Below are 53193 nucleotides of genomic sequence, written 5' to 3'. Positions count from 1 at the left end.
AGAGATGTTCTGTGATTGCCAATGGAAAAAGGTGGTGTATAGGGACAATCTGTTCTCAAATGTCATCCACACCATTTAAAAACAACTTCATATAGGCCCATCTTAGATTCAATTAAATATTCATATCTAGCTACTGTCCTTGCCATCTAGGGAGGAAAATATCTACCACAGTGTGATGGGGTGTACACTCCACCCTGGCCCTGCAAGAGCTGAACTGGTCCAAGTGGCCCCAATCAGCCAATTAGGCTGAAATCTGGGAGAATTAAGCATGGGTGGAAAGCTCTAATTAGGGGAAGCTCACCTGTGTGGGAACAGGCAGGGCTTATAGAAAGACAGCAAACTGCAGGGAGGTAAGTCTGCAGTCATTCCTTGGGAGGAAGTGGGTATATAGAGACAAATAGCTCCCTGGGAGGAGGGAACTGAGAAGCTGGCAAATCCAGAGGAGCGGGGAGGGCCAAGATGTAAGGGAGAGGCTCAGGGAAAGGCAGCAAGGCACAGGAGGGAACCTATCTTGGCTACAGTTTAGAGGGTCCCTGAGCCAGAACCCGGACTAGAGGGCAAGCTCCGGTTCCCCTACCAGCCACTGAGGGACTGGCACCTGGGGCAGCAAATGGGTGCACAGCCTGAGACTGCTGGTGAGCAGGGACTTTGATACACATCCCTGGCCCAAGGGCTGAGTCACAAAGAGGACTCTGCAGTTCCTGGAGCGAGAGAGCAGTAAAGTGTAACTACTAGAAGGTACGTCAGCCTGGCAGAGCTAATCCCCAGAACTGCCAGGAGGTGCCATCTTGCAAAGAGTAGTGCACCCATCACACACAGTAACATGCTAGAGAATCAGACTGGCACCTGTAAGTACAAACATTACAACCAAAATATGCTTGCATTCATCTACTGGCCAACTGTAATTATGAGCCAAATTGAGAGATTAGAAGGAATATCTTCTTTGGTGCCGATACAACATAGAGAGTGTTTCCTCTACCAACAGGCAGCCAGATTTACAACCTTTGCACAAGGCTTGATCCTTCTTAGCATCCCTGTCATACTCATTGCCATGGCTTGCATTTTACACCTCACTCCCTCTCGACACAGAGCAGTACAAAGCATTCCGACTAAGACAGCCCCATTAAGGTTCTGGTTAAAACTACATTTGTGAAGTAGGCTGTGTTCCTGAGCTCTCCCCAACACAGTCAGCAGCTAGGATGACCATAGAGGGAACATATTTGGCAGTCAGATGACCCAGATGCTAAGTTCTGAGCCATCTTTCCAACTGCAGTATCTGGGCTTGTGTCCGACACCTCAGCTGTTGACTGTCAAGCTGCTCCCCAGATGTGTGCCAAGCACATATCTCAAAGCTTTGAGGGAAATGCAGTGAATGCTCCTGCTGAGAAAAAGGACAAGGAAGACAAAGGGTTTAAAAGCAAGTAGAGAAGGAAAAACAACAACAAATATTTTGCTCTTCCCTATTCCCCAGTTTTTCACAATGTGCTTTCCTTTACTTTATCAGGAAGAGCGTAAGTAGTTAGCAGGGCCAGGATACCACATTCTCTTTTAATCATCTTGAGGTCAAGGAGCAGAATCCTTAGACAATCTTTAGTGATGAAAGGGGAGGTGCAAACAGGTGTTTCCTTTGTTGAATTTCATTAGTCATCATTTTAAGCTAATTTCCCAAAGGTGCCTTTAAACAAGTTTTTGCCAGAAAATGGTGGAAAAAGTTCTTCCACAATTTTCCATTTACTATTTGCATTTCAAGCTTGATTTGAATCCCATTTCATCATTAAAAGAAATCCTTCCTTTAGGGTTATGATCCCTCATGCATTATCACTGCCCTAATGTGAATCTTAAATTGACTCTGACTACTGCATAATCCTCTCTGGCGAAGGGACATTTGAACTGTAGCACAATGGCTTTTTGTAGCTGTTATCACTTCAGATTTGTTTTATCATAATCTCTTGAACACAAGTTACTTACAACAAGTTTTATGCATTTCTGAGAACAGTAAGCCAAATCAAAAATAAGCTTTTTTTGAAGATGGCTGTTGGTCCATGTTCTCAAACCTGGGTGTCTAAAGTAGCCCCTTAAATCCATATTAAGATGGATCAACAAAGTAGACTGGTTTTCAAAAGTGTATCTTCAATGGGACTTATGCATACTCTATATTTCTGTGCCTTGACATGGATTTGTGGGGCTAACTCTAGGCACTCAGGTTTGAAATGTTGACCTGGTATCTCTTACCTATGTAGCTTTTCTGAAGGACACAGACACCACGCCTCAGAGTAAGCACCTCCAAATGTCCCATTTGTTTTGGAGGGAAAACTTCTCAGGAATAGCAAGCTGAACCTACAAATGCCACTTGCAGATTTTGGATATATATTTTATATACATGTACACACGCATATAAACTGTATCTGTTAGAGCTCTTGAAAAGAAAACATTGCATAAGGGAAAGTTTGTTTTCCCAGAATATCACATTTACTGATGATTGATTATATTTAAGTTTATGATGAAATAGTTCATGCAGGACTTTAAACATCAATCCTTCAAATTAAATAAAAGAAGATGATTTTATGATTAAAGGGAAGACTATCAACTCAAATTTGGCCCCAAATATTGATTTTGTGCTTAAAACAAAAAAGCTTCCACAAAACACATGATTCACAATTCAAACACTGAGAACCTTAAAGTGAAACTGACTTCCTCCATTTCTGTGTCCATGCTGGAAGAATTTCAAAAAGTGAAGACCACCGATCATGAAAAGTTAACTAAAATTTAAAAATTCATTCAGTTTTAACAAGCTAAGTTGTGATCAGTCCCAACAATTTTTGACGACAGTAAGATTTCTTTAATATGTGACATTGCTCCTTTAAGGCACAGGACTGGGAATCAGATGTGGCTGAAATCCTGGTCTCACTGAAGTTAATGATTTATCTTCCTGCCTCTGACACACACACTTCCTGTGTGACCTTGGGCAAGTCACTTAACTGCTCGGTGCCTCAGTTTCTCTATCCAAACAAACAATGAGAGTTTGCAAAGCTCTGCAGGATCTTTGGATGGAAGAACTGTCATCCTATTTCTTCAGATTTATAAAATATAATTATAGGCACCCATCCTATAAAGTATCACAAACTAAATAATAGAAAAGGGCTACCAAAGAAATGAACACCCCAACCCTCCACCCATTTCCTCCACAATAGCCTGAGAAAATGGGGGCTTTGAACCGGGCATGAAATATTAACAAAATTCCCTCGCAAGCCCAAGGAAAAGAAAATTTCAAAACCAAGGACCCATTACAAAGAGTGTCCTGCCTATACATTTATACACATGGGACCTGATCTTAAAGAGCTCAACTACAGCAGCCTGGTACAAGGAGAGTGACACGACAAAAATAAATGTAGTTTTTTAAAAAGTTCCAGTAAAAAAGCTAGCTTATAGGACTCCCCAACATTTATAAAAATGTTTACAAGCTTTTTATTCTAGCTGGTTAAAATAAATCCATGTACTTAAGACTGTAAATTCTTCAGGGCTGGACTATCTGTTATATATTTGCACAGCAGCTAGCACAATGGGGCCCTGATCCATGATTTGAGCCCTTAAGTGCTACCCCAATAGAAATAATTATTACTGTTTTAAACACAATATTAAGCAGCTTTTTTCCTGAGGAGTCAGCCACAAATGACAGTATAAATCATTTCAAGATTAATTTTTAAAAATACAGAACCTATAAAAATAATCTGATTAAGGTACTATTATATTGTAATCCAGCTATTACTATGTTCTATAGATTAGCATAATTTTTTTTTTAAATGTCAAAACAAAACCAGACACTGCATTTCTGCCTCTACATTTGCCAGGATGCAAAGAGACTGCCACCCGGTGGATTAAACCAAGTACACCAATTCAAAGCCAGTGGATTCAATACAGAATTGTTGACAATTTTATTTTCACTAAAATGTGCATGAGTTATTTTGTTAATATAATAAACAGTTCAAATACATGAATGCTGTTTTCATTTTTGTCTGCAAGAAAATGTCTTGTGCCTGAAAGATCAACATCTGCACAAAGGCACCATGTGTGTAAAGCTTTCAGAATTACAAGAAAAATTAATCTACCAAATCGGCCCTCAGCCCAGAAATTGTTAACTGGTGTAAACAATCACTTCAGAGACAGATTACAATCAAAATGCACAGAACCGCCTGTGACATTCTAGGAAAGGCTTGGTCAAGCAGAATTCCTAGTGTAGTAGGAGAAATGCTGCATGGCACATGCTTATATGGATGGCTTGACAACCCCTCATATGCTGGAGTTCATTTGTATTTGTAAAATCCTTCACCCGTCTTCTTACCCATCTTCCTCTCCTCTACCAATTTATTCAGCAGTGGGCTGGGAGCAAACAGGGGATTGTTTGGCTCTAACGAATGCCACCCTGGTAGGAGAAAGGAAGAATAAGTTAGTGGTGATATTTATTATTTGCAAAGAGGACAGTCTCCTAGATGTCAGGGACACTTCAGTACTCTTCCATGAAATATTCCCATGTGGGTCTTGTCATTCTCTCCTATCTAAGTTCTTCCACTTTAATTAATTGGACCAGAGAAAAAGTAAGTGTGACTATAAAGCCTAGGGCTTAGGGCACTCATCTGAGATGCAGATCCCTGTTCAAATCCTTTCTCCTCGTCAGGCAGAGGGGGGCAGGTCTTGAACTGCAGGGCTCCCACATCCTGGGGGAGTTCCCTAACCATTAGACTAAAAATAATGAGAGGTTATCCTCCTCTCCCCCTCCCTCCCTCCAGCTGTTTTTTATGAACTCATCTGAGGGGGCCGACCTAGGAGGTGGAGCACACCACTGAACGTGCCTACTAGATCAAGTCCCCGCATGTGATTTAAATGGCCATCTTCCCTGAGATGTGAATTGCTCAGTGGGAGATTGCCCAAGTCCCTAGAGAGAGGCTGCAGTGTGCATGTCCAGATGCAGAAGCTTAGGTGCTGAGTGAGTTTAGGCACCTATAGGGTTGGGTGGCACCTGAATGGAAGTTTTGGGCATTGCAGTGGGGTCTAAAAGCAGGACTTAGACACCTATGTACCTTAATGGATTACACCCTAAAGTATATTCTACATATTATTGAAGGAGGTTATCCCCAATGTCCCAGCAGCTGGGATATTCTATAGTAATAATAATACTGGAAGAGCAAGGGTGAAAGAAGGATTTTAATTTGTGCAACAGTCAGAAAATGTAACGCTGCTCAGCAGTACTGACTAATAGAAAGTCAAGTGATTTACTGAAAAGCATTTTCTAGAAGTGAGATTTTGTTTCAAGCAGACCTTTTTAAAACACCAGCTGAATACATCTGAGCGGTTTAAACAATTACAGTCAGACAATTTGTCATCAATTGCGCCTCAGCCCCCTATTTCTGACCAAGAAAGCAGGGCCAGTCATTAAATCAGTGTCCAACCATTTATCAACTGTGGTGAGAGGGGGCCTTCCCTTCACCTTGAGACCCACTGCATGCTGGGGAGCAGCTGTCATGAAAGGTATCACTATGGTAACCTCTGCAAGGACACCACTTATACTTGACCCCTCAAAATACATTTGACAGAATAATTCTACAGAAACACAACTACTATGGGCCCTTGTTATTGAGCACAGCAAAGCAGCAAGGGGAGACATTAGGTTAGGGATAATAGGCTGGAATCAAACTCAGTCTGAGATTATAAAAAGTCCCAATTAGTTTGGCTTTAAGTTTTAGTTTTTCCAGATCCATTTGGCTAATCAGCTCAAACATTCATCCCATCTCTGAGGTGCTTCTGCAAGACCATCTGCTTTAGGATCTGACATCTTATAGCTATTGAGAAGCCAAGAGCTTTAGCATTTCATATTTTGTTGTTCACTTACAAATGATGAGACATTCAACTTTTAACACATATAAATGACTTCCCTATTAGCTCTGTAGGGAAATATGGTTTGTCAAACACGTAGGAAAATGGACTGGAGGGAATATATTCCTAAATATCTGTCACTTCCAATTCATCCCTCTTCTCCCTTTCCTCACCCTTTTTCATTAGCTTCTCCACTTTCACTGGGATTATTAACCCGCACTGATACCTCTCTGTTGAAACACACTCTAAATCAGCCAAATAACCATTCCTGGTTTTTCCATCAGTAAATTGGGGATACTACTACTTCCCTACACCTCAGAGAGATGTTTTGAGGATTGAGCTCTTGTTTAAAAAAGGCTTTCAGGATGTTAGCACTTAAGTATAGTGCTCAGCAATAAACATTTTAACACCAGAGGTAGAGTACGAGCAATAATGACAAACGCATGACTTGGAACTCTCTCTCACATTTATTACAGAAGGAAGACTATATAATATTTATATGAAAAATTCATTAGAAGTGGTATGTATATATTTATGCTTCTTGTTTAAGCCTCTACTACCCACAATCTGAAGACTTACACTCCCTGCTCACCCACAAGAGATCGCCTTGACAAAGAGACTAGTTTAAGACGATTCCCAATGATCACTTTTTCCCTCATAGTATCAAGAAAAGTGTCTGTAAATGGAGTACTCTGACCACTCTTCCTAATGTTTCCCAGTTACTTTTCCACACAATCTTTACACTGTTCCACAGTGGAGCTCCCCTTCTCCCAACTTGCTTAACTCTATGGCAAACTTCCAAGTTACCTCTCATAATTACCTCCAGTAAACACAAGCCTGCATTTAGAATGTGCACGTTCTTATCATGCTGTGATTCCTATCACATATTTTTGCTCAATCTTTATAGCTTTCCCTCTTATGCTGCTATGAACTGCCACACTCTCCAGTCATTCTGGCACTCAAAAGCAGCCAACTTGTTTTTATACAGTGTGCAATCCATTTTCCTAATTGTTTGATTAGAGTTGCAGAAACCACATTTATTTTAAAGAGGTGGGTTTCTCTCTCCAAAATAACTGTTGTAAATCACTTAGTAGAGCTCCTCCAATCAAAACAAAAACAGCGTAGGCAAAAGGGTTTCTTATTTCGCTTCATGTATACACATACACCATTCTCCAAGGAAATGTAATTCAGTTTTACAAATTAAAGCCAGAGAAGTTTGGAAGGGATTTTACAGTGAGTTTATGGGTGTTCTTTGGAGCACATCATCTCTCCTCACATTCTTTAAGAGGAAGAGTTCAACAGTTCAGCCTCATTTCATGCTTCTCTCACCCCTACAACACACTGTGGCCTGGTCTCGGTTTGAAAAGCACCTATATTCCAGCAGTGGTCTATGTTAGCAAACTGCTCAAAGCCTGAGCCAGTGCTGCTTTACCAGTGCTGCAACAAGGGGACTAATTTTTCTAGTGCAGACACACACAAAGGGACCCTCAGAACAACCAGAGTCACTGGGCATGAACGTCTCCCATGTTGTAAACACATGCCTTTGAAAACGATGGCATGTTATTATTGATGGTGATTGACCATTCATTAACAGGCAAAGTCACTTACATTCAATTTAAACTGAGGAAAGTCAGACGTAAGTTGACACCTCCAATTATAATTTAGCTAAGAAAGAAAGAAAGAAAATGTGTATACAGTACCATCTATAATATATTTACTGGTATCCAACCCAACGTAGTCCAGCAGTTCAAATGGACCCATGGGATAGCCAGCCCCCAGCTTCATGGCAACATCAATATCTTCCTTTGATGCATCTCCTAGAGAAAATATTGACATTTGGATACAGAATCTTCTCTGTTCATCAATTTGCCATCAGTTTTAAATAATTAACACAGTGTTATTTCATGCTGGCATAGCTCTTTACAGTAATCTTTGCAGGTCCACTAAAACTGAGCCAGCACACAGTAAATATGTTATGGAAATAAGCGTTGTGTTTGGCATGGTTATCAGCAGAAATATAAAACAGTAAACATTAAGTAGTATCCAGAATAGCGCTAAGTATCCTCACTGGCATACTTTCAAGGACAGATTAAGGACAAATACATGGACCCATAGATCAAAGTTGTGAGAAAAGTCCAGAAGCCAATAAACCGATAGATCCCTGGGGACTCAACTGCTACAAAATGTGGGCCCAGCCAGCAAAGCAGGAGCAGACAGGAAGTGCTAGAAAGAAGAGTACAAAGCTGGGCCTCTCCCACAGTATGTTTGTGGATCTAATTCCCATTTTCCTGACTTCATCCTTAACATATTGCCTATTTCAGTAGAGGCTTTTGTGCTGTATGTGAGGATCATGATACAGAAGACCCCTGATGCAGGGCACACTAACAAGAGAAGAAGAGAAAGCCATTTTAACTAAAGTTAAAGTTGTTTGAAACCTTGCAAACAAGTCACTCTGAAGAAATTTTGGGTTTGATTATTTTTAAGTTTTCATAAAAATATCTTGCTCTGGTATAAGTCTATAGACTTCAGACTTGCAAAAAATACAAAATATATAGAAAGGTCGTTAATCAAATTCCAAAACACCGAGACTTGAGACATTTAATTTATAATGTGAATCTGAAAAATAATTTCATCTGGTTTTAAAAAAAAAAAAAAAAGGAAAGGAAAGGAAAGGAACGGAACATAGAATACAACTCAGCCATATAGAGATTAGATACAGAGAAAGAGGTCAGAGACAGGCTAGCCATTTAAGGGACTTTCCCTTTGACTCCAAGGAACTTTGTGTATCTTTTGATTGACTTCCAGGGACTTTGGTTCAAGCCTGAAGTGATCGAGTTACACAAGTCTCAAAGAGCCCAATTCTGTAAACTTCCACTAAGGTTGATAAGAAATGAGAGTGCGCAGCAGCTTGTAGGATTCAAGCCCCTGGGCTTCATTCTTATTCATAAATCAACGAGAATGCTCTGAATCGTGGAACATGAGCAAGAAGTTTTCAAACTGCCTTTTATTTAAGCAGGACATCTTCAACTGCTGATCCGCTTCTGAAGCAGCTGTTAAGATTCATTTCCCTTTCTGTGGCTGATACATTCTTTTGTGCCCTTTTAAAAAAAAAATCATGTTGAAAAGTTTGGGATCCGCATTTTACTTTTGAAAGATGGTAAGAATTAGCCTGTTTCACTAATGGAAAATAATTTTTTAATGACACTTAATTTCAACGTGATTTAAACTACTGGGCCTAATTTCATCACAGCTGAATGGATGCAACTCATCCATTGAAGTTGATGGAATTATACCTACTTACAATAGCAAAATATTTGGTTCACCTTCTTTGCTATAGTAGACACTTTACCACTTAGGCTACGTCTACACTATGCACCTTTTAGCAACAGCTGTGCTGCTGTTTGTCGCCATGAGAGAGAGCTCTCCCGCTGACAAAAAACTTCCGCCCCCAACAAGTGGCGGTAGCTTTGTTGGCAGGAGAACTCGTTCGGGGTGGGGTGCGTGTGATTTTTTCACACCCCTGAACAACAAAAGTTTTGCTGACAAAAGTGCAGTGTAGACAAAGCTTTAAATGCCTGACCACCTACTGACATTAACTAGTTGCAGGAGAACTCCCTGCCCCCTGGAAACAATAGAGACAGAATACAATTAGAAGGACAACAGTACAAAAAAAGCTGTCCCCCAATTTATAGTCAGAGCTACCTAAATACAGGCATTCCATGCAAGCCAGACTACTTTACTGGGGTTTCTTGGTTTTTCAATAAAAAGAGCGCAATATGAACTTTCCTATGCTAATCCTCATAATAAGGCACCAATTTAAATAATTACTTGCAACGTTTCATTAGAGGAATAAAGCCTATGCAAAAGCTGAAATCTTTACCCACTGACTCAAATGTGTTTTGTGCCTGAATACTTTGCATGCCAAAGGACTTTAATGATTGACCCCATAAAATTAAAGTTTCAATGATTATTATTGTCAAGAAATATCCTAGATTCCCTGCCAAGGTTAGTAGAGTAATGTTCTTTTTCTAACCTGACTCAAGTCACTACCATGAGGATCAACACAAGAGGAACAGATATGATACAAGTTTAACATGTTCCAACAGAGAATATCAATGTGAACGTCAGGTCTTCAGGCTTTAACGTAACTTCAATCAACCCCCTAAATTCATTAAATAATTAAAGTTCATTAATAAATTTTAAACAAGTGTAGAATCCTTGTATTCTTCAACCAAAAAGACCAACCAGAACAAAGCTGAAATCAAAATAACATTTTTGCACAGGCAAAGGGGAGTTGATTTTATTATAAAATCCTTGAGAATTTTTTCTATAAATTTAAAAATCTATCGTCTCCCTATGTGTATAAAATGACATCTATCATTTAACAAAGCCATCTCCTTAACACATTAGAACACTCACATAATGTATTCCAAATTGTGATATTTTACTAAGAGAAAAGCTGTCCTTCTCCACCCCCGCTCCTTTGCCTTTCAAGTCACTGTAATTTGCTCTATTCTCCCTTCGAGATGTAATTAGATACATTTGTTGATGGATAAACAAGTAGCACAAGTTTAAATTTCTCCTGGAGATCAAACCATCACTTCCATAAGCTATAAAGGAGATTTTTTAATATTTAAAATGTACTAGCTGGAATCCTGGTAATGGAATGCTTTCATCTGTAAGAAAATGCTACTTTCAAAAACAAAACTTTTAAGACTTTCTTAATAGCATGCAGTGATGAACAGAGTGCCTGAAATTAGAACAACTGCACTAAGGTCTGGTCTACACTACTGAGGTTAGGTTGACGCAAGGCAGCTTATGTCGACCTAACTATGGAAGTGTCTACATTTAAATTTTGCTCCTGCTGACATAACTGCCCCGCTACACTGACTTAACTCCACCTCCATGAGTAGCACAGAGTCAAGTTCGATGTACTTAGGTCAACGCAGTGTCAGTGTAGACACTGCATTGTTTACATTGACTGTTACTGGCCTTCAGGAACTGTCCCGCAATGCCCCAAACTGACAGTGCAATTGACACAAGTGCTTCTGGTGAGGATGCACGCTGCTGATACAAGGAGAAAAGTGTAGATAGGCACAATGTAATTACTGCGGATGCTATATGACAGTGTAAGTTAGGTCAACTTAATTTTTAGTGTAGACATGGCGTCTGTAACTTGCCCTTTATCCACTCACATTACTAGCTTGTTTGTTTGTTTTTTTTAAATGGTTTAGGTTTTTAAGATTAACTGGGTTTGGTTATGGGAGTCAGGATTCCTTCCCTTCCAAATCCTAATGCAAAAGAGACTACCACTAAAACAGGAGCTCCCAAAGCAACTAGGGCTAGTGGGAGAGAAGCAGGAGGTTACTGGGAGGCAATGGGACTGAGGTTCTGTCTACACTATTGAGTCTATGTCAGTCAGCATAACACCCTAGTATACACGCAGCCTACAGCGACCAGAGTTTTTCTGTTGGTGTGGGAACAGCAGCTGCACCTACACTGGGAATTTTGTTGGCATAGCTATGTCAGTCAGGGGGTTGGTTTTTTCAAATCCTTGACCACTGTAGCTATGCAGATATAACTTTCAAGTGCAGAAAGCCCGAGGTTCCTATGTGCCCAAGACACGTTTGAAAATAGGTATTAGGGCTTGTCTAGAAGAGGAGTTATTCCACAATGCTATTCCGGATTAACTTCAGGTGCTGACTCTCTTATTCCAGAAATAAAAGCATCCATACACTGAGTTAATCTGGAATAGTTAATCCACTTTAAATCCATATCCTACTTTATCCTGGATTAGTTTTCATGTGTAAATATGCTCTTAAGATACTAAAACAGGTTCAAAAACTTCACCCGTTTTAACCCAAGAACAGGTGTTCTAACCAAGCCAACTCTCCCTATCATCTCCAAACGTCAAGCATTTCTCAGCTATTGGAAAATTCAAAGCAGCAATTTATAAATACTGATTCAGCATCCAGGGATTGCTCAGCATCTCAAAATTCAGATGAGAAATTCTTTTAATTAATCTATAGGCTGACATTTGACATGATCACAACTTTTTATCTTCTGACTGATTCCTAAAAATCAAAGATTTATAACAATGCCAACACTTATCTGAAGAGATTAATATCTAGCAGAGTAATGTCAACATCTCACAAAGTAAATACCACTGGTAAATACCTCTCTCATAAAGCCGGACTGCTTCCATCAGGTATGGCACCAGGAGACGATTTACAACAAATCCTGGGGTATCCTGTAAAAAAAACCCACAGAGATTCTAAATAAACCCTCTATACTGATACTATAGCCAAATGCTGTATTACAAGTTCAACAAGGAAGTTGCTTATTAGCTCACCAAGTTTCAGTTCACTCTAGACTACCAGTCTTTTGCCTGATTTACCTGTTCACTACTTTTGTTTAACAGAAATGAATCTCATAACTAAGAGCTATTATGTGATCAAATATGGCTGAGGAACATAAAAGTGCCTCATCCCCATTCTTAATTCATCTTAAAAGACTCAATGTTGCCTCTTACAAAGCTACTTGGAAAATACTAGCTAGTCAGAAAAATTCTGCTGATACTGGTTTTTTTGGTGATCAAATCTAGGGAGAGGAGTTCTTCCCTTTCGTATGTGAATTTATTAACAAACACATTCATGGTTTAAGAGCTTATCTACTCCTGCTGTTTATTCATCATTGTAAATCAAACTTCTGTGACATCATAATCACTTCAACAGCAACCAGTGTCAATTTGGCAAACAGAAAGTGATGAACTGGGTTGAGAATTATGCAGCAGGGGCAGCTTGACTCCCAAAAAACCAAGATCTTGTTTTAATGTAAGCTTCTATAGTAATCAAAAATGTAAAGGGAAATTAGAAATAGAACATATGAAAGAGTACTGTAAACACCAGTATTATTTAATAAACTATCATGTTAGGATAATAATAAATAATAGTACAAAATACCACACCTCACACTCTTATACAGCAAGTATATACTCCAAGTGCTTCACAATGTTAGGCAACATTATAATCCCCATTTTACAAATGGGAAAATTAACACACAGAATGGCGAAGGAACTTGTCCAAGGTTTCACTTCCATAGTGCTTTTTCCTCATGGAACTCAAACTACTTTTCAAACAGTAACTGATGAGAAGGGAAAGAGTTATTTACACTTTACAATTTGGGAAACTGAAGTAAAGAGATTTAAAAAAAACCTGCCAAAGACTACAAAGCAATGCAATGGTACAACTGAAAACAGAACCCAGGATGCCAACAACTCCTTGACAATAATTCCTCCTTTGTATGGGTCAGATGCTTCCATGAAAGGTGAGGAGCCATCGCGCTGCCTCCCCCTCCCCACAACTCCAGTCCCCAGAAGCCATCTATAAGGCGAATAACCAAAAAGCAGTGAAGATTAATACTGCTCTGACCTGCACTGAGAGAGAATAATGTGCATACACTACCCATAGTGGGGGATCCAAAAGCAACACAGCACATGAACTGGTTGTGGTGCCTCAGGTGTTTGGAGGGCAAGGGGACCAAGATTCTTCACTGTAGTTAGGGTCTGAATGGACTGGAGCAGTTAACTGTGATCCCTGACCTGCACTAGGTTTGCCAGAACTATCCCATGCTCTTCCCACGCAACAGCCAGACCCACTCCATTCACACAATGATATAGCAGATTGGGATCTCTCTTTCTTTCAAGGACTTTTAGCAAGCAAGTTCTCTCCTGAAGGGATTTGCATAGGAATGGATAATCTGTGCCAGAAGCAAAGTAGAAAATTTTCATTGTGTTCATGCAATTACACACCACATTAAAATGAATAGTTTTTTTTTAAAATGAGCAGACCTGAAGCCCCCGAGCATTGTGCATCTCCCCTCACAATCTAGACCTACTTGCCTTGCAAGATATTGGATTCTTTCCTAATGCTTTGGTGAATTCCATGAGCGACTCAAAAGTCTTTTGGCTGGTCATTGGTGTCTTGATGACCTAGCAGGGAACCAACATGTGTTAATAAGCAACCAGAAGCCTTTTCTCTCCCCACCCTGATAATTGTGCCAAAAATTAAACCATGATTCAGAATGTTCTCTGAATATTCCACAAAATACCTATATTACAAAGAACAGTCACACTAACCAAAATTAATATACATGTAACAATGAAACAGTGAAACCTATTTTAAAGCACTCCAAACTATCCTCCACATTCTGAAATTGTTACTCTAAGACATTTAAAACATACACCAGGTTCAAAGCAATGGAGTTCATCTTTTTAGAATTCTACTGCAAAGGCTCCTGCGTGGATAGTATAAAAACTTCAAAAGCCATATGGTCTCTAATGCCCAGGGAAACACATTGGCGACATTCTAGAGAATCATGTTTACACACAGTTCTTGATAGAAAGGGTGTAAGATGGCTTCCTTGGCCAATATAAACAGGTGGACAGACACAGACACTGTATTATATCAACACATGAAGTGTAAAGAAAGCAGTTTTTAATTTCTACTTTTCGAACTGTGTAAAGGCCTCTTATAAGCTTAAGAGTAGGAAAGACCCAAGTTATTTTCTTAGCAATTTTGTTCTTACCCTTTGGCAAACTTGGATTTTTCTAAAGAGTTTAACAGAGTTTGAACTTAACAAGGTATCTGTTTACTTATTTATTAGTGCCCCAGAACGAGAAATGATGCCAATACAGCTCTGGAAATAACATTTGTTAGTTAACCTGGACTCTCTATGCAGTCACGCAGAATCAACTATGCTACATAAGCAGTGACAGATAGACTATATCATCACAAGATTTTAGGTGGAATTTGGTCTCCTAAGCACCAAAATGACTACTGATGATATCAACACAAAAACACAGCGAGCATGGAATAAAAGCAGCAGGATTTGTTTCTCAGCAGTAAAATGGTAGTGTGCTTCTTTTGAAATTAGATCTAAGCATCTGGAAGACATTCACACAAGACTGTACATCAGTTTCAAGGAAGCTCAAATTTATTTTACTTCTAGGAATTTTGAAGCCTAAATACTAGTCTCTCAAATTGTCAAAGGAAAAATCTCTAAAAACGCTCTTCTTCTTTTCTGAAAAGGAGTCATAGAGTTTAAGGCCAGAAGGGATCACCAGATCATCTAGTCTAACCTCCTGTACATCACAGGCCACCAACACCACCCAGCACCCACATACTAACTCCATTTACCAAAATTAGATCAAGTATTATGGACTAGACTATTGTGCGCCACAGACAGATAATAGGAGGGATTGAGGGACACCAAAGCCAGAGACCCCTGCAATGGCAGGGAAATGATTAAGTGAGATATATCCAGATAATCCTGGCAAGTGACCCCCACACACATGCTGCAGAAGAAGATGAAACCCCTACATGGTCACTGCCAATTTGACCTGGGGGGAAATTCCTTCCTGACCCCACATATGGCAATCTGTTAAACCCTGAGAATGCAAATAAGAACCAGCCAGGTAAGAGAGTATGTGTCTGTGAAAGGTGTCCCCTTAGATTCAATGAGAATTTCTGCATGGACTAAATAAGTGGCCTTTAGACATTTGTGACAGATTTGACCCCAGCATCACAACAGTGTAGTTCTAGTTAGCCATTTGGCACTGGCATGTCCGTTGATCCCTAAAGCAAGTGCTTAAGTGTCACAGGGTCAAAATGCATGTCCCACTGAAAAAAAAAAAATCTATATAAAATTTAAATACGCTAGAACATTTCAAATCGATACTGAAGCCTGCTGCAGTGGCATGGGTATGTTCTCTCCAGATGTATAATCAAAAGCATCACTCATCCTGCAATTCTGTTCTGAATCTCTTTCCTTCTCGAAGATGTTTGCTTTCTTCCCGACCTCCACTTTTAGGTAATGCAATGCAAATGGATTTCACCTGTTCTGACCTCAGCCCTTTCTCATTCGAAACAAAGAAACTGAGTGCCATTCAGTCATCATAGAGGGTCTTTCATCCAAGACACATAGGTTCATCTTCTCTAAACAGACATGAAAGATCCCATGGCACTTTTGGAAAGATAAGATCAGACCTATTTTATATTAAGACCTGTCTATTGTGACAGGGTCCGGCCAGACAGCTACAGGAGAGTAATAGAAGGCAGATATATTAGCCCCAGGTTAAGTAGGTCCCTCTTCCCTGGGTAAGGTAACAGGGAAGGTTCCAGATCAATCAGGAAACTTCTGGAGACAATTACGACAGACAGGCTGATTAGAACACCTGCAGCCAATCAAGAAGCTGCTAGAATCAATTAAGGCAGGCTAATCAGGGCACCTGGGTTTAAAAAGGAGCTCACTTCAGTTAGCAATGCGCATGTAAGGAGCTGGGAGCAAGAGGCGCTAGGAGATGAGAGTGAGAACGCGTACTGTTGGAGGACTGAGGAGTACAAGCATTTTCAGACATCAGGAGGAAGGTCCTATGGTGAGGATAAAGAAGGTGTTGGGAGGAGGCCATGGGGAAGTAGCCCAGAGAGTTGTAGCTGTCGCACAGCTGTTCCAGGAAGCACTCTAGACAGCTGCATTCCACAGAGCCCTGGGCTGGAACCCGAAGTAGAGGGCAGGCCCGGGTTCCCCCCAAATCTCCCAACTCCTGGTCAGCACAGGAGGAGTTGACCTGGACTGTGGGTTCATGAAAATGGCCAAACTGAGGGCTGCCGTGAAGCTCCAAGGCGAGCAAAATTGCCAATAAGTGCAAGACCCACCAAGGTAGAGGAGGAACTTTGTCACACTATACACAAATATGCCCAGGATTAATATAAAGGGTCACTTGCTGGACCTTGAAGTCTTTAAACCATGATTTGAGGACTTCAATAGCTCAGACATAGGTTAGGGGTTTGTTACAGGAGTGGGTGGGTGAGATTCTATGGCCCGCATTGTGCAGGTAGTCAGACTAGATGATCATAATGGCCCCTTCTGACCTTAGAATCATAGAGTTTATGATTAAAGTGTGATTTTAAACAGATTTAGTTAAGCCAGTTCAAAAGGCCAGGTGGATATTTTTATTTCAATTTAAAAAAAGCTTATTCCAGTTCAACTTAAGTTGGGAACATGTTTAAGTTAAACTGAAACAAGCCGCTGTTAACCAAAGTGTTCACACTGGGGTTTGCACATGTAAGTAAACTAGTTTAATTAAATTGGTGCAAAACTATGGGTTGACAAGATCTATGTCAAGCATTTAATAGCAAAACTATTAATCTAAAATACTCTATATATGCAATATGAATAAGTTAATATTACTATAGGAATCTGAACTTGTATTTCTTTACATAAATGTTTAATGTCAACTGGAATTAGGCACCAAATTGAGATTTCATAAAAATAAGCTTCATGAGACCTTGGGTAACTAAAATGTTTCTACATATTGGTTACCACTTATTCAATATTCAGAGAGAGAACATTCCACCTGCAAAAAACCCCAACATACCTGTCCAATTTTTATGAATGTTAACATTTGTAGCCATGCCTGGTTTGTTAAATGTGTAATCAGAGTTTTCATTCAATTCAGTAAAATCACTGTAGATGACGTGCCATGGGTAGTGTAAAGATGCTCACTATGTAATATGGTAACCTCCTGGTAGAGAGGTCTGATGACTGTGTTACTGTAGAATGACTCTAAACAAAAGCTCATTATTGTAATAATAAAACACACATTTCTACGGTTTTTCTTTATTTCCATCTGAAACACCTATTCTACCTAGGGAACACAGGTCGGCAGCATTTGCCAATCCAAACATTATGATGCTGCAGGACAGCCTGAAATTGAAAGAGCCTCTAGACAAAAGGAAAAAACTAATAAGTCTCTTTCAATTTTTAACATTGGTTTCAACCCTACAAAGAGATCCCAGGCAGATATTTATGCCTACATAAAGTCCCAATGCCAACATCCTTTGCCGAATCAGGCTAGTGACAACTATAGCTGATTGGGAATTTTAAAACAAAACTTTTTTCATTGGAAAATGCCGATTCTTCAAACCAAAATGTTTGTGGAACCATTTCAGTCTGACAGACTTCTGCCAGTGCACTCCAAGAGTCCTGATGGAAACTTGCTGGCTACATGCCTGGTGTTCTACCAGCTCCCCTGGGCGCTGCTGGGGAGCCTGGGCTTCCAGAGCCTGCAGCTCTGGGGCAGCTGTGCCATACAGATTGCCTCTGTCACAGACCCCAGGGCTTCCAGACCCCCTGCTGTGGAGCCAGGAGCATGACAGTCTCAGCTTGAACCAGGGCTCTCAGGACTTTTAAGATTCCCTATTCCATGGCATGGGACTCCCCAGGCAGCCCTCAGAGTCCCTTGGAGCCAGGAGCTAGTTTCATTTGGAAAAAGTTGAATGGAAATATCTTGAGTTTTCCAAAATGAAATTTGTTTAGAATTTCTTTTCCGTGGGAAAATATTTTCTCATTGTCGTTGATCCTGAGTTTTGATCCGCTCCAGTGATGATACGTCTCTACTGTTTCACAGTCCTGTAAATACCACTTTGTAAGTTGGCCTGAAAATTAGTCCTCAGTATTCACTACTGAGGTGGAAAATTTCAGCTTGCAAAGATCTGCCATATGATTAATGCATCTAAAGAGAGAGACTCAAGTATTTTTTACAGCAGAAAATGTGTATCAATTGCCATTTTCAGAACACAACAGATGGAAAGATTTTGTTCAAACTTTCCTGAAATATCATTTATTTTAGGACTGAGAACGCATGGAAGATTTCATCCAGAAAATTATTACAAAAAAATAAGCCTAAAAAACTAGGAAGTTATAACAGAAGGCACAACATAGGTGAATATTTTTTACTGAGAAAACTATAGAATTATTCATATATTGGGGGGGGAGAGAGAAAGAAGCACAGCACTTTAGGGCGTGAGGAGGAGGAAATCTTGCTTCGTAGCAGAGATGGGCCCAAAGTTCACTTTCAGACATACTCAGAAGTTCATATGCGTTTGTCTCTGCAGTTTTTGGTTTGACCTATTTCAAAGATAGATCCAGCTGTGAAATTCATGCCCCCCCCCCCAAGTCTGGGGGAATTATGGTAAGTGCTTCAGATCTGGGGTTCTGGCTCACCCCCATTCCCACTGCATAGGCATCAGATGTTAGAAAAAATTATTATGTTTGTCATTTTTTGGTGAGGGGGATGAATTGGGCAAGGATTATAGTAATGTTGTTATGATGGGACCGACTTCATGTGCTCCTGTACACTTCCACAGGGGATGCATTTATTATTCTACTCTAAGTAGCAAGATGAATACATATTTTATGATCTATTAAAACGACAGACACCAGGCACATGTGCCTTTTAGATGAATGGTCAAGTAGCTTTAAAATAATTCTATTTTTCGTACCTTAATACAACTGAGAAATAAAGATCCAAACCTGGTATTAAAAACAAATTATTTCAAAATCTCCACACACTTCACCTGAAACATATCAGAAGCATAAAAATACATATTGTTTCAAAGATGCTAAGGATTAGATTAGGATGTTCTGAAACATTCACAATAAAGGAGCTAATGACTCAGGGGACTGGTAACAGGACGTGGGGTCTTTCACCTCTTTTAACATCAGTTCATATCCAGCCTGGGCTCATAGGAACCCAAATTCCTCTGCCTGTTGCCTGATGACTTAAAACACAAAGTTCTTATCAGATAGTTGTCCATGTGACTGAAATCATCATCAGAACTGACGCTCTTATTGGCAGTGTGAGCGGAGAGGCCAGAAGCTGACTGGGCATGGAGATGGATCAACCAGAGATTCTTAGGAGCCAGAGATGAAAAAGTCCTGTTGGACTATTCAGTCCATCTCCCTCTCGTGGAATGGAGGTCATTTAATCTTCTTATCTCTAACGGTAGCTCCTCCCGGTCACGAGGGCTACACGCTGGGATACATCCTATTACGTTAATGAACTCTCAGTGAAGTACAAGTATATTGCCATGCTATAATATTTATTATCAGAATACTATCAGACACTTACCTCCACAAGCTTCATCATAGGCACTGGGTTAAAGAAATGGAGGCCACCAAAGCGATCCTGCCTAGTGGTGGAGTTGGCTATGTCTGTTATTTGCAAAGACGAAGTGTTGCTCGCAAATATTGTGTTTCTGTGGGGAAAGGAAGTGAGGATTGTGTAAAAATGACAAGAAGTGGCTTTGTCAACAAGAAGGTCTGTGTTCTAAAGATCAACAGATTTGCTATGGGCATTCAGTGGCTAATCATGACTGTCTTTTTTTTTTCCAGCTGGCCTATTGTAGGCCAACTGTTCTTAAAATACCCCATCATACATAGCTGACACTACCCTTCACTGGTCTTTCCATAGCATGCAACTAAAAATAGCACCACAATGACCAACAGTTAAGCTCGTCTCTGAAAGTTGTATGAATTTGTAACTCCAAGAAGAATATATAGGTTACCTCACTGGATCAAGAAAAGAGTTTTTTCCATGAAAAGTAGAAAAGTTTTGTAGTCCCCATCACAAATCTCTTATTTCAAGAAGATTCTTCATTGACTCAAGAGAGCCTATGGGACTTGTGCTGCCAAGTCATTTACATGCTTTTGAAAATCTTATTCTTAGAAACCTAAATATGGATCTAAGAGTCTAGCTTTTGAAAATTTTTGCCAATAATCTTTTTACAGTATACACTGAGAGATCTAGACAGCAGACATATTGCAAAAGGAAAAAGTAGAACAGAAAAACAGATGCCACAAAGACACAAGAATTGTTGCATACAGCACAGTCATTCAGTAGACAGGACCATATCCAGATATGTGGTTGGTGGGGTGTGGTTTTTTTAGATTTATAATGGCAGGGAAAGGAAATCCATCCATTGGCATAAACCAGTTCTTAAATTTAAATAATTCATATAGTACCTTCTGTTAATGAGATTTCAGAGCACTTTTCAATTATTAAACCTCGTAACACCTGTTAGCTAGATAAGGCTTATTTTACTGATGGGGAAACTGAGGAAGAGAAAAATTAAGTGACTTGCTTTAGGTCACACACGTCCTTGGCAAAGTCAGGAATTAAGTCCTTACTTCCTGTTGCCTGCTCTAAACAGACTCCCTCCCAGAAAAATATCCCCTTGGGTCAGTCAAATGTTGTTCTGGACCATATATCACTTAGATATAACTATGTTCTTGGACAGGAAAAAGCTTTGGAGAAACTGTTTCTTCTTTGAGTCAGGAGAGCATCATAGAGCTTGAGGGGTTAGAAAAACAATTGTTATGTAAAAAGAGACTGTGAAAGCCACTGCATTTTTACTTCATGTAAAATATCTGAATTTCTGAGTCTGACAATCACAAAAGTGTCTCTAAAAAGTCTTACCTACACATCTCCCCAGCTATCCTTTAATTATTTCTCCCTGGCAACAGCACCACAAAACAAGCCTTAGGGCTTGTCCACACAGTGCACTAGCGGGATGTAAATTCTAGTGTGCACTAGCATGTTGCACTCCTTACATTAATGTGCACTAGGGAACTTTTAGTGAGTGCCTGCAGGGTCCGCATAGGCCAGTTAGTATGCAACATGCTAGTGCACATTAGCATTTACACCTCTTTAGGCAGACTAATGTACTGTGTAGACAAGCCCTCAGATTATTCTTGGGCAGGGCACTGAAAGAATGTTTTGCACCCACAATTCTGATATCAGTAGTTAAGATTTCTGAAGGTCAAAGAATATGAAGGACAACAATTCACGATCCACCCTTACTCAGAATGTTCACCATTGCTTCCAATGAATTTCCATACAGAAGTCTCTCGTAAATAAACGAACCCAGAAGCAAACCTAACAGACAAGATTCCTTCTCACAAACTAATGGTTGCAGGATCACAATTTTTTAGTTAAGCTTCTAATCTCTGAAATGCCCACTTCTGTGGGTAAAAATCAGAACCTTACTGTTAAAGTAAAGTTTTGCATTGTTCTATAGATACAATTTGAAAAAAATCCTCATTAAAGCTAGACTGTGTCCGAGAGTGCCTTGCCCACATTATCTACTTAGACTAATAAACTGGTTTAAACCAAATTTAGATAGTAAAAGTTCCAGCCTAGAGCAATGTTTAACAACCTTTGAAAATAGCATTTAGTAAATGGAAATACTGACAAACCCTTAAAGAAAGCCTTTTGGAATCAGGTGTGCTTGCCTGCAGTGCCACCTAGTGGGGCCCAGGAAGAATTATACAGAATCTCAAAACTCAAAAGACAAGAGAAAAAAAAAAAAAAGTAGCCTTCCATGAAGTTATCCAGACTGTCCAGCTCCTTCTTTAAAAATGCTGAAGTTGTGGATGGAAGAATGCCTCCTTCTGGCCAGTTTTGTAACACAATTTCAGAATACAAACCACAATCCAGACACACCAGCCAGCTCCTGGCTGGGGTTGCTGCCCTAACAGAAAGATAAATCCTGGATCAACAGAAATGATGATACGCAATGCCCACTGCACAGAAATTGGCAGTGTACAGTTAGGGAGGCACAGAGAAAAGGCAGTGGGGTTCACAGAAAAAGAAATAATGAAGAATTCTCACTATATGATGACTGATGCACCTGTCTAAAGTAGAAGCAATATAAATTAAATGCACACATAATAATGAACACAGGAAGTGACATGACAATCCTGCACTGGCCCATTTAGAGCAGGACAGGAACTGATTCAACAACAGTAGAACGTGTGGTGCATAAGGAGGGGAACCCACACATATCACTATTCTGAAAACGAAACCCAGAGACATTACCAGGGTCATTGATTATGTATGAAGAGGAGGCATCATAACCATTTCCAAATAGTAGGAGGATTCTCAAATGTAATACTGAAAATAAGATAACCTGCAAACACAGGCAAAACCCCAAGAAGTAATTACACTTCTCTGTTTCCCTGTCACACAGTGCTGCTATGAGGGTAAATTCATTAATGTCTGTAAAGTGCCATGAAATCCTCAAATGGAAGGTGCCATAAGAATGCAGAGTACTAGGCATACAAATCAATGGCATGATTCATCTAAACTGAAATAGAAACCCTGGGTGACAGCTGCTGCCAGAGCCCCTTCAGCTGCTGGGTGCAGATTTAGTGCTTTGAGTTGTGCTTGTACAAAACTTCTGTACTGTTAAAGCACTTAACTGGCTTAGTTTAAGTCAATTTGTATCTACAAGCATAAAATTTCAAGCAGGCAGCAGGGACAGTACGTACCCCAATTCCCCAGTGCTCTCTGGAGATGCTAAAGTCCCACAGACTACCTGTTTGACCCATGCAGCTTTCATTCCCCTGCAAAAGTATTAAGCTGTACAAACGGAGAGTTGGCAAGCCTGAATGTCCCATCCTCCCACCCCCAATAGAGTTCAGCAGCTCCACAAAGTAGTGAATTGCGTGGGGCTGCCAGGTAGCTTAATGAAGCTTAGCATCACCACAGAGAGATAGAGGCAGCCCACCTTATTTGAGCACCTTAAAGACTTATGATTGTAGAAGCAAATCTGCTTAAAGCTCACTAACTTGGCTGAGCTATAATTTAATTTGCCTCTACAAGTTCCTGAGAAGGTTCACAGCAGCAGGCTCCCCTCCTGTAAGCCCTAAGCCTTCAACAGTAGAAAACAATTCACCTGACAATGTTTTTTGTGTCCAAACTCCTTGGAGAATTTGTGTAGAAAATTATGCTCTACACACAGAGGGATTTGGGGGTTTTTCCATCTCTTATTTCTTTAAGATGGGGGGTGGAGGGGGTGAGAGAAAAAGGAAATAGGCTAGGGCTCATTATGTGTTCTGCACAAGGATTATATTTCTTGTAGCAGTCACAGCTATAAAGTTAACTAAGTTTACTATGTGGGATACAAACGTATACCTGCTTCTTCATACTAAATGGAGGTAAGGGCAGCAAAGTACAATAAGTAACTTATTTTAAGTCAACTCAAACAGTTTTCTTAAGAATAAGCTGAAATGCTACTTGAGCTTACTTATGTGAAATTAGTTTACAGTTCCAGCTCAAACCTACCTATACAATTCTTGGTCTTCACTTCAACCTAAGCAAGCTACAGATATTTTGGGGGGGAAAGGTCTGTACCGTCCCTTGCCAAAGAGAAAACCTGTGACTGGATCAGTCAGAGTTTTAAAGGTTGCTGCACTGTCACAGGGATTAGGTATGTTCAATAGCTCCCACAGTTCTTGGATTCTTCTTTTAAGGGAGAATGGGCTGATATCTCCATGCAGCGCTAACGCTGCTCAGTGCTTTGGCTAATTACGAGCATGCTGGAGTTCTGAGGGAAAAGCAGTAGTAGACCACACCTGTCACACCCTCCAACACTGCAACCGCTCAGAGTGCCTCCACAAGGAGCTGCCACCACATTTGCTGAGCAGGAGTCTCGGCTCTGACCCTGCCCAGCTTTGCCACTAACAGTGGTTTGGGTTACAAGGAAAGACTCAACCTTCCACGTGGCATATAGCAACATATACGAGCTGCAAGAAGAAAGGGAGAGAAGTCAACTAACCCAACATCCCATTAGCTCTTAAATCCATCCAAATCCATCCCACCAGCTCTTAAGCCATTTAGGCTTGTGGCTAGTTAACGAAGGGAGAAAAAAGGAAGCGACTTAGGAACCTGCCTCCTTTCCACTAGCAGCTCTTTTGTGGGTATGAGAATTATAGGCATATGCACATACAGGGCACAGGGACCCAAAATTATTCCAAGCTATGGGGAAGGCACAGAAAGATGAAGAGACATAAAAATAAAAGCAAAATTCTTCATTCTAGGATAGGGAATATATTCGAATTCCTTTTGGCTACAATCCTATCACTTTATTGAGCCAGTGGAGAAAAGACACTTAGAAGTAACATAATTCCGTACTGCCACCATCCTTTGATTTCTGTGCCGATCTGAAGAAAGCGTGGGGGCAGGAGGATCTTCTTTCTTTCCTTCACGCACCAATAATGAAAGTAAAATCCTAATATCAATCAAAATACACAGTAGGGAAAATGCAGTAGTTGTTAGAAAAAGTAACAACTCACAACTACTAGCATTTACAGATATCTATTTAGTGACCCATCAGAGATAGGTCTGCTTCCATCTTACCATTCATTTTCTCCAGGTGAGAAATCGTAGATCACTACCTTAAATCTCAGTAGAGAGAGCTAGGCATCCAATGCTACATAATGTTTAACATATAATATGCAGCCACTACTGCTGGTGCAAAGAATGAGAACAGTTAGTAAATACTGTGCTAACATATTAATTTTTTTTTTTATTTTTACAGAGTGCCTCAACCACTTAGTGCATATCCTGAATTTTTTCAAACAAGTGATACCAGTAAAAGGAAATCAGATATACTGCACTTTAGGCTGAAGCACACTCTATACCTTCATTTCAACTGTTATGCTATCTTCACAATACAAACAAAATTATTTGATCCTGGGTATTTATCCAGGTAGACAATCTGCCCCAAATACAAACACTTCTCCATAGCCTGAATTGAATAATTTGCAGAGGAGCAGGAAAGGGATAAAACTCTTTAAAGGGGGAGGGATTCTGTATGGAATTCTCCTCCCCGGGGAATTTCTTGCCCTCCCATACTTGCCAGTTGGTGGAATCTGGACTATATTCACATGTAATTTTGTGAGCCACACAATAAAATGTCACCCCACCCTGGATGGTTTGCTGTACCTAGCAAGAGATGAAGGAGGAAGTCATCTTCACTAGATGCAGGGAAATCTCACATCTTCTCCCTGAGCCCTACTTGATTTAAATACCACAGACTAGAACTGCCTTATTGTATGCTCTTAGTACAATCTGTATAATAATCCTATCAATACCTGTGTCAGGAGAATTTTAAATTATCGTTCTGTGGGTATATTTGGGTTAAGTCTTGCACAGATAGTTCTAGTTCAACCACCTTAATGCAGGATTAAAACTCAGTGGTACCAACAGTATTTGTATGAGTGCTGGTACCCACCCCAGCCACTGTATGTGAGTGATGTTTGTCTCAGAGGATACAAGCTGCCTAAATGCAACTCTGACATTTGCTAATCCTTTACTGATCAGAACTTCTGCAGCCATTTTTGAAAAGCACATGACAAAATGGGTTTGGAATCATGATTCTCACCTCTTCAGCCTCCTTGATTATTTATCAGCCTGACAAAGTAATTGATAATATTTTCCATTTTAGGTCAGGGCCTGTCAGATCTCCATTTCTATAACACCAATAAAGATTAAACCTCTTTGGTGTAAGCAGCTGGGGGCGGGGGACGACAGGAGAATGGTTTAGTTCAATAATTCATTCTAATTGGTTCATAGGCTTCTCTATATTTTTTTAATCTTTGTTCACAAGCTGAGACTGGAGAATTGCTCTCCCTTTGTTCCCTTTAGAAGTCATTTCCTATTTTAATGTGGGGAGGGAAAGAATTCTGCATTGCACTCATGCTGTATGCATATAATTTGTGAAGAATATTTGGGTGAAAGATGGAATATGTGTAAAATATTACACAGAAATAAGTTGGACAATTACATCTTTTGGTTTGCTGGCTGCCATGCTAAACAACTGCCAACATTAAAAAGTTATAAAAACAAAACCCTAAAACCACTGCTACAGAAAAAGAAAAGCTCAGGCCTAACATTTCTCTTTGACCTGAAAAACATATTGTTGGAACAATTAAACAAATAAAGAGATCCTTAACATGACATGGAAAAGTATACTACAAATCCATGGAACAGAAGAAATTTGCAATTAACTCATTTTCTGTCTATGCATACCACGAAATCTATTGAATGAGGCATAACATGAAAATAAACTGGGTAACTACACTTGCTATGTGTTCAGAAAAATCAGCAATTGGCATGTCAAATACTCCATATCACATGATAGTCTGGAGTCAAAGGGAGCCTAAGAAAAGCTTCTTGCTTAAGTGTAGAAGCTAAGAAAATGACATAAAACTGTCATTTCAAGAAAAAGATACTTGCTATAAATTTCAAAACAACGTAAGAGACAAGTGGTGATGGATTCCAATTCATTCTGTTTAATCATACATACTCTGGAGCAAACTTGTCCAGTCTCTTGAAGAGATCATTTTTCACTTGCAGGTTCTCCACAATGGCCTCAACCACAAGGTCGGTGCTGTGTACCACTGCTACTGGGTCTGTGTTCACTGTTAGATTCTTTAAGGTCTTCTCAATGAACTGAACAGCAGCCTGAAAGGTTAAACAGAAGTCATAAAACCTATTTCTAAAAGGTTTCATTTCTTTGGTATGAAAGTTCTCAGAGGTCATTTCATTTCATTGGTCGCTTTTTTGAGCCTTAAAAATATTAGGCGTTATAACTTGCACTATATTTCCAGATCAATTAGAAAGCTTTAAGTTTATGAGAGTACTATACTTCCACAGATGGACTAAACTTTCACAGCAACTCAAGTCTTCTCACAAGCAAGGAGGAGATCCTTTATTTCATTCTTTTACGATGACTGTTCTCCACCGCACCCTTTATTTCAACCTTCAGAATGACAGTTCCAGTGAACAACTGACTTACCACTTCAATACTTTCCCAGGAGAATTGTGACCTGCCCTCCGTGAAAATGGACTTCTTTGGTTTTAAACCATTATATTGTTTTTCCTTCCATAAGCAAGCTATCTGGTTTAACAGTTCACTGTTATAATTCAAAGCCCTTCATGGACACCTCAGCAAATGAAATGGCTTACAGGCAACATTCACTGTATTAGAGTTCTGCTAGGAATGGGAACAAAATTTCAAATCTCTTTTGTGATTGCCAGAACTGTTAATCACTGACACAGTTTATGAGGACAGATCAAATACAAAGGCAGGCTTTTTAAACAAGAGAGAATAGAGATGCAGTACAGCTGAAAACAGAGACTTGTCTACACAGGGAAATTTACCACCATAACTATAGTACTATAATTATAAAGCAATAGTTATTCCAGTATAACGCTTCATGTGGACACTTGTACTTCAGAATAAGGAGTGCCTTTTCCCAATTTAGCTTATACTGGTTCCAGAGCAGCATAAGCTATACTGGAAAAAGACATTCCTTATTCTGGAATACGAGTGTTCCTACAGGGAGTTATACCGCTGTAACTATAGCTGTATAATTATACTGGTATTTTTATGTTGGTAAATTTCCCCATGCAGACAAGACCTTATTCCTGCCATGGGTATGTCTACATGATAGTGCAGACACGGGCTCTGACACATGCTTAAAACCAACCTCCCTACCATCCACACATAAAGCTTTCTAACATATGCTTGTTACCGCCTCAGAACACAGGCTTGCTAGCTCATGCAGGGGCATAGATATAAGTGTCTTGCTGTAGCCCATGTCCCAGCCTTCCCACTTTGCAGTGAGGACATAGCTAAAGCACATGTTGCAGTGCTTGTGTTCTGATAAACCACCAATGCTATCCCACAATTCCTGAGGCCTGTATGCTCCAGCTCTTCTACCTCTTAACTTCTCACTCACCCCCTATGCACTGAAAGCAACCTGTTAGTTCAAATGCATCTGCTCCATTCAACCCTACGCTGCATGCAGACTGCTCAACTTCAAACACAGCTGAGCCTTGATTGTCCAAAAAGCACAGAGAAGTCCATACCAGGTTTCTTGTCAGTCTGTGGTGTGAGGACTGCAAGGCCCAAGATTTTGACAAAAGCAACAAAAACCAGCACAAGAGCTTGGCAGAGTCAGGGATCAACCAGACCACTGTCCAGTGCGGAGTGAAAATCATGCACCTCAAGATCATCTACTGCAAAGCAAAGGATGGGAATGGTCAGCCCAGGAACTCCCTGGCCACTTCTGTTACAAGGAATTCAATCAAAAGCTGGGAACCACCCACAGTAGAGAGTCTATAGTCCTGTCTCCTGAGTCAGGATGATATGCTTAGAATCCTGGAGGCAGAGAGAGGGAGACCACTAGAGTCACAGGAGCAAAACCCCGAACACAGCAGGGTGCTGGCATCAGGTCTGCACCAGGTCATGGAACTGGATCAATTAGGGGACATCTTGGGCCCATATTCACATTAACTGTCTGAAACTGCCAGGAGACAATGCAGCAGGAGCTGTAATCTGGTAAATGGACCCCAAAATCTTGGTTATTATAACAAGTAGGAGAGATTTCCAGGCTATGACCAATATAATTATTGGTATAGAGAAAAATTACATGCAGGGAATTGTATTTTACTGAGACCACAAGCCAAGCCATTTCCCCACCCGCTCCTCAATTCCATGTGGGGACCATGATGGATGTCAAGAAAGGAAAAAAATTAAAAGGAGCAGCTAGTGATAACTTTTTACTGACTATATGGCTATTGTTAGAAAAGGGGTATTAGTCTCAGCAAGCGTGGGTGCATATTTCACCACGTAGTGCTACGTGTGCAACTCAGTCACACCGGCATGTTGTTTTGAGTTTCATTGCCGCCAGCACTGGAGCAGGTCTCTTTCTGGATTACTAGTCCTAATGGCTGTGGTGGGTGTATTTCGTTGCCTGGGTCCCTGTCCACTTATGGCTGTCCAAGATTGTCCAGGGTGGAAGAGGCAGTGGAAGGTAGTCTTTTCCATAGCTATAAAACATTTCCATCCTAATTCAGCATCTTACTGATTTTTACCTGAATTTTCACTCACTCCTAGCTGGTAAGTGCTTGAAAACTTTTCATGCAGCAGAAACTATCTGGTTGGTCAGATTCCAATGCAGGGCAACTTATTACAGCCAACTCTGTAGCTCACTAGCCCATTCCTTTCACAGATATGCTGTTCAGTCACCCGACACTGGAAAAGCTCCTTTGCACAGAGGAATGGTATTCCTCTGCTGGCCTGCAATAATAGATCCCTCTGGCAGATGTATGTCTTCTAAGACTTACTAAGCCTGAAATAATGTTAAAATAGAAACTTATAACAGGCCCTTTGGTATGAAGACCTGCTCCACCCCTCCAGCTGGGGTGAAATTTTTTAAAGACAATTTTTAAATGACTCTAATATGCAATTCTTACTATAATGTATCTGGGCTAGCAATGTGGCTGGCTAGACCCTCTTAACAGGCCAGTGACTAAAGAATGAATAATAAAAAAAACCAACACCACCGAGGAGATAGAAGTATCAGCCTGTGGTCTTGCCATAATGCAGAGTGTAAAGAGGGGAAAGGGATTGCTTTCTCCCCCCACCATGGACACAAAATAATGCACTCTTTCATTTCCTTGGCAGATCTTTCCACCTCTAGGCATCAAACTCGAAGTCTTGGGGAACCGACACGCAATCAGCAAAAGGAAAAGTGTCCGGGACAAAATGCTGCAGGACATTCTGGCTATGGCAGATGAGCAACTGGCCTTCCAGAAAGGGGAGGAGGACTGGAAGGTTCAGAGGGGGAGGGAGATAGCCAAGCTGGAAGAGAAAACGGTGGCATCATTCCTTGATCATGAACAGAAACTGAGGGAGGAGGACAGAGTGCAGCGGAAGGACCCATGTGAGAGGCTGCTTGCACTCATAGCCACGCAAGTCCCAGCTCTAGCAAACACAGAATCCCCGCCATGCTACCACTTCCTGCAGCCTGTACAGCCACTGGACAATTCAAGGGTTCGGTGGGCCATGAACCACACACAGAACAGTACATCTGTGGACATCCCACACAACATACCCCACCAGGGCAAAAGAGAACAGGCACACGAGAACATTCAGTTTCACTACCAGTACAACTGTAGTGGTTGAACTTATACAGTTTGCTACTTCTGTCTGGCTGTTTGCTTATTCTGCTCTGTGTGTGTTTGTTTGTTTTGGCTTTTTGATGGCAGCTGGGATGCCAAGGATTTTTCAATGTAATTGGAATGAATATTTTTCAGTAAACTATTTTGTTTGCAAAAAGAATAAGCCTCAAAGTTCTATCCAAAGGATTTATTAAATCCCAAAGAATCAAAATCCACAACCTAGCAGTAACTTAATGTCTACATACAATAAAGCAGTGGCACATAAGTTGCAATGTGCCCCGTTCGTTAGCATGTTAAAAATCACATCTTCTCATGCATAGCACCCTGTGAACACACAAGGCATCTCTGATTTCCCTTGCCTGTCCGGATCCAACCTCAGTCGTGTCAGGTGCATTGTCTACTTGTCTGTACCAGGCTTGCAAACCAGCAGCAGCCTGAGTCCACTTCAGGTGAAAACATTCTCCATTTTGCCTTGCAGAAATTGTACAGTGGATAACAGGCCACAATAATATTGATGGCACTGACAACACTGACATCCAAATGTTTTACTAGATGACCGCTGTGGTCCCTGCTAACCCTATGGTTCCACGATTCTAGTCCCATCTTGCTTCGAGTCTGCCAAATGCACACTTCACCACATCAGTCAACTCCTGAACCTTCTTTTGCCAAGTCCTCTAACAGTAGGGTATAGTTTCATGAACCATGGCAGAAGAGGGTATACAGGGTCTCCTAATAGAACAGGGGGCACTGAGAGCCCACTAATAATAATTTGGGAGGGGTACATGGTTCTCACTCGTCCAAAATGGTAAATGCCTGATCTCCACAGAACCCTGGCATCTCAGTGTCCATGGGACGTCCGCAGAACCAGTACATCCCATAGTGTCCAGGAACCTGTCTCTATGGTTGACCAAGGCCTGCAGAACAATGAAGTATTACCTTTTGCGGCCGACATTCATTTGCTCCTAGAGGAGGGCACATTATGGGCCAATGGGTGCCATCAATGGCCCCAGTGCAGTTTGGAAAGCCCACTCTTTCAAAGCCAGCAATTATTTCAGGCACATTAGTTATGCCCACCACTTTTGGATAAGGTGCAGTTCTGATACAAAGGGAGAACAGATGTCTGCCGTAAAATGCAAAGCTATGCTTCTCCCTTCCCCCATGCAGCGACTAAAGCAAGTCTAACTGAGGTTCCTTAAATTGTATAATTATAACCTTGTAATCTCTGCTTTTGGGTAAAGTTGGTGTATAGTACTTTACAATGGTTTAAAGAAATCTTACTATTACATAAAGATAAATAACATACCACTCAAACTTTGGGCTTTAATCTTAGTTTTCAAAGACTTCCTAGCTTTTGAGGTTAATCTGTCATTTAAGACTATAATCTGAAAAACCAGAAAAAGACACGATACACCAACTTTCCCAATCAAAAAACCCTGCAAATATTTTAACTTCTTATCTTCCCAGCTTTTTTAATGTATTTATAATACTATTCTACCAATCTGATTCTCCTGTATTCATCTGTGCATTAATTGCCAACAATCACAACATTAAAATAGTAATTCTATAAAATTCAATAAAGTTTGTCCAATGGTTATAAATACCAAGATGTCACCTCAGGCTTGTCTGTAAACATCTTCTTTGTCATTCGTTTCAAACTATCCTCAATCCCTTTCCTGGAGTTCTTCAGGATTTCATCTGTCTGGTCCACTAACACCACAGTGTGACCAGTTGCTGCAGCAACCTGGGGAGAAGGAGGGAGAAAGGAGCTATTAAGAATGTAAAACAGACAAGTCAATTGGGCTAAATAGGAGGGAAAATGAGAAAGGGGTGGGAAGAAAATTAAATTTAAGCAGTTACACCATAGGATAAAGAGAACTGAGTTCATATCAAATAATCTTAATTTTGTATTTGGCACCTAAATATTGACTCATCTATAAACAACATTAAAAAAAAAAAAAGAGAGAGACACAGTCAGTTTAAAATCTTAAAAAACACTGAATGTTCTTACTTATGTTACAAACAGCTCAGATTATTACAACACAATCTTAAAAAGTCATCTTTTTACTATATATGTTACTTCATTATTTATTTGCAGTGATGTTGCAGCTGTGTTGGTTCCAGGATATACAAGACACAAGCTAGGCAAGGTAATATCTTCTACTGGACCCTACTGCTGAAAAGTACAAGCTTTCGAACTTCAGAGAGATCTTCACATCTGGGGAAGGAAACCAGAGTGTCTGAGCTAAATACAAGCAGGGACAGACTGCTAAACTTCAGGGGTTAAACACACATGGTGGGAGACCACTTAAAATGAAGTGGGCAATTGAGGATTAGCAGGCAGTGGGGTGTGTTACAAATTGTTGTCATGAGATATAAAACCAGTGTCTCTGTTGAGTCCATGATTTCTAGTGTCTAACAAAGTTATGACTTTATGTTCCCAGGCTCGCCTTTTGAAGGTATTGTGCCGGTTTCCCTAAAGGAGGAGTACTGAGAGGTCAGATATGGAGTGGCTACTTTGTGAAAAGCGTGCGCCCACAGGAGAGATGGTATGTGTTTCTTTTTAGATAGTTTTTCTGTGAGAGTTCCTCTAAGGGCATACTGATTGTAAGATTTCACCCACATACTTTTTTGGTGCACTAGATGAGGTACACCACATGTTGTGAGAGGCACGTATAGGCCCCAATGATTTTTGAAAGGGGTCCACACACCATTTGAAATTTTTTAGGGGTCCACAAATGTAAAAAGGTTGAAAATTACTGTTCTGTAATTTTCTGAAGCTGCATTGCAATGTGCTATTACTATGTATTCCATGGCTTTTGTTTAGTCTTTCTGTATGGTGCTGAACAAAGTAATGCTTCCAACTTGGAGAAAGAAGTGATGCAACAAAAATTCCCTTGAACTAGTTTATTGTTTTCTAAGGTGCTATACTAAAATATAGCAGGTGGCAGAAATTAGTAGAGAGAAGGGAGTTATTAAAAAGACTACCACCTCTTTCAGGCCCACTCTTACACAGCCACATTCACAGTTTCTTCTTTTAAAAAAGAGAAGAAAAAACAGGAAGAGGTGCTGGTCAATTTATTGTAGTAACATTGCACTAATGGTACTTTCCATCCAAGGAGCCAAAACTTTTTACAAACGGCCAATAAGAAACAAGACAACCCTGAGAGTTAAGTAGCACTGTTCCTATTTTACAAGAGGAACTGGCAGAAAGAAATGTGTGATTTGCCTGAAGTCACACAAGGTGCACATGGCAAAATCAGGAATAGAATAAAAAAATCCCAGTTCCTGATCCCATTGTAACAGAATGTACTCTTGTATTCACACCCTCCGCCAGTGGTTCTCAACTTATTTACCACTGTGGACCGCATATGCAGCTCTCTCTGTGTTATGTAGGCTGCATCCACACAATATATATACTACCTGCATGTCCCTCACGGTGTCACATGTGCCGCTGCTATGCGCTGCTTGGGCCACAGGTTGAGAACCACTCCCCTACACACTATTGTAATAATCTTTGTACAAATCATGTATTTTGAGGGTATTACTTAAAAACTCATAATTTCCTGGTCATTCTTGTCATGGTAAAATATTTGTGGCAATACTGCATGTGAAATTACAAAATTCCACTATGTTATTAACACATGTTCCAAACAGAAGTTGAGAAACAAGTCTGTCCTAAACAAAGGAATATTTGCACTGCTTAATTTGCATTTAAGCAGTAAACAGAGGCATCAAGCAGGAAGGGAAACAAAGGAAGCTCAACAGTTGAGAAAAAAGCAGCAGGGAACATCCTTCCACAAACTTTTTGTCTCCTGGTACTGAGCTGGAAATGTTTTTCAAGGGGGTTGGGGGGAGGGGGGAACTATAAAAAGGAGGGAGAAATGCACCAAGGGACCACCCACCCCCTGCCCATCAATTCACTGCACCGGAAGAGACAAAATAGTTGTTGGACTGGGACAGGGGTCCTGATATAAGAAGTTTGATCAGTAAGACTGCTGAAAGCATGTGGTTGTTAAATTTAAAAAAAAATTTCTCATGTATTAAATTAGGCACCAACAACATTTTATCTTTATTTTTCTTGTAATCAATTCTGACTTTTATGCCGCACTACTTCTGCTCACTTAAAATTTCTCTTTGTACTTAACAAATGAATTTTATTGTTTTATTTAATCCAGTGTGTTTAAACTGAAGTGCGTGGGAAACTCCATTTGGGGTTACAAGTTGTGTGCATATTATTTCTATTAAAGGAATAAGAGGCTTAATATAACCTGTATTGTGCAGGAGAGGCCTGGGCAGTACAAGACATACATTTCTGCAGGAAAATCTAGGACGAGAGGTCTGTTGGCATCACCCTGCACTATAACCAAGGCTAGTGAGAGCAAGAGTGTAACCCAAGTGAAGCCCGCAGGCTACAGTTGCACATAGACACTGAGGGTGGGGCACGCATGCTGGAAGACTGTGAGATATTGTAAAGCAAGGCGTTGCAAGGCAACCCAGGTTGCAGGGCAGGGGTGATACAGCTGCTTCTTAGTCTGGATTGTACTGTATGTAACACCTATACTTGAGCAACAGCCAACCTCCCCCACTTGAAGTTCAGAAAGGTTTAAAAGAAGGCATCTTCCAAAGCCTTACGAGAAAAAAAAGAAAAGGAGTACTTGTGGCACCTTAGAGACTAACAAATTTATTTGAACATAAGCTTTCGTGAGCTACAGCTCACTTCATCAGATGCATCACTTCACGAAAGCTTATGTTCAAATAAATTTGTTAGTCTCTAAGGTGCCACGAGTATTCCTTTTCTTTTTGCAAATATAGACTAACACGGCTCCTACTCTGAAACCTAAAAGAAAAAAACAAGTCATTGCAAAGAAAGAAAGAAGTGCTGCTCCCAGGCAGTACCACAGTCACCCTGGCCGTAGGATAACCCCCATATTTATAATTACAATAGGATGCAGTGAGCACAAGGAACAAAGACACCCTAAAGCATCCCTTCACCCTGAGGACTTGCATTCCTTCACTCTAGGGACCCTTTCAAGAACCATGCCTGTTTCTCTTGATAAACAGTTGCCAAAAAGAGTCAGAACATGCAACAGAATTCACGACGGACTTCAGTTGTCTCTCTGAACTAATGAATTTTAAATAGTGTGCACCTTCCTGAAACTTCAGAGCACATATTTATGGATTTCACCACACACTCATGTGGCTCTGCATTTATTGAGAAAGGCCTTGAAGCTCTTTCAGAAGAAATCCCAAATTCCAGTGATAAGGGTGTGAGAGTTTATTTTTATAGAGAAATTAAAGTTATAGATGACTAACCTCACTTTAGGTAGCCGACAAATGCGTGGACCTCCTTCCACAATAGATGCAACAAGAATATCAGAAAAAGCTATACCGCTGAGGGAGCACTACTGAGTTGTTAAACCAGGAAATCAAAAGTTAAGAATTCCTGGAATTTACTCCTGGTTTGCTTTGTGACCTTGCGCGAATCACTGTATCTCTCTGTGCCCGTTTTCCTGTCTGTAAATTGGGGGAAATAGCAGCAACCTACATCTCAGGAGTGCTGTGTGGCTTAATTATTGTTTGTGAAGTGCTTTGAGATCTGTAAATGAAAGGTGCTACAGATGTTCAAAAGTATTATTTTCCTTGTTAGATAAGTAATGTATCTGAAATAGTTCTGTCCCTGGCTTAGCAATCAGCCACTTGATAGACAAAAATGTCAAGTTAAAAGTGAACTTTACAAATCAAAGACTATAATGGCTGAACACTAACGGAAAACAAGCAAATCCCATTTAAATATTAACCCACTGTAAAACACTAGATTACAAATAACTTAACAAAATGAAATTTAGTTCTCTTGCTATTTAGCGAGACTGTCAATCAATCTGTTCCTCATTAATCTGGTACTAAATCATTTTCATAGGGCTTTCTTCTTCTGCCTTATCAGTCAGGCAGTGGGTGAAAGATTCACAAGAAAAACCCAAATTTTGTACTCTTCCGTGACAAATAAAGATTGGAGGATTGCGAAGAACACTCTGAACACAAATATACATTGGAAAAGGCATGGCTTATATTAAAATTTTTAAAAAATAAATAAATCACATCTACATATTTTGTACCTCGTATTGTTGCAAGTAATCCCTCTAGCATGATCCTGCACTGAGTCCAAATGGACAGGCTGCATGTCTCACACAGAACCCCACTGGCTTCAGTGGCACAGCATGGGAGCTAATTTCAAGACTAGCAAAGACTTGAAAAATATTCGTTTTTGTAGCATTTGCTTTGTGCATAACCACACTTTGTGTATAGTTACCATTTCCCCTCCATAGTCAGTTTCTCCATTGTCTTGTCAATCCCCACAAACATTTTAAAAGACTAGAAAATGTTCCTGTACAATCACAAAACAGGGTAACTCAGCAGTAGGTGCAATATTTGAAACTACTTTTAATTCTTTTTTTTTTTTTTTTTTTTTTTTTTTAAAAACGGACCACCTTACATGTTTACTGTGTCCCTACTGAAACTGAATCCAATGCATATCTATTCTAACACTAACGTGAAGCACAAAGGGGATGAAGAAAATGATTGCATCAACTCCATGCTGAACAGGTTGTTGCAGTTTCTCGCACGTTTTTATGCCTAGATAAGAGACGACCACCTACAGGTTTGAACATATTTAAAAGTTGAAACAGAGTGCTTATCCAAAGTCTCAGGTTATCAGATGTTTAAGAACGAAGTGCTGAAGACCTGCCTACATAGACCATTTAATGCAGCTAATTATGCTCAGAGTTAAAATATCAAGCCAAGTTAAGTGACTCACGGCAGAAAAGTTTTTAAGACAGCCTGTGGCGCAAACGACAAGACAGAACAACAGAAACCATAAGAGCAAAAAGATGGCAGAGGCAGCGTTATTTATACTAGGACAGGGCGCAGAGCAGCAGCCGCGTTCGTCTGTATCCGCAGAAAGAAAAGGAGGACTTGCGGCACCTTAGAGACGGCCACGTTTATTTGAGCAGAAGCTTTCGTGAGCTACAGCTCCCTTCAGCGGCCCTGATCAGGATCCGGGCGCCAGGGTGCGAGGCACGGTACAAACACATACCAGGAGGTTCCTGCTCTCAAATAATCTAGGACGGTTCACGTACAATGGCTGGGGTGACAACTGGCTGAGCCGGCTCGGGAGGCGCCTCCCGAGCTCAGCCCCCTCCTGCCGAGCCCGGGGGGGGGGGGGGGCGCAGAGGGGTAGGTAGCCCGCCCCACCCCGGGGAGCTCGGCGTCCGGGGATAGCGCAGGCCAAGGCGCCCGGGCTGCAGTTCAAGGGGGGGCCAGGGGCTGCGTGGGCCCCCCCGCAGCGGTGCCTCCCGGTGACACGGGCCCCCGGCGAGGCAGAGACTCCGGGGGGGGGGGGGAGGGAAGGGCGCGCCCCTTGCGACCCGCCCCGGGTCTCCCTTCCCCAGCGGGGTGGGGCGAGGCCCGGCCCGGCCGCTCACCTGGGCGATGCCCGCGCCCATCAGGCCGCCCCCGATCACGGTCACGTGCTTCACGATCAGCTTCTTGGCGGCGGCGGCGGAGGACGCGGCGCGCGCGAAGCGGCGGGTGGCGAAGGCCATGGCGAGCGGAGTGCGCGGGCGGGGGCGGCCGCAAGCAGCGGCCCAGCTGGGGGGGCGGGGCCGCGGCAGCCTCGGGCCCCGCCCACCTCGGGGGCCTCGGGCCCGGCCCCCGCCGCGGCCCTGAAGGGCAGCGGCCGCCCGCACGCCACGCCCCTGCCCGGCCCCGAGGGCCAGAGCCGGCCGCGTGGCTTCCTGGGGCAGAAAATAGGCAGAGTGCCCGCCCCATGGGCGAGAGCCACCCACGCCACGTGCCTGGGCATCCCCCCGCTCCCCCCTCCCCAGCACCCTGGGCAAGAGCCACCCGAAGCGCCCCCTACCCCGCAGACTTTGAGAAGCCAGTGCGCCGTCCCCGCAGGCAGGCGCTGCCGCCCTGACCCCCCATGATCATGACCTAGCCTTACTCCATAACCACCAGCAAAATGTGCCCCAAAAAAAAAAAAAAAAAAAAAGTGGTCACACCGTGCCTCAAAACGCATGTCCCTTTTTTCTTCTCTTTGGTGGCTCCACCAGCCGTGGTGAGCAGGAATTCTCATGCTAGAGATAAGGGTAAGTACAGCCAAGCCCTCCTTCACTCCTATACTAGTTTCAAAAAAGAGAGAGAGAGAAAATTGCATAGAATGGAGGCCCTGATTTTGATTCTTAAAAGTTTTTACCAACTTCATAAAGTGAATGAGCTGTTCTGGGGGAAGCGTGGCACCTTCCACAGGGCCACTCCCTATCGTGACTCCGCAGAAGGACTGAAACAGCAACCCCAGGTCCCCTAGAACAAAAATCCCCTGCCTGTTCAAAAGAGCCAGATTGGGAGAATCTGCTACCGGTGGACTCAACAAAGCAGCTGCCTAAGATAAATAGGAAAGCAAAGGTCAAATTTTATTGCATGCAAGGGTATCACAACTGCAGTTACTGATTACAGTAATACCTCCAGTAAGGTTTCAGAGTAGCAGCCGTGTTAGTCTGTATTTGCAAAAAGAAAACGAGTACTTGTGGCACCTTAGAGACTAACAAATTTATTAGAGCATAAGCTTTCGTGAGCTACAGCTCACTTCATCAGATGCATTTGGTGGAAAAAACAGAGGAGAGATTTATATACACACACAGAGAACATGAAACAATGGGTTTATCATACACACTGTTAGTCTCTAAGGTGCCACAAGTACTCCTTTTCTTTTTGCGAATACAGACTAACACGGCTGCTACTCTGAAACCTGTCATTATGCAAGGCACTGAATTTAGCCGTATAGAGTGGAAATCTGTCAACTTCATGAAAAAACTCGCACAGATACAGACAGACATCATCTTCCTCTCCAAATGCAAACAGATGGACATCATACCGAAAGGACTGAAGGTAAAAAATCCATTACAATCTACATACCACACAGACTATGCTGACAGCTTGTGCCACACACTCTCAAAGAAACTGCGGAACCACCTGATCAACATCCTCTACAGCAAACAGGGAAAGATTAAGAATGAGCTCTCAAAACTGGATACTCTCATAAAGAACCAACCTTCCACACAAACTTCCTCGTGGCTGGACTTTACAAAAACTAGACAAGCCATTTACAAAACACACTTTGATTCTCTACAAAAGAAAAAGGACACTAAGCTATCTAAACTACTATATGCCACAAGGGGCCACAACAATGGTTCCCGTAACCCACCCAGCAATATTGTTAATCTATCCAACTATACTCTTAGCCCAACAGAAGAATCTGTCCTATCTCGGGGCCTCTCCTTTGGCCCCTCCACCCCCACGAACATGATACAGTTCTGTGGTGACCTAGAATCCTATTTTCGACGTCTCAGACTCAAGGAATATTTCCAACACACCTCTGACCAACATATTAACCCACAGAGACCTTCCTGCCAACACTACAAAAAGAAGGATTCTGGGTGGACTCCTCCTGAAGGTCGAAACAGCAGCCTGGATTTCTACATAGAGTGCTTCTGCCGACGTGCACGAGCTGAAATTGTGGAAAAGCAGCATCGCTTACCCCATAACCTCATCCATGCAGAACACAGTGCCATCTACAGCCTCAGAAACAACTCTGACATCATAATCAAAAAGGCTGACAAAGGAGGTGCTGTCGTCATCGTGAATAGGTCGGAGTATGAACAAGAGGCTACTAGGCAGCTCTCCAACACCACTTTCTACAAGCCATTACCCTCTGATCCCACTGAGAGTTACCAAAAGAAACTACAGCATTTGCTCAAGAAACTCCCTGAAAAAGCACAAGAACAAATCCGCACAGACACACCTGGGGTATTCTATCTGCTACCCAAGATCCATAAACCTGGAAATCCTGGACGCCCCATCATCTCAGGCATTGGCACCCTGACAGCAGGATTGTCTGGCTATGTAGACTCCCTCCTCAGGCCCTTCGTTACCAGCACTCCCAGCTATCTTCGAGACACCACTGACTTCCTGAGGAAACTACAGTCCATTGGTGATCTTCCTAAAAACACCATCCTAGCCACTATGGATGTAGAAGCCCTCTACACCAACATTCCACACAAAGATGGACTACAAGCCGTCAGGAACAGTATCCCCGATACTGTCACGGCTAACCTGGCGGCTGAACTTTGTGACTTTGTCCTGACCCATAACTATTTCACATTTGGTGACAATGTATACCTTCAAATCAGCGGCACTGCGATGGGTACCCGCATGGCCCCACAGTATGCCAACATTTTTATGGCTGACTTAGAACAACGCTTCCTCAGCTCTCGTTCCCTAATGCCCCTACTCTACTTGCGCTCTATTGATGACATCTTCATCATCTGGACCCATGGAAAAGAAGCTCTTGAGGAATTCCACCATGATTTCAACAATTTCCATCCCACCATCAACCTCAGCCTGGACCAGTCCACACAAGAGATCCACTTCCTGGACACTACGATGCTAATAAGCGATGGTCACATAAACACCACCCTATATCAGAAACCTACTGACCGCTATTCCTACCTACATGCCTCTAGCTTTCATCCAGATCATACCACTCGATCCATTGTCTACAGCCAAGCGCTACGATATAACCGCATTTGCTTCAACCCCTCAGACAGAGACAAACACCTACGAGATCTCTATCATGCATTCCTACAACTACAATACCCACCTACTGAAGTGAAGAAACAGATTGACAGAGCCAGAAGAGTACCCAGAAGTCACCTACTACAGGACAGGCCCAACAAAGAAAATAACAGAACGCCACTAGCCATCACCTTCAGCCCCCAACTAAAATCTCTCCAACGCATCATCAAGGATCTACAACCTATCCTGAAGGACGACCCATCACTCTCACAGATCTTGGGAGACAGGCCAGTCCTTGCTTACAGACAGCCCCCCAATCTGAAGCAAATACTCACCAGCAACCACACACCACACAACAGAACCACTAAACAGGAACCTATCCTTGCAACAAAGCCCGTTGCCAACTCTGTCCACATATCTATTCAGGGGATACCATCATAGGGCCTAATCACATCAGCCACACTATCAGAGGCTCGTTCACCTGCGCATCTACCAATGTGATATATGCCATCATGTGCCAGCAATGCCCCTCTGCCATGTACATTGGCCAAACTGGACAGTCTCTACGTAAAAGAATGAATGGACACAAATCAGACGTCAAGAATTATAACATTCAAAAACCAGTTGGAGAACACTTCAATCTCTTTGGTCACTCGATCACAGACCTAAGAGTGGCTATCCTTCAACAAAAAAGCTTCAAAAACAGACTCCAACGAGAGACTGCTGAATTGGAATTAATTTGCAAACTGGATACAATTAACTTAGGCTTGAATAGAGACTGGGAATGGATGAGTCATTACACAAAGTAAAACTATTTCCCCATGGTATTTCTCCCTCCCACTGTTCCTCTGATATTCTTGTTAACTGCTGGAATTAGCCTACCTTGCTTGTCACCATGAAAGGTTTTCCTCCTTTCCCCCCCTGCTGCTGGTGATGGCTTATCTTAAGTGATCACTCTCCTTACAGTGTGTATGATAAACCCATTGTTTCATGTTCTCTGTGTGTGTGTATATAAATCTCTCCTCTGCTTTTTCCACCAAATGCATCCGATGAAGTGAGCTGTAGCTCACGAAAGCTTATGCTCTAATAAATTTGTTAGTCTCTAAGGTGCCACGGGTACTCCTTTTCTTTCTCCTTACAGTGTGTATGATAAACCCATTGTTTCATGTTCTCTGTGTGTGTATATAAATCTCTCCTCTGTTTTTTCCACCAAATGCATCCGATGAAGTGAGCTGTAGCTCACGAAAGCTTATGCTCTAATAAATTTGTTAGTCTCTAAGGTGCCACAAGTACTCCTTTTCTTTTTATTTAACAGGTGATCTTTTCTTTGTAGGATACTGAAGGCTGAATTATACCAGGCACCAAGCTCCATCAATTACCACTGACTTCACTCAGCCTTCAGGGGACTTAGGAAACAAGCTTTAAACATGATTGTTTATAATCATTTAATTGGAATTGTCTTCTACACCATAATAATAGATCTTTGGAGGCAGGTTTTGATACCATCAATTTAAGTAAAAGCTTAGGGCCCGAGTTACACATACAAATAGGGTACAGATTCAGGCCCTTAAAGCTGATTGTATAATCTTATTTGACATGTTCAAAACAAATTGAACCATTTTTGCTTGTACATGACAAGCATTACCCCAATGTTTGTTGAGTTCAAAAGATTGTTAAACATTTGTAGGAAATATTGAGTTTGTGCAGGAAAAAAATCAAACATTAAATTCACAGGAACAGTTTAAAAAGAAAACAAAAATTTGGCATTTTGCATCTGTTCAAGGCAAGCAATAATTTTACATTCCCTTTTACCCCACTTTGTCCATGATTGATAAATCCGTTTTACCAGCAACTGCCCTGCTATGCCATTCTAAAGATTTTAGCTCAACCTCAATGCTTGCACAAGCACACTCAACTCTACTGGCTTATCCCAGTGATTACATGAACTTTGGTATACAGAGGAATCTCACTTCTCCCTCTAATCTACTAAGGACAGCCTGAGCAAGCACCAACTGCAGTACTGCCACCAAAAGTTTTTTTTTTTTTTAAACAAACAAGTATTATGATGGGTTACCCCCCATTCTGGGGTGCCACCTGATGCAGTGGGTACCAATAATCCCACCTATTCCACCAGCCTGGACTCCCTTACCTTGTTCTGATGAGCCAGGGCCTCAAGCCTCCTCCAAACACACACACACACAAGTAGGGACACACCCAGCTGCAGAAAGCAACAGACACTGACATCAGTTCTGTCTGGGAAGGCTCAACTAAGGAATTGCCCACCACTCAAGTGCACTCCTACTCTGGAGAGTAAACCCAAAATGTCTTGTCCTGCACAGAGAACTGTACAGCATAAACAAATTGAAATTCGCCCTCTCCCTCAATGTGGGGAAGAGATATGCACAGTTTCCCGCCCCCACTCATGAATTCCACAAACTGGGATTAGAGAAAACAAAATAAGTTTATTAACTATAAAAAAGATAGATTTTAAAGTGATCATAAGGTTTAGCAAATAGATCAAAGCAGATTACCTTAGTAACTAAACTAAAACCACAAACTGATCTTAACATACTAGATAGGTAGGATATAAATTAGCAAATTCTCATGCTGTGTGATAAACAGGCTGGTAGACTCTTAAGGTACAAGTTGCCTTGGTTTTCCCAGGTTTTCATACACAGGCTAAAGATCCTTCTAGCCTGGGACCACCACTTCACACAGTTCAGTCCTTGCCCTCCAGGTATGTTGTTGCAGGGAGATTGAGGTTCCCCTATGATGTCATTTCCCCCCTTTTATATCTTCTTCCCATTTTCTAGAAAGCTCTTTTGCTGTGACCTGGGTCAAACAGTTCCCATTGTGTAGTATTATCTCTGAGAGGTTTCTATTGTATACAGTTCCTGGGGTAATCCTTGTGCTTGTGTGCATTTCCTCAATAAGCCACTAACATTGTTTGGCCTTTTTACTGTTGTACGTGAGAGGCTGCTTGTGGGTGCTTTCAAACTCACAACATGTTTCAGGAACGCATACACAGCCAAACTTCATAACTTCACATACGATCATAGCACATACAAACCAATGAGATATTAATGTCTAGCAGATCAAGACTTTTAGAATGTCACCTCACAAGACATACTTGGTCCAAAATATATCCTAATTACATGACAGTGGTGACTATTGGGGTGTCAGGCTGTCACAAGTATATTGTGATATTTGCTTTCAAGTGCTTGCTTGGGCAGCTTATTATTCTGGGGAAGTTCTACGGCTTGCGATATAAAGGAGGTCAGACTAGATCCAGTGGTCCCTTCTGGCCTTAGAATCTATGTAGTGTTTTTAGTCTGTTGGGTTACACTTGGATCACACTTTCAGGCTTTTCTTCCCAACCAAAGGGGTATAAACTTTTTTTTTTTTTAAATTAAAATCTGAATCACAAGAATGTAGGTGCTGGACTTTAAGAAAAACACCTAGTATTCAGAGACTCTCTATAAAATCCCACCAGTTAACAACATATTGTGACAAATTTTATTTGAGCAGTTCACCAAATTAAGTTGGTTCCTCGGGAGAAACTAAAGTGCACTCAACTATGTTTGGCATTTTGTGCTAAAAGACCACTGCAACAAAAGCTGGTTTTGAGATACAGATGAGGTGCTTTGTTCCTTAGTAAACTGTATCTGATTGAAGATTGTTCAGGACTAGCCAATTACAGCTGGAAACAAGCTTCACCCAAACAGAAATTCTTTTGCTCAGTAAACATAGATATGACCTGAACTTCAGCATTGAGCTCACCCCAGCTCTGCCTGAGGGAGACGCTACCAAACATTCAAATCCTATTCACATATGCAGAATAATATTAAGCAAAATAAGCAGAGCTCCCTAGTCACGACTCCCAGGAGCACAAGAGAAAAAGAAGATCCGCTTCTCTTCAGCCAGTATTTTGTATGAAAGATGTGAGGAGGGGAGACCTCTCCCTATTAGGTTCAGAAGGAGAAGCAGAACTGCTCTCACCTTTATCTGATGCATGTCTTGATAACCTCTCTCTTTACAAAAAGAAAAGGAGTATTTGTGGCACCTTCGAGACTAACACATTTATTTGAGCATAAGCTTTCGTGAGCTACAGCTCACCGCATCCGATGAAGTGAGTTGTAGCTCACAAAAGCTTATGTTCAAATAAATGTGTTAGTCTCGAAGGTGCCACAAGTACTCCTTTTCTTTTTGCGAATACAGACTAACACGGCTGCTTCTCTGAAATCTCTCTTTACAGTATCTCCAAGATGCTTCTGCTGACATCTTCTCTGCGGCTGCTGCAACCGAACATACACCCCCATCGCTAACTTTCTTCTCTTCCATTTTAAAAAATCCTCTCTCGACAGGATCAGCAAGGAACAGGGTGGGGTTTTCAGGTAGCATTGCCAGCCTAGGTGACAGGATTAAAGTTATCTTCTATACTTAGATTGTTAGCTCTTTAGGGAAGGGCTCATCTTTTCATTCTGTGTTTGTACAATGCCTAGTACAAGGTGGTCCTGGTTCATAACTAGGGCTTCTAGGTGCTACAGTAATACAGATAATATAGAATGATGATGATTTTGGTACAGACAAGGTTCCCATTCTTAGTGCTATTAAGGTGACATGCCCAGTTCCCACATTCCCTACTCCCCAGTGTGGTGGTGTATAAACAGTAACAATAATGATCTTTAATATTCATGCCCTGTTAAATGGGTAATTTGTCACCTGGTCTGCTTGGCTTGAATGGTATCTGAATTAACATCCCTTTTTCAAGTAGGCAATATAGCCCACTGCCAGTTAAGTTATTTTAACCTATTGTGCCAGGGTGTGACCCTGTTCAACTTGTTTGCTCTTATGAAATTACCAATTTAGTGAAATCTTTACAAAGGCCATGTCTACACTACAGGGACTACAGCGTCATAGCTTTGTCACTAAACCTATCTTAAGGATAATCCTGTAATGGAGAGAGAGCCTACAGTGATGGAAAAGGTTTTTTCTTTGTTTTAGGAACACCACCTCCCTGAGCCATGATGGTAGTTAGGTTGACAAGCATAGACCCAGCTGTGTCTTGTTGATAAATTGTATAGTCAAGTGCTTAATCACACGTTGGTTATTTGGTCTCTTGACCATGTATTTCATAATGAACTAATAAACCAAATAACCACTTAGTGAGATTTATTAATATGGTACAGGCAAAGGTTCTATACAAAATCAGTCTTTGAGGAGCTGTCCCAGGTAGCGATATGCTCCCCACGTTACACATTTCAGCTGCTGTTATTTATATGATTTTACAAGTTACATTTCCTTACACATAAAAATCCAACCCATCCATTTGTTCCAGTTCCCTAACTTGTTGTTCTGTTCCTTCCTTATCTTCGTTTTGTATACTAGCATTCCAGGTACAGTACTTATGCCTGAAGGTATTTCCCTAGCTTTGTGCTAGGACAGAGAATGAACGTATCTTGACAAGTTTCCTAATTTTTTGCACCAAATGCCTACTTCAGCAAATGCAAAGTGTTATGGGATACTTAGAATAAATTAGACTATATCACTGTTACAATATTTGTGCTTAATGCATATTATTTTTTTATTATCTATATATATTGAAATGCTGGCTAGCATATATTAGTCAACAGTTTACACTGAGGTAAGTGCAGCATAACTATGGCGCTGCGGGATATGAATTTTTCACAGCTCTAAGTGCTGTAGCTATGCTGACCTAAATTTTAAGTATAGACAATTCTATTATATTTAAATCTTGTGCATGTATACCCCCACAATTTTGCAGTACTGATAGTAAGTCATACAGGTAAAATCAGGCCAAGTTAATGTTATAGTAGCTTTACTTTTATATTTCCAATGCTAACAGCAGCCAAAATTCCCGTAGGAGTACAGAGGGGAGCAAGTAGTCCAATGTAAAATTATGAAGATAAACTGAAGATACTTACACTAGTTGTGAAGTGAGTTCAGTCTACAAAAGCAATGTGCCAGGGCTTTTTACATCACTATATTCCACCCAAGCTCCTGCTGTGCCACCATTGATCCTGTTCCATTTCAAAGACTCTCTGCAACACTTCTCCCCCCCATCTCCCATGCCAAGGTCCCCCATTTTCTCCCACCATGCCAGGGCTCTGTGCCTCTTTATTCCCCACTCCACCATTCTTCCTTTTTCAGGGTGTCAACATTTTAAAACTGTTTTGGAAAGATGGGCAGTACTAAAATGAAAGGGACTCTTATGCTGGCATAGAGGTGGTTGAAGCTGGTAGCTCTGCTAACCAGATGTCAACGTCGCTGCTATGCGTCTCCTAATGAATAAAATGGAATGTGTAATAGCTTTAGAAAATACTTGATGAAAAAATTGAACAAAATATTACAGTGAAACTAATTCTTAAGTTGAATAAAGGTAGGCACCATTGAGCAATAGATATATAGTGGGCACATTCAAGACTTATCTGCTGCAAAAACAACATAGGTCAATATTGCACAATCCAGTTCTCCTCTCAGCTTACATCTGTTACCAATTTAACTTTGCTCCACAGCAGAAGGGTATAAATTACACAAACAAATTTATTTCCTCTGGGTCATGTAGTTTCTAGTCTCTCCCTCAGGAACTAGTGGAAGCCTTAATTTTATTTGCCAGGATGAAAGGCCTTTGTGTCAGTTTTAGCAGCAACTAGTGTTCTGGCAGACGTGATAATGGTTACCCCATAGCGTATGTATAGTAGCACTTCACATTATACAGCACTGGATACTATGTACGATCAGAAGCTACAACTCTTACGGAACTACTTGTAAAAATAACAGTTTTCAGAAGTAATGCGATATTTTACATACCAAATTTCTCTGCAGATCACTGGTTTTCAAGGCAGACTGCAGCAAGAGCAATTTATGTGCAAATCCATTAATCAATATGTAGGTACTCCTATTATTTTGTGTGTCGTTTCTTTGGATTCTGCCAAAATTCTAAAGTACTTACCCTCTACTTAAGAGGGTAAGTGTACAAACTTTGTATAATCAATCAGTTCCATAGCCATGGTGTTTGGGTAAGCATTTAACAGAAGTCAGATAAAAAATGATCAGCATTTTATTAAAAAGAAAAGGAGTACTTGTGGCACCTTAGAAACTAACAAATTTATTAGAGCATAAGCTTTTGTGAGCTACAGTTCACTTCATTGGATGCATTTGGTGGAAAAAACAGAGGAGAGATTTATATACACACACACAGAGAACATGAAACAATGGGTTTATCATACACACTGTAAGGAGAGTGATCACTTAAGATAAGCCATCACCAACAGCAGGGGGGGGAAGGAGAAAAACTTTTCATGGTGACAAGCAGGTAGGCTAATTCCAGCAGTTAACAAGAATATCAGAGGAACAGTGGGGGGTGGGGTGGGAGGGAGAAATACCATGGGGAAATAGTTTTACTTTGTGTAATGACTCATCCATTCCCAGTCTCTATTCAAGCCTAAGTTAATTGTATCCAGTTTGCAAATTAATTCCAATTCAGCAGTCTCTCGTTGGAGTCTGTTTTTGAAGCTTTTTTGTTGAAGTATAGCCACTCTTAGGTCTGTGATCGAGTGACCAGAGAGATTGAAGTGTTCTCCAACTGGTTTTTGAATGTTATAATTCTTGACGTCTGATTTGTGTCTATTCATTCTTTTACGTAGAGACTGTCCAGTTTGGCCAATGTACATGGCAGAGGGGCATTGCTGGCACATGATGGCATATATCACATTGGTAGATGCGCAGGTGAACGAGCCTCTGATAGTGTGGCTGATGTGATTAGGCCCTATGATGGTATCCCCTGAATAGATATGTGGACAGAGTTGGCAACGGGCTTTGTGGCAAGGATAGGTTCCTGGGTTAGTGGTTCTGTTGTGTGGTGTGTGGTTGCTGGTGAGTATTTGCTTCAGATTGGGGGGCTGTCTGTAAGCAAGGACTGGTCTGTCTCCCAAGATCTGAGAGAGCGATGGCTCGTCCTTCAGGATAGGTTGTAGATCCTTGATGATGCGTTGGAGGGGTTTTAGTTGGGGGCTGAAGGTGATGGCTAGTGGCGTTCTGTTGTTTTCTTTGTTGGGCCTGTCCTGTAGTAGGTGACTTCTGGGTACTCTTCTGGCTCTGTCAATCTGTTTCTTCACTTCAGCAGGTGGGTACTGTAGTTGTAGGAATGCATGATAGAGATCTTGTAGGTGTTTGTCTCTGTCTGAGGGGTTGGAGCAAATGCGGTTATATCGTAGCGCTTGGCTGTAGACAATGGATCGAGTGGTATGATCTGGATGAAAGCTAGAGGCATGTAGGTAGGAATAGCGGTCAGTAGGTTTCCGATATAGGGTGGTGTTTATGTGACCATCGCTTATTAGCACCGTAGTGTCCATACCACACAGACTATGCTGACAGCTTGTGCCACACACTCTCAAGGAAACTGCGGAACCACCTGATCAACATCCTCTACAGCAAACAGGGAAAGATTAAGAATGAGCTCTCAAAACTGGATACTCTCATAAAGAACCAACCTTCCACACAAACTTCCTCGTGGCTGGACTTTACAAAAACTAGACAAGCCATTTACAAAACACACTTTGATTCTCTACAAAAGAAAAAGGACACTAAGCTATCTAAACTACTATATGCCACAAGGGGCCACAACAATGGTTCCCGTAACCCACCCAGCAATATTGTTAATCTATCCAACTATACTCTTAGCCCAGCAGAAGAATCTGTCCTATCTCGGGGCCTCTCCTTTTGCCCCTCCACCCCCACGAACATGATACAGTTCTGTGGTGACCTAGAATCCTATTTTCGACGTCTCAGACTCAAGGAATATTTCCAACACACCTCTGACCAACATATTAACCCACAGAGACCTTCCTGCCAACACTACAAAAAGAAGGATTCTAGGTGGACTCCTCCTGAAGGTCGAAACAGCAGCCTGGATTTCTACATAGACTGCTTCCGCCGACGTGCACGAGCTGAAATTGTGGAAAAGCAGCATCGCTTACCCCATAACCTCAGCCATGCAGAACACAGTGCCATCCACAGCCTCAGAAACAACTCTGACATCATAATCAAAAAGGCTGACAAAGGAGGTGCTGTCGTCATCATGAATAGGTCAGAGTATGAACAAGAGGCTACTAGGCAGCTCTCCAACACCACTTTCTACAAGCCATTACCCTCTGATCCCACTGAGAGTTACCAAAAGAAACTACAGCATTTGCTCAAGAAACTCCCTGAAAAAGCACAAGAACAAATCCGCACAGACACACCCCTGGAGCCAGGACCTGGGGTATTCTATCTGCTACCCAAGATCCATAAACCTGGAAATCCTGGACGCCCCATCATCTCAGGCATTGGCACCCTGACAGCAGGATTGTCTGGCTATGTAGACTCCCTCCTCAGGCCCTTCGTTACCAGCACTCCCAGCTATCTTCGAGACACCACCGATTTCCTGAGGAAACTACAGTCCATTGGTGATCTTCCTAAAAACACCATCCTAGCCACTATGGATGTAGAAGCCCTCTACACCAACATTCCACACAAAGATGGACTACAAGCCGTCAGGAACAGTATCCCCGATACTGTCACGGCTAACCTGGTGGCAGAACTTTGTGACTTTGTCCTGACCCATAACTATTTCACATTTGGTGACAATGTATACCTTCAAATCAGCGGCACTGCGATGGGTACCCGCATGGCCCCACAGTATGCCAACATTTTTATGGCTGACTTAGAACAACGCTTCCTCAGCTCTCGTTCCCTAATGCCCCTACTCTACTTGCGCTACATTGATGACATCTTCATCATCTGGACCCATGGAAAAGAAGCTCTTGAGGAATTCCACCATGATTTCAACAATTTCCATCCCACCATCAACCTCAGCCTGGACCAGTCCACACAAGAGATCCACTTCCTGGACACTACGGTGCTAATAAGCGATGGTCACATAAACACCACCCTATATCGGAAACCTACTGACCGCTATTCCTACCTACATGCCTCTAGCTTTCATCCAGATCATACCACTCGATCCATTGTCTACAGCCAAGCGCTACGATATAACCGCATTTGCTTCAACCCCTCAGACAGAGACAAACACCTACAAGATCTCTATCATGCATTCCTACAACTACAGTACCCACCTGCTGAAGTGAAGAAACAGATTGACAGAGCCAGAAGAGTACCCAGAAGTCACCTACTACAGGACAGGCCCAACAAAGAAAACAACAGAACGCCACTAGCCATCACCTTCAGCCCCCAACTAAAACCCCTCCAACGCATCATCAAGGATCTACAACCTATCCTGAAGGACGACCCATCACTCTCGCAGATCTTGGGAGACAGACCAGTCCTTGCTTACAGACAGCCCCCCAATCTGAAGCAAATACTCACCAGCAACCACACACCACACAACAGAACCACTAACCCAGGAACCTATCCTTGCAACAAAGTCCGTTGCCAACTCTGTCCACATATCTATTCAGGGGATACCATCATAGGGCCTAATCACATCAGCCACACTATCAGAGGCTCGTTCACCTGCGCATCTACCAATGTGATATATGCCATCATGTGCCAGCAATGCCCCTCTGCCATGTACATTGGCCAAACTGGACAGTCTCTACGTAAAAGAATGAATGGGCACAAATCAGACGTCAAGAATTATAACATTCAAAAACCAGTTGGAGAACACTTCAATCTCTCTGGTCACTCGATCACAGACCTAAGAGTGGCTATCCTTCAACAAAAAAGCTTCAAAAACAGACTCCAACGAGAGACTGCTGAATTGGAATTAATTTGCAAACTGGATACAATTAACTTAGGCTTGAATAGAGACTGGGAATGGAGGAGTCATTACACAAAGTAAAACTATTTCCCCATGGTATTTCTCCCTCCCACCCCACCCCCCACTGTTCCTCTGATATTCTTGTTAACTGCTGGAATTAGCCTACCTGCTTGTCACCATGAAAAGTTTTTCTCCTTCCCCCCCCTGCTGTTGGTGATGGCTTATCTTAAGTGATCACTCTCCTTACAGTGTGTATGATAAACCCATTGTTTCATGTTCTCTGTGTGTGTGTGTGTATATAAATCTCTCCTCTGTTTTTTCCACCAAATGCATCCGATGAAGTGATCTGTAGCTCACGAAAGCTTATGCTCTAATAAATTTGTTAGTCTCTAAGGTGCCACAAGTACTCCTTTTCTTTTTGTGAATACAGACTAACACGGCTGCTACTCTGAAACCAGCATTTTATTGTAGCTTTGCAACTGAAGATTTCTAGAATCAGCTGTGCAGGAACCTCTTCACCTCAACCTGCTCTAAGGAGATTTCTTGTGTATGATAAGAGGGGTAATTAGCAACATTTGTAGAGCCAAGTCCAGATTGGTGAGCCAACAGGTACTAGAAATGGCTTGGTACAACCCTAAGATACCACTGGCAAATGACCGAAGTGGGCACTGACTTACACACTGGTCCCACAGTTTGCAGCTGGGTTGCATAGACACATTGTGCATGGTCTCATCTTCCAGAGATGAGAGCGTTGACAGCATCTGCCATCTGATGTTCTCAAACAGTTCAAAGTGGAATATTGTTTTTGGGTAGATTGAAACCCAGAAGTTTTTTCTGGTGTCTGCAATCAGGTGTTCGAGACATTATCCCAATTTTTTTTCCCATGGGCCTCAGGATTGAGTGAGGACAATTTAAGAGCTTTACCCAATCCCAAAAAGGATGGAGAGATTTCAGGCACGTCTTTGGAAGGTTCTAGAGGTCCTCATGAACTGGCAGCCATGGAACGCGTGTTGATTTTCATGTTTGTTATAATTCTCATTGTAACATTAAGCTGCCTGTCCAGACCGATGCACAATATTCGGCAATTAAGAACACGTGCTAGATGCACTGTTTGAAATGTCCACATGTAGTGGCACCCCATATTGTGTCTAAATGTTTTTGGACAAAGCTAGTCTTTGCTTTTTGCATGTCTTCTTCAGATGAACTTTAAAAGTCAAACGTCTGTCCAAAGTTGCACTCAGGTACTTTTGATAGGGCT

General features: G+C 41.6%; 1 protein-coding gene across 1 annotated transcript; it reads right to left on the bottom strand.

Moving 5' to 3' along the window:
• Positions 1-3915: 3915 nt before the first annotated feature.
• Positions 3916-38175, bottom strand: HADH (hydroxyacyl-CoA dehydrogenase). Its single transcript, XM_038398551.2, has 8 exons — positions 38005-38175; positions 32139-32267; positions 26862-27019; positions 19841-19967; positions 13769-13858; positions 12046-12118; positions 7569-7685; positions 3916-4420 (listed from the first exon to the last, which is right to left on the bottom strand). The coding sequence occupies exons 1-8, from the start codon at positions 38122-38124 to the stop codon at positions 4302-4304; spliced, it is 933 nt and encodes a 310-aa protein (XP_038254479.1). The 5' UTR covers positions 38125-38175; the 3' UTR covers positions 3916-4301.
• Positions 38176-53193: the final 15018 nt, after the last annotated feature.

Source organism: Dermochelys coriacea, chromosome 4 (genome assembly GCF_009764565.3).
Source record: "Dermochelys coriacea isolate rDerCor1 chromosome 4, rDerCor1.pri.v4, whole genome shotgun sequence".
Classification (NCBI taxonomy): Eukaryota; Metazoa; Chordata; order Testudines; family Dermochelyidae; genus Dermochelys; species Dermochelys coriacea.
This window is presented reverse-complemented; position numbering and strand designations above follow the sequence as displayed.

Excerpts from the sequence above, each read along its gene's own strand:
- HADH (XM_038398551.2), bottom strand. The coding sequence starts at position 38,124 with ATGGCCTTCGCCACCCGCCGCTTCGCGCGCGCCGCGTCCTCCGCCGCC. Across the intron at positions 13,859-19,840 it reads CTATGATGAAGCTTGTGGAG|GTCATCAAGACACCAATGAC; the intron begins GTAAGTGTCTGA and ends GTTCCCTGCTAG. Across the intron at positions 7,686-12,045 it reads AGTCCGGCTTTATGAGAGAG|GAGATGCATCAAAGGAAGAT; the intron begins GTATTTACCAGT and ends TATTTTCTCTAG.